Source organism: Monodon monoceros, unplaced genomic scaffold (assembly GCF_005190385.1).
Source record: "Monodon monoceros isolate NGI ecotype Baffin Bay Population unplaced genomic scaffold, NGI_Narwhal_1 Super_Scaffold_10, whole genome shotgun sequence".
NCBI classification, from domain to species: Eukaryota; Metazoa; Chordata; class Mammalia; order Artiodactyla; family Monodontidae; genus Monodon; species Monodon monoceros.
The window spans coordinates 11,815,644-11,887,732 of NW_021703766.1; the positions used below are offsets into that span (position 1 = coordinate 11,815,644).

Sequence of the window (72,089 nt, forward strand, 5' to 3'; positions counted from 1 at the left end):
TGCCCCTTCCCATGTAGCCTCAGGAATTAATATTTAACTCACTTCAACCATCATTTGTTGAACTCCAACTATGTGCCATGATGTGCTGGTTGGTACAATCACAATGAGAAACGAGACAACAGCTATAATATTAAGATTAATTTGATCAGGATAATTTAAAAATATTTTGTAAGACTACCTGCAATACAATATGCTAAGGGTGATAATAAGTGCTGGCACAAGAAGTGTAAGGTCAAATGAAATTTATTTCGACACAATGCCTGTTTGTCCAAGGAAACAGTATCTGTGTACTAAAACCATGCACTAAGAGAAGATAAAATTAGCTGCCTCTGAAAAGCTGACATTAAAACAGGACCGATGCTTTTGTGCTAAATAAAGACATCCATTTGTCCACTTTTCATACGTATGGTAAAATCACAATGGAATGTAAAGGGAAATAAAAGTTAATGATTTTGGAAGAAAGCTGTGTGATGCAAATGCTCCCTTGGGAATAAACAGATGAGGAGCAAGTTAGAGGGTTCTGTGAGATGATAGTCAGTTTCCAGTCCATTCTACAGAATCAATACAGTGTCTTGGACTTACAATAAGACTCACAAGTCATAGATTGACTTGGTCATGTATCAACTTCCACTCAGCACAGCTCTCAATGCCTCTCATCGACAAGCATTGCTGAGCAAATACCTGTGATCAGAATCTGCAACTGGAGTGTATTGCTGCCCACACTTAGACTGGCAGGGAAACGGAGCGGACAGCCAACAGCAAAAAAGTGTCATCACTTTCAGGAGACTACATGTCAATTCCAGAATTGATTTCCAAAGTCAAAACTGAAACTGCCATCAGAGGCTTCCTCTGAAATTCCATTTCATAGATGAGGTTTGTTTCAATGAAAATTAACATTCTGCACAAATCATAAAGGTCCAGAGAATCATGTTAATGTGCAACCTTCTTTTTGATGTGCCTTTCTCATGGGAAAACATGTGAAGAAATAGAATAAGAAACAAAGGGAACAATAAGCACTAGGAAATATCATTCACTCCTCCTGTATTGACTGAGCTAGGCACTCCTCCAGGTGAACAAAAATGGTCAAAAATCCCTGCCCTCCTAGAGCTTACATTCTACCAAGAGGAGACAGAAAATAAGCAAATAAGTGTGACATGTACAGTATGTAAGAAGGTGTGATATGCAATGGAGAATGAAAGCATAGAAGGCAAGGAGGTATTTGGGGGGAGTGGGGCTGCATCAGACAAGCTGATGTTGCAATCAGGTAGAAAAGTGTGCTTTATTAAAGCACAGTTTTCTGATGTCATCATTCCAGAAGCGCTTGCCATCCAGGCAAAGGGAAGACAAACAATTGGCACCCAATTCCTGTTTGTGTTTTGACCTCTTTGAGCTAGTAATCAAAAACTATACAAAGCAGGATGCTTGGGAGACATTCCCCAGGCCCCTGCCTCAATCTAGGAACTTATTTGATGAGCCAGAAAGATAAAACTCTGACTATTAGAATAGCTAACATTTACATAACTTTTTCTGTGATCATCAGGCACATTCTAATAGCTTACACATGTTGATTAATCTAATCCTCATGTCACATCAGTAATGTATGTCTATCATCCCATTTTTAAGATTAAAAGACCAAGACAGTGAGGTTCACGTTCTGGCTCCACAGACTGTGCTCTTAACTACCACTGTACAGCAGCATATGCCTGCATCTAATGCTCTAACTGATGTTTCCATTTGGACAGCAAACAGGCAACATGAAATTAATGTGCTCAAAATAAAACTCTGGATCCTTAATACATCTTCCCTCCCCTCCTTTTCCACCTCTGCACACCTGTTCCTTATCCAGGCTTCCAGAACTGTCTTTATAAATAGCACACCCTTCACACAGTTGCTCAGGCCCAACACATAAGCCTTATTTATGTTTCTCTCACACCCTTCATCTGATCTGTTTAAAAAGCCTGCAAAATATTTTTCAAAACCAGCGACCTCTAATCACTTCCAGGCCGCTGTCAGGTCTCACCTACAGGACCAGAACAGCCTTCTAGCTAGTCTCTCTGCCTCCCTCTTGCTGCCAAGAGTCAGTTCTCCCTCCCTGAAGTAACAGTGATTTTTGAAATGTAAATCAGACCATACCATGCCCTTGCTCAAGTAAGTCAGATGGCTTCTATATTAGTCAGGGTTCTCCAGAGAAACAGAACCAATAGGATGTATGTATGTATGCATGTGTGTGTGTGTGTGTGTGTGTGTGTGTGTGTGTATTTATATATATATGAAGAGAGAGAGATGAGAGAAAGATTTATTTTAAGGAATGGACTGATCAAGTTGTGGAAGGCGGCAAGTCCAGAACCTGCAGGGTAGGCTAGCAGGCTGGAATTGCCAGCAAGAACTGATGTTGTAGTCTTGAGTCTGAAGGCTGGAAGCTCAGGCAAATTTCTCTGTTTCAGTGTGGAGGAAGAATCCCTTCCTCTTCAGGTAATCTCCATCTTTTCTCTTAAAGCTTTCAACTGATTGGACAAGGCCCACCGGCATTATGGAGAACAATCTGTTTTACTCAAAGTCTACTGATTTAAGTGTTAATCCCATCTAAAAGATACCTTCACAGCAACATCTAGACTAGTGCTTGGCCAAACAATTCGGCACCACAGACTAGCAAAGTTCACACATAAAATTAACCATCACAGCTTCCCATTACATTCAGAAAAAAACCCATGGCCTACAGTTTTTTTCCTATCCTTACTCTCTCACCTTCTCCATTTTTTGGATCACCTGGCCTTCTTTCTATTCTGGGTACCTGACGTGCTCCTTCATATCTGCAAAAAAAATGCTTCATTTTGTTGTCACTGTTGTTCCTTGTACATGGAATGCTCTTTCCCTAGAACTCCAGGTGGCTCCCTCCTTCACTTAATTTAGGCCTCTGCCCCAACGTCACCTCCTCAGGGAGGCCTTTGCTGACCTGCTTATCTCAAACAGACCAGGGCTCCTCTCTCTATCTGCCTTCATAATACTTCTCAGTGCCTGGAAGCATATTATGTGCTTGTTTACTGTCTCCCTCTAACCTACCAGCGTGTTTTACTTAAACATTTAAAGTGCTCATTTTATTCATCATATGGTCAAATAGTTTCTGCCATATTGTAGGTGTTAAATGAATGAAGCCGAATGAATGATGAACATCATGAAAGTACATTTTTTTATCCTGTGGTAGAAAGGAACTGTGGAAATATCAAGAAACATTAATATCACTTTTTAAACATTTATAATGTAAATGAAACTATAAAAGATATTACTTTTTTGCTGTAATTTATACTCTATGCAACATTCTTTTTTTTGTTATAGTTGTTGTTTTTATCTAAGTAAGGTTCTTGCCAATTTTTTGTTAGTGATTTTTTTTTTTTGAATTTGAGGCCACAACACCCAATGTTCTTTTCCTCCTAGAACGTTATGCTTGGATCAACCCACCTAATCAAAACACCCTGTACTGAAAAATCACACTTTTAAAAATCATACAACACTAAGTTATACAGCAGCTCTCTAGAACTTATTCATCTTATATAAAACTCTAGAGTATATAGTTAACAATACAGTACTATGCACTTAAAAACTTGTCAACAGGGTAGATCTCACACAAAGTGTTCTTACCACAAAGAATAATAAAGCAAGGGAATACAAGAGTGCTTTTGGAACTAATAGATATGTTTATGGTGATGGTTATCACAGGTGTATGCATATGTCCAAACTCATCAAATGTATACATTTAAATTCACGCAACTCTTTGCATATTAAGTATATCTCCATAAAATTTTTTTAAAAATCAGTAAGCTCCATTCCTCCAGAGAATCTCGACCTCCATGCTGGCTGAATTGCAGCTCTGCCTGTGTACCACCCACCCCTTTCTTTGTCTGAGTATTGTGAATTGTTGTAGCCCATTATATATCTTAAAAACAGCATTCAAGCCAGGATTGGTATTTAGAAAGAAGGATGGGAAAATCAGTGGAGTCAATATTTAAAACTTATTTATATAGTGACTAATAGTTAATGTTTTCAAGGAAATTGCTATCATCTCATTATGTGAGTCATCCAAGAGGATTTTGAGTGTTCTTACTTCCTAGTCTGCAAATTAGATAACAAAGAAAAAGTTAGTGCTATCACTTTCTGTACTGAGTCAAAGAAATATCTTCAGAAATTCGGAGGGAAACATTTAAATTTACTGTTTGATTCCTCGTTGTTTGGCAGAGAAGGCCATTACTGGGAATTTTATAAGCCAGATGTCTTTTCCCTCACAATAAATAGAGATACAGAGATTTCAGTGTCTGTTTACGGTCACAAAGACGGTCCCTTTGTAGAGTCAAAATTCAAACTCAGGATGTTCTAACTCCAAGCCTGTGTTCTTCTCAGTGACTCAGCCACCCCGGGGACAGAAGCCCCACAACTCCAGGGACTCAATCCAAGTTCCACAGGTGGATGCTGAACACCTAGTCAGAATCTGCAACCTTTCACTCTCAAGAACATTTGCAGAAGGGTTTCTACCACCAGCTTATACTGCAAGAATCTCCAGCATCCCAGGGAGGCCCTTAGATTCTATGCCTGTAAGATGATGGAGGAGTAAGACAGGGAAGTCTTTGGGGAGCCCAGCAGTTTCCCATGTCCCTGCTACCAGGGCTGTGGCCACAGGACAGAGCCCTCTCCCCACAGGGCCTAAGGATTGGAGCCTCAGTGTGCACTTAGACAAACCACTTGTTGCTCAAGGAAGAGCTCTGATTTCCAGCATGTCACTCATCCAAAATCACTCAAACATTTTGTGAATATTATGCTTTCATGTTTCCTTCAGGAATAGAAAAAAATACGTATATAAATAAATGAAGTGGGCATTTAGTTTATAAAATAAACTACAGTTCCAGAAAGAATTCCACCAGCAATCATGTGAACCATGTGAATTTCAGGCACCAACCTCTCTGAGCCTTACTTTCCTTAGCTATAAAATGACAAGATTGGGATTCTATAAAATCCACACCAGCTCTAAGAGTCTGTGAGCTAAAATCAATTAAAGCCCTTTTGTTTTCCTCTCAAATTTCACTTCACCTTGTTCACTTCAATTGTTTCTCAGTTAAATACAATAATATTCTACTGAAAATAAGATCTTACCTGCCTTTAAAAAAAATGCATCTTGTCTTCCCATTTTGTGTCTCCTCTTTGTACATCCCAGCAGTTGCCATTCAAGTGTTGCTCTATTTTGTGCTGAGTTTTATTTCCTTCAGCTTTCCTCTTTCTTGGAACAGCAGGTGCCAGAATAACAAGGCAGTGTGAAATTTATGGAAACAATGTGTTTATACACTAGGCTACCTTGTCTAAAATGTAACACTCTTGGACTCTAAATCAGATGTCTTGCCATATGTTACAAGGTACAAAGAATACTGTACAGGCTAGTACCTACCATTTTTTGCACAAAGGTATGGGGTCCCAAAATTACTCTTGTGAAATACAAAAATTTCTATGAATCCTTCTGCTGTATCTTTATGGCAACCAAAACACTCAAACTGAGATTATTCCCTGTTTACATTACAGAGTATTTAATAAAGTCCCAAATAAAAACTGGTCACAGCAATAAGAATCCTTTAATTTAAGCATATTAAAACACTTGAATCATACTGTAATTTCTCATAGAGGTGGACTATAAATTTCAATTCTTTTTTGAACAAATAAGACATTTCAAGATTACCACATTTCCTTGAGAAATTTACTTTGTGATTGTTTCTGTGAGAGGCCTCTCTCAGATAAATTTGTTTTATTTTAATTAAAGTTGAACAGAAAATTTTTTCTTTTAAGCTGCATACCTGACCATATAGATATCTCCTGTTTGATTCTACTGAAAGATATGGTTTAATTTCTCCTGGATTTGAGATATTAGCCATTGTTTGCTACCCACCCACAATCAGTATTAGGAAAGCTGACAAGGTAATTGTATTTTCCTGTTTTCCTACATTTGACATTTCCACTTCTCTCTTCCTTGTGAAACCATTAAGTTTGTATGTTCCAGTGAAGGCATAATAGAAATAGTCACTCCCTTCAACCAATGCTCTTACAGTGTAGATGGATTTATTTTAAATCTAATTCCTGGACTTCCCTGGTGGCACTGTGGTTAAGAATCCGCCTGCCAATGCAGGGGACACGGGTTTGAGCCCTGGTCCAGGATGATTCCACATGCCATAGAGCAACTAAGCCCGTGTGCCACAACTACTGAGCCTGCGCTCTAGAGTCCACGAGCCACAACTACTAAGCCCGCATGCCACAACTACTGAAGCTCACGTGCCTAGAGCCCGTGCTCCGCAACAAGAGAAGCCACTGCAATGAGAAGCCCATGCACCACAACAAAGAGTAGCCCCTGTTCGTCGCAACTAGAGAAAGCTCGAACGCAACAACAAAGACCCAACATAGCCATAAATAAATAAATAAATAAATAATCTTTAGCAAATAAATAATTCTAATTCCTGCATCATGGGCTTCTTATCGGCAATGGTAACATAACAAATCAAGTTCTCTACAAGAACTTAGCCTTGGGTGCCACCCACAAAGCCTGCATAATGCATCAAAATCAGTACATTTACTATCAGGTATTTCACACTAGGCACCCTGGTGAACACCAGAGGTAGAGCTGGAAAAGACACATTTCTTGTCCTCCATGAGTTTGTTATAATTGTAGGACCCGAGGAAGCCGTCTCTATTCCAAAATATTCCTCCAAATGTCCTGACCATGGGTCTAAGATTCCCATGCTCCTCGTTCTTCTGGAGTGAGGCATGGAAAGCACTGTGGGGGACACCAGTACACAATCTCCTTAACACTTGATGTGACCCTTGTAGACTAGGGCCCAGGAGGATCAGCCTATGGACAATCTCAGTATTCTCTAACCCAGTTATCCCCAACTCTGCTGATGATTAGAACCACCAAAAAGATTTTTATTAACTCAGGAAGCTGGACATGGAGCCCAGGGATCTACATTTTTCAACCAGATCTGACTATAGCTCTTGCTGCTCTCTGGCTTTCCCTCCCCCGCTTCTCCTCCTCCTCCTCCTCCTCCTCCTCCTCCTTCTCTTCCTTCTTCGAATAAATAACAGAAAGAAAATATGAAAAAAGTAGTGTTCTCCTAAAATATCTTACAGGTGAAGATTCTGACTGTGATAGCCAGAACTGTCCTGCACTTATACAGTTTAACTAATTCATTCATACACATCTTAGTCAGTGGGAATATTCCGATTAAATGCGTAAAAGGCTCAAGAAAACCTGGTAATTTTATTTTATAGAGATGCTAAGCCTTGACTGTCTTCATGTGAATGCCTTATCACAAGCAGACACAGGGGATGTGGAGTGCTTAGGTAGTCCTACACACGGGTAACTTGAGATATTTGTAATACTCGTTACATTTACATTCTAACAAATAGTTATGGCCCTTTAAATATCTTCTCTGTTATTTCAGACACAATTCACTTACATATATGTGTGTGTGTGTGTGTGTGTGTGTGTGTGTGTGTGTGTGTGTATGCTTGTGTATTTCTGAGAGGTCTAAAGGGATTTCTCAAGGATTTTTTTTTAATTTCCATATAATTCTTTCAGCAACTGCTTGGTTTTTAATAACATTTCTTAAGCCACACTTTACAAAGGTTTATGACCTTTAACCCAGATTTTAAGGTTTTATGACTTGAATATATATTGAATGAAGGCATCTGGGATTTTGTTTTATTTGCTTTGTCTCTCCAGAAAGCAATATATGCAGGTAATTATTTTAGGAAACATTCTACTGTCATTTATTTTATTGCTTACTTATTTTGGCTTTGTCATATTGCTTCCATATCTTCAAGTCTAACTGCTAATTATCATTCCCTCAAATATCTTAGGATTAATTTAAAACAAAGTTGATACCTCATTCCCTTCCATTTCATGTACTTTCTTTTGCATAGCAAATATTTATTCCATTGATAAGTATTATACTCAATCTAAATCAAATTGCCATTACAAACTAGGTATACAAGTCTACTATCTTAAGATTACTCTGAATTATTTTTCTCTTTTATAAAAGAATGTTTTTCATCTCTCCAAAACCTGTCAAATCATATTGTCTTAAACACTTTGGAATTTTTTTTTTTGGTAGTCATTAACACTTTGCAGGAATCTTATCATGAAAAGAGGTCTCTCCTGATCTGGGAATAATCTTAATCAATTACTTTGATTAAAAGGTAATTTAATTAATTACTTTGATTAAAAGGTAATTAAATCAAATTATATTGCTTTTTGCCCTTCAATTTCTTTCAAATATTTTTTCTCATCCAATTACTAAAAGTAATGTAATGTAAGTGTAAGGAATTGTAAACTATTTTGTCCAATTATTTTGAGATCAATAACAATAGGCTAGACATAGCATCAGGTTCATATTCGTTTTTTTTAAGTGAAATGCTCTATTGAAGTATAACACATATAGAAATGTCAACAAATATAAAGTGTATTGGGACACTGATCAAAAAATATAAAACAAGATGGCTTCCCTGGTGGCGCAGTGGTTGAGAGTCCGCCTGCCGATGCAGGGGACGCAGGTTCGTGCCCCGGTCCGGAAAGATCCCACATGCTGCGGAGCGGCTGGGCCCATGAGCCATGGCCGCTGAGTCTGTGCGTCTGGAGCCTGTGCTCCACAACAGGAGAGGCCACAACAGTGAGAGGCCCGCGCACCGCAAAAAAAAAACACAAACAACTATATATATATAAATATATATATATATATATATATATATATATATATATATAAAACAAGAAAGGAAATACGAAATAAACAAAATGTGTACTGGTTGATGGATTTTCAATCTCAAATGTATTGTTCAGTACACTATCAGGTCCTCAACAAACACTGGCAACTCCCTGTCCTTTAGCCACACATTTTCTGTGAACTTTACATTAACCCAGTGAAGACATGCTTTCTACTTGGGAGAGCCATATGCAGAGACTGAAAACGTGAAAGAGTGTCTTCCTGAATTAGGCACTATGGTCATGTTGCCCAAGTGTGAAAATCACTTTTTTAAAAACCCTTTTGGGGACTTCCCTGGTGGTGCAGTGGTTAAAAATCTGCCTGCCAATGGAGGGATACGTGTTCGAGCCCTGATCCGGGAAGATCCCACATGCCGTGGAGCAACTAAGCCCATGCACCACAACTACTGGGCCTGCGCTCTAGAGCCCACAAGCCACAACTACTGAAGCCTGTGCACCTAGAGCCCGGGCTCCGCAACAAGAGAATCCCGAGCACCACAACAAAGAGCAGCCCCCACTCGCCGCAACTAGAGAAACACCAGCGCGCAGCAACGAAGACCCAATGCAGCCAAAAAATTAATTTATTTATTATTTTTAAAAATCCTTTTGTACAGCTCCTGGCTGTGAGAAGACAACAGCTATAAGAGCTGGAATTCGGGTCTTGAATCCTCTATAGGAGTCCCCCCTGAAATTCACTGAGTTTAGAAGAAATGGTATTGGAGTACCTACTGAAAGCCAGGTCCAGTGCTAGATACTGGGAATACATTTCCCTTGGGGCCTTTTAGAGTTAGAAGGAATCCAAACCACATGGGGGTAGGAGGGATACTCCACAGCAGTGTTCAAGTTATGCATGGAGCAGAGAAAAGGGCACTTATGCTTGACTGGAGAAGTCAGAAAGAATTGCTGAGGGAGGAAACTTGTAGGGGGCCTACAGCGTCATCCACCCCACCAGTGATAACTCCTGAAAGGCTTGCAGCCTCGCAAGCAAGGCCTACCTTGCTCACCAAACCACAATGGACCTCTAGATTAAAAAACCCAAATTCTTCCAATGGTAACTGAACACCCTAGTTAGCATTCAATGTGGTTCTAATGATCTTTCCTTCAAGCAACACTAGTTTTCATCTCTTCTACTTATTCTTTCTTCTATGTTGCCACCTAAAATACCTTCCTTTCCACTAGCCACTTACTCAAACCCTCTATTTTTTTTCACAGTCCGGCTCTAAACTTACTTCCTCCAACAAGCATCTGTCTACATACAAATACTTCCTTCCCTATGATTTTCACTGTCATAAATGTGTTCAGATGTTATCTTGAAAGTCTCTGTTGTCTAAGAGCACCTTATCTCTCTACAGGGATTAAATTTCAAAAGGCAATGAAAGTAGGGTTCTAGAAGACTGTTCAAAAAGCAGGAGGTTGTGAGAGCAGTACTTCCCCTCCCTTACCCTCAACTTTCCCTGGGTAGTGTAGCAGCTACTGGTTTCTTGTTTTAAGTGAAGATACATTCCCTCTATCCCCAGAATCTATGCTGGGGAGGAGCCCTCCAGCCTGAGGCTGTGAAGCATTTAATAAAAGAACATCAGGAAGTCAGTGGCTCCATTTAACAGCCCAGGTTCTCCAGATACAGGGAGGGTGGTCTCTGGGGGATTGTCCAGAGCTAAGTTGTATTAGTTTCCTAGGGCAGTAGCAACAAATTACTACAAACCTGGTAGCTTAACAGAAATATCTTCTCTCACAGTTCTACAGTCCAAAAGTCTGAAATCAAGGTGGACTCCCTCCACAGGCTCTAGGTTGATAATCCATTCCATGTCTCTCCTAGCTTCTGATGACTGCCAACAATGTTCTTCCACAGCTTGTGGCTGTATCACTCTAGTCCCTGTCTTCATGGTCACATTGCCTCCTCCCCTCCTCCCTGTTTCTCTGTCGAATCTCTCTCACAGGTGTTTCTCACAAGAAATTTATCACTGCATTTAGAGACCACTTGGATAATCCAGAATGACCTCTTCATCTCATGATCCTTAGCTTAATTACATCTGCAAAGTCTCTTTTTCCAAATAGGACCACATTCACAGTTTCTGGGAATTAGTTCTCGGACAGCTTTTTGCAGGCCACCATTTAACCCACTGAGAGTATCAGGATAACCTAATTATCTAGATGATTACCATGATAACCTAATGTTGTCACTAACAGCGGTGGTTTACAAAGCATGCTCATCATTTAGATGAAGTATAGCAAATCATTAAGTTACCCCCTGCTCCTGAGCTATTGAAATTGTTCAAGGAGAACTGCTAGGTGCTTTGAGGAAAAAAGATGAATTAAGTCTTCTTTCAAGGATATTATAATTCAGTAGGAAAAACAAACATGTACACAAGTGCAGGGAAGTTGAACGAAGGTGAAAATGCAATGCTTTGCAAAGAAGAGTAGGGGGAGAGTAAAGACCACTCGTTCCTTTTTCCTCTATTTCTTCCTCAACATTACTCCTTCTCACAAGCACTCAACACCTTATGTATATCACAAATGCCCCATTAGCTGATGTTTTGGTTCATTTCTTTCATGGACACCAAAGGCAAGTGGACACCTTTGCTAAATGTAATCTTATGGAGTTCTCATGAACCCAAAATCTGTCATATTTAAAATACAGATTACATTAAAAAAATACAGTAACTGCCCGATAAACTCGCAAATGAAAGCTATATATATGCTTTAGTATTGTTTCAAAGTTATTTTCTTTAATAACGTGAGAATCTACAGGCTATATACAGTTGATCCTTGAACAACACAGGGGTTAGGGGCACCGACCTACCATGAAGTCAATGCAAGGAGAATATCTATCCATTCTATACCTTGCCCCCGCCCCCGGCTCCCCATATACAGAGAGCACTTCCTAAGTGGAAAAATGAGCACTTCCTAAGTGGACATTAGCGAAATTCCAGGAATTCACCATGAAGTAGGGAGTCACCAAAAGTCTAAGTCAAGCAAAGGCTTATTAGCAGAGATGATGCCTAATTAAAGTGAAAAAGACAAACGAAATTGTGAGATATATATAAACCATTTCTATAAATTTCTTACAGCAATTTATCTAGACTCCCTGAGAATAAATATTTACATACTCTATGGTTGCTACGAAGTCTTTTCCTGAAGTTATTTTATCCTATCACCACTAAGAGGACGTGACGTGTTCCAGAGAAATAAACTGGAGAATCAGGCATAGTTCTTTTGTATCGGGCATCTAATGTAATGCTATCAGGAAAATCTAAGAAATATGAGGTTCTCTTGAAACATTAGAGACACAGAAGAAAAGATGCCTGTTTCTCTTCATTTCTGTGTTTAAACACAAACCAGTGGATGAAACTGTCCTCCTTAAAGTGATCAAAACACCAGCAGGATGGGACGCTGGCTTTTAAATCAAGATGCCAATATCTTGATACCAATGCCCCTATCTTGTACTACAGTCTTTTGGCCCACTTTTGGCTTCAGTTTCCTATTAAAAGAAATAACCGCAGTGGAACACAGAACGTTCAGGAAAATCTTACTAAGGAGATTCCAGTCCAAGACGGTGACCTACACACCAAACCTGCAGCTACACGTGGAACAATTTCCTCGTGAAAAAAGAAAAAACCTGAAAACTGGCTGAGCAGCGCCTACGCCGCAGGCAAAGGAGAAAAGGAGCAGGTAGTAGAGGCCAGACATGGATGGCCATAAGCACCGCCCCCGGGCGGCAACCCACAGTCACAGGAGGGAGCTCAAACCCTGAGCTTCTCCCTGAGGAGTGAAGGCTCTGAACCCCACATGGGACACCCCCAACCTTTAAGACCTGCACCTGAGACATGAGCCCCCAAAACATCTAGCCTTGAAAACCAGTCACTTCACGATACCTGCCCTACAGCCGTCCGAGAGACAGCTCTGGAAGGCCCGCGCTCAGACTCACCAGCCCTGGGTCCAGCGTGGAAGCCGCCTCCAGGGATGCCCCAACGGCTGGGGGACAGGCTCTGTTTGCTGGTCGTGAAGCATCGGCCTGAGGGGCAGGCCTCTGATTTAACACATTTGGGAGACTGCTGGTGTTCTCTGCGAAGGAGGCTGGCAGGCAGCATCTCTGTGCCCTCCTTCCAGGGCTAGGATCTCTCAGGAGGGAGTTTTCACACGTGTCAGGTACCCGGTTTTACATCAAGGGCCCCAGTTTTATGTCAGACGCCCGGTTTTACCTCTGGTGCCCCAGCATTATGTCAGGCGCCTGGGGAGTCTGGTGCCCAGGTTTACATCGGGTGCCCGGTTTGACTCAAGGTGCTGGGTTTTACATCTGGTCCCCCCGCTTTACAACTGTTGCCCCTGCTTCTCGTCAGGTGCCGTGGATTTACGTCAAGTGCCCCAGTTTTACGACTGGTGCCGGGTTTTATACCAGGCACCCGGTTTTACCTCAGATGCCAGCTTTACGTCAGGCACCGGGTTTACGTCAGGCGCCCGGTTTTACGTCAGGCGCAGAGCTTACGTCAGGCGTAGGGCTTATGAGAGGCGCCCGGTTTTATGTCAGGCTCCCAGTTTAACGTCGAGTGCCCGGGGTTTACATCAAGTGCCCCAGTTTTATGTCAGGTCCCAGGTTTACGTCAGGTACTCAGTAATACGTTAGGTGTCGTGGTTTTACATCAGTTTTACGTCAGACGCCCGGTTTTACGTCAGGCGCCGGCTTTACGCGAGGCACCGGGCTTACGTGACGCACCGGTTTTACGTCACGTGCCCCTGGGGTTTACAAGTGCCCCAGTTTTATGGTAGGTCACAGGTTTACAGAAGTAACACGTCAGGTGTCATGGTTTTACATCAGGTGCCTGGTTTTATGTCAGATGCCCCAGCTTTACATCTGATGCCCCGTTTGTTTGGGGTTTCTTTCTTTCTTTTTTTTTTTTTTTGAAGTAAAACTTTTATTATTTGCAGTTTACGAGAATATTTTAAAATAGTCAAAAGAATTTACATACAAACTAATAGAATTAGTAAATTATTTTAGCTAGGTAGGTCTCTGGATAGATGAAGAGACAAAAATTGTATTTTCATACACCAACACCAAAAAATTTGCAAGTGCAGTTTAAAATGAATTCCATTACAGAGCATGAAAAAATATTGGATATCTAAGGAAATAAGTAGATCCCCCTTATTTGTGGAGAATATGTTTTAAGACAGCAGTCCCCAGCCTTCTTGGCACCAGGGACTGGTTTTGTGGAAAACAATTTTTCCACAGATCCGGGGGGAGGATTCGTTCAGGCAGTAATGCCAGCAATGGGGAGCCATGGCGAGTGGCAGATGAAGCTTCACCCACTCACTCACCCGTTGCTCACCTCCTGCTGTGCGGCCCAGTTCGTAATAGGCTGTGGACCTGTATCACAGCCCGGGGGTTCGGGACCCCTGTTTTAAGACCTCCCCCCTCCAGTGGATGCCTGAAATCAAGGATAGTTCGAGACACTATGTATAAAGTTTTTCCTACACATATGTACCTCTGATAAAGTTTAACTTATAGTTACAGTAAGAGGTTAACAACAGTAACTAATAATAAAATACAACAGTTATAACAATATACCATAATAAAAGTTATATAAATGTGGTCTCTCTCTCTCTCTCTCTCTCTCTCTAAATATTTTGTTGTACAAATTTAATACCTTTTCTGTATTTTAACTAAGCACTTACACACTGTGGCTGTATCTTTTGCAGTTTGAGGTGTGACAGCAAAACTAGCACAAATTTCTTTTTCCTTCACAACTTCATAGACAGAACATTTGTTCTTACTAGATCTTAGCAACCTCAGCACTTAACTGATTTTTTCTTTTATTAAGTCAAGAGCTTTCACCTTTTCACTTAAAGGAAGAACTTTATGGCTTCTCTTTGGTATATCCGAATTGCCAGCATCTCTACTCGTGCGCTTTGGGGCCATTGATAAGTAAAATAAGGTTTTCCTGAACACAAGCACTGTGATGCTGTGGTAACCAAGCAGGATCTACGGGGCCTTCCTGGGAAAGACCCCTCCCCCCAAGTCCCCTGCTTTGGGTCCTCTGTGAAGTACCTAATAACAGTATCAGATGAACATTTCCTGAGTTGTTTTACAGATGCTAAAACCACCACCAAGTGGAAGAGGTTAACTACTTGATGACCATGATGAGCATGTAGCCCCCAGACCTACTGGAGCCTCGGGATTAACAACGTTAACCCCTGTGACATCACCTTCTTACCTCACCATCAACCTTTCAGAGAATTGTGCCCGAGCTGATCACATACCCTGAGTGTCCTCTCCTTCACCTTGCCTTTAAAAATGCGCCCCTGAAACTCATCAGGGAGTTCAGGTGTTTTCGAACATTAGCTGTCCTGGACTCCTTGTCTGGTTCTTTACAGTAAACAGGGCACTTTCCTTCACCATAACCCGGTATCAGTAGATTGGCTTTACTGTGCATGGGCTAGCGGACCCAAATGTGGTTCAGTAACACAGTAACAGTTGATTTGATAACCAAGAGGGCTACTAGGTAAATAACAGGTGGGACAGAGCAGGAGGGCATGAGATTTCATCATGCTACTCAGAAAGGCGTGCAATTTAAAATTTATGAATTATGTCTGAAATTTTTCATTTAATATTTTCAGACTCTGGATTGGTGCCCCAGTTTTACATCTGGTGCCCTGGGTTTTGTTTTGTTTTGTTTTTAAGATCTTTATTGGAGTATAACTGCTTCACAATACTGTGTTAGTTTCTGTTGCACAGCAAAGCGAATCAGCTGTATGTATACATATATCCCCATATGCCCTCCCTCTGGAGCCTCCCTCCCACCCGCCCCATCCCACCCCTCTAGGTCATCGCAAAGTGTGCCCTGATTTTTGAGGCTGCCTCCAGGGGACACCTCTACATCACCTGGCTCTGGTGGCCATGGGGCCTAGGCTTTCAGCCCCACAGCACTGTTTATATTTGCATATTTTAAAATCTTCTGCCTGAGGGTCTGGCTTCCAATCAGCCTGAATCTAGGTTCTGACTGAGATTCCCCTGCTTTGGAACACCGACTGGTCTTAGCACACCCTCATCTACTAAGAGCTATTAAAAATAAAATAGGCTGCTTGGACAATCACTGAGGTTTGAGAGACAACAAGAGTGAGGCAGGATTGAACGGTCAGGCTCATCTCCTGCAGGAGGCCACTGCTTTAAGTCTGGCTGCTTTATCTAATGCATAGAAACCAACAGAGAGTCAAGCAAAATGAAGAAACAAAAGAATATGTTCCAAACAAAAGAACAAGACAAAACCTCACAACCAAACCTTAATGAAAGAGAGATAAGTACATTATCTGATAAGGAAAATCTTCCTGAGCACTGGTCAGTGGGATGAAGAAATGGGGGTGGCCAACACAGGCAAGATGGAGAAACACACCAGGAAAAATAAATAAACAAGAAAAATATTAGATACTGAAAAGTACTATGAAGAGTACTACTTATAATAGCATAATAAAATAGTAGTATTAAAATAGAGCTGATATGCAAGGTTTCTAAACCTTGGAACTTGATACTTTGGACTGGATAACTCTCTGTTGGGGGGGTGGGTTTCTTGTGCATGGAGGAATGTTTTCCAGTGTCCCTGGCTTCTACCTATTAGATGCCAGTAATATGACCCCTTCAGTTGTGACTCAAGACATTGCCAAGTGTCCCAGAGGGAGAGAGAAATCGCCCCCAGTTGAGCACCACTGCAATGGAGCCACCAGATGATACCTTTCAGCTCCAAATGTTTATCCTCATAATGAAACCAGAATACTGTACATAATGAACCTGCCCCATCCTCTCTTTTCAACCAACCTTTGTAATGATAGATGCCATCCTCTTCTGTACCTAATTGTAAAGCTTGCAGAACTGTTTGCCTCAATAACATTCCAAACCTGTATTGTAGGAACTGAAAACACCATCAGACCCTGTAAAATAGATGACAAGGTGTCCTGCACTATTGACATAGTTAAGAACCTCCAAGAATAGCACTTCTAAGCTATTATCTGGAGACCAATAGGAATGTTGAAGAGTTTCTCCACATGAAAGCACTTATCTGCACAGTCATAAAAGATAACCCAGGGGCTTCCCTGGTGGCGCAGTGGTTAAGAGTCCGCCTGCCGATGCAGGGGACACGGGTTCATGCCCCGGTCTGGGAAGATCCCACATGCCGTGGAGTGGCTGGGCCCATGAGCCATGGCCGCTGAGCCTGCGCGTCCGGAGGCTGCGCTCCGCAACGGGAGAGGCCACAATAGTGAGAGGCCCACGTACCGCAAAAAAAAAAAAAAAAAAGATAACCCATTACCATGGAAGGAAATCAAAACTGCAATACATTTCAAAAGAGAAGAATGAAGAGGAGTAGGCATAAAGGACTAGTAGAAAATCTCAAGTGAGAACATGCTCAACACAGAAAGGGGAGGAGGGCTGTGGAGGCCATGAGTGCATTGTATAGGGAGTGACCTGGCACTGCTGGTGAACATGGAGACACTTAGAAAACAGATGCAAATACATCAAGAGGGTCTAGAGAGTACTGTTTAGAGAAGGCCTTCTCTCCGTCATCCAAATCATATTCAAATTAAGTTGAAACCATGACAAAGAAAACCTTTGTATTTGATTCTGGCCACTGAGAAATTCCATTTGGAAGCTGTTAAATAGCTCATGAAATTAAAACTCACACCTGAACTAAAAGTCTCCATCTTCCTTTGTTTGTGCTAAAATTTTAGGGCCTATCCCATAAAATATTTTTAGGACAGAAACTTCAAAAACTCTAGGAAACATGTTTAGTGAGCATAAGAAGAAATCATTGAGCTATAGATATTTATGGCAAGTAAAAATTGGTTTTCATTAGTTACCTTTTCTAAATAATACTCTTACAGATTAAACTCATTTTTAATAGAGAATTGACATGACTCTACTTATCTTACAAGTTTCTCTATTTTACTTCTCTATTATATTAATACAATTTAAAGAAATAAAACACAGGAATCTTGAATTTTTTTAAATTTTATTTAATTTTTGGCTCGTTGGGTCCTCATTGCGGCACGCAGGCTTTCTGGCTTTCTCTAGTTGTGACGAGCAGGGGCTACTCTTCCGGGGGCTACTCTCCATTGTGGTGCACGGGCTTCTCATTGCAGTGGCTTCTCTTGTTGTGGAGCACGGGCTCTAGGCACGCGGGCTGCAGTAGTTGTGGTGCACAGGCTTAGTTGCTCCACGGCATGTGGGATCTTCCTGGACCAGGGATCGAACCTGTGTCCCCTGCATTGGCAGGCAGATTCTTAACCACTGCACCACCAGGGAAGTCCCAGAAATCTTGAATTTAAAAAAATATATAATGTTAGACCAACTGCTTCCTCTGTTTTTCAGAAGAGCAGATTTTATCACAGATTTTATCACAGATTTCCCTTAAATAAGAAGTATGGGTTGGAAAGGGCACAGGAGTCAGATGCTTTAAAACACCTCTTCTACCATTCGCCAGCTACATGATTCTGTTAATTCATTTAATATTGCTGAGAACCAAGTTTCTCATATAGAGATTGGATATAACAATTATATACTATTCATGGGGTGGCTGTGAAAATAAAAAGAAACGGCATATGAGAAAAGGCTTTGCAAACCGTAAAGTTCTATCAAGTGCTGTTTTCTTATCATCTTATCATTGAATTAACATAAAATGTGGTTTACATAAAACATTCAAGCATGCAGATGACCAAGAGGTCCAGCTTGAAGAAACTTTAGTCAGGCTTCTTCCAGACTATAGACCCTGACCTCCCTTTCCTCAGAGGATTTTCTTTAGAAAACTTATAAATTCTTTCTTTGCCTATTTGATATGTAAATCCTTTTAAAAGCCTCTAACTCCTTGTACCTTCAAGGAATACCTTCCTCCAGGAGCTGGGAGCCATCACTTTGAAACAATAACATCAAGTCCCCCAATCTCCCAGTTTCTGTGGTAGGGTAGGAGCCCAACTTCCATGAGCACTTTGCTCCAAGTTGTAAAACTACCTTCTGTCATGAAGATAAGAGAAAGTTTACTTTTCCTTTGGGAAAGACCCATTAGCAAATACAGACAGCCTATGATCCCCCCATTCCCCAGCTATTCATAACTCACCCACCCTTTGTTTCAGCAGAGTTAAGTTCAGACTTTAGTTCTGGCCTTTCTCCTCTTTGCAACAGCCTTGAATAAAGTCTTCCTTGCCTGTTAAATTTTGTCCTGTACAATTCTGGTTTTGACACGTTTGCAAAAGAATGAAGATATATCCTAGGATTCATTTGCAGCAAAACTTAACAGACCCCAACTCCACTTATGACTCACCCAGGTTATAGCTCACATTAGTCTCTTATAGACTGAAACCTCCTGGAGGTGAGTGACTAACCAAGTAACTGACCACATCTAACAATGTCCTCTCTATATAACCATGTATTTATGTATGTGGATCAACATGTAGTTATTACTGTTTTCAGTATACATATCAGAGTTTAACTTCTCAGAAGCCAGAGCACTTGAAATACTTCCACAGGTGGTAGATCTGGTGATGCTGCAAAGCAGATTGCAAGAGAAACACATTTTTAAACCACTTTATTGAGGTATGATTGACATACAAAAAGCTGTACGTATTTAATGCACATGACTTGATGAGTTTGGAGATAAGTATACACCCATGAAACCATCACCACAATCTATGCCATAAACCTATCCATCACCTCCAAAAGTTTCCTCACACACTCCTTACTTATTTTTTGGGGGATAAGAACATTTAACATAAGATCTATCCTCTTCCCAAATTTTTAAGTATATAATACAGTGTTGTTAACTATAGGCACTATGTTATACAGTAGATATCTAGGACTTATTCATCTTGTATAACTGAAACTTTGTACCCTTTGACTAACCGCAGTCCCTAGCAACCACAGTTCCAACTCACTGCTTCTATGATTTACTTTCCTCTTGTAAGTGGTATCATGCAGTATTTCTCCTGCTGTCTGGCTTATTTCACTTAGCATAATGCCCTCCAGGTTCATCCAAATTGTCACAAATGGCAGGATCTCCTTCTTTTTTAAGCTTGAATAACATTTCATTTTATGTGTTTGCCATATTTTCTTTAGCCATACATCTTTTGATTGCATTTAGGTTGCTTCCATGTCTTGGCTATTGTGAATAATGCTACAATGAACGTAAGAGTGAAGATCTCTATTCGAAATACTGATTTAATTTCCTTTTAACATATACCCAGAGTGATATTGCTGGATCATAGGGTAGTTCTAATTTATTTTGAGATACTGCATACTGTTTTCCACAGTGGCTGCACCAACTTACATTCCCAGCAGTAGTGCACAAAGGTTCCCTCTTCTCATTCTCCCAACACGTATCTTTTGTTTTTTGGTTTCTTTGTTGTTTTTCTTTTTTTTAATATTTTTTTAATATTTCTTAAAATATTTATTTATTTACTTGGCAGCATCGGGTCTTAGTCGGGCACACGGGATTTTCATTGCCACGTGCAGGATCTTCCTTCTGGCATGTGGCATCTTTCGTTGCGGCATGCAGAATCTTTAGTTGCAGCATGTGGGATCTTTTTTAGTTGCGGCATGTGAACTCTTAGTTGTGACATGTGGGACCTAATTCCCTGACCAGGGATCGAACCCTGGGCCCCTGTGTTGGGAGCACAGTCTTAGCCACTAGACCACCAGGGAAGTCCCCTGTCTTTTTTTTTTTTTTTTTTTTTTTTTTTAGTTAAGAGATTTTATTCTAATAGCTTGTAATTACAGTGCTTGTTTGTCGAAATGAAAACTGAAAACAAGTATACAAAACACTTGATTACTAACTGTGCTTTGAAAGCAGTAAGAGGTTCCACAACACCAAATAAACCAGTTCTGAGGTTTTCCCCAAGATAAAGTTTAACAGCTCCAGCTTCTTCAGTGTTTATCAAAATACAAAAGATAAAAGTAGAGGTTATCATTTTTTGATGGCAAATCTGACCGTTGCAGGCTGAGGGAGTGAAAGCACATGTAGACAGGGGCTCCGAAGGGCTGGGGCTCAAGGATGACCATCCGTGCTCCTGCTGGTGAGACCCCAGAGAGCCCGGAGCAGGCAAGCAAGGGGACTGCAGGGCTCCCACTCAAACCAGAGCATTCCAACCTAAGTGCCCATGCTGACCCAAGAAAAGGCTGGGGTTCCTCCAAGGGGTCTGAGAGCGGCAGCTGCAGCCTCCAGCCCATCTCCTGGACGGCCATGTAAGCACAGATGCAAGCACAAACGCTATGGGGTGTGGGATGACCCAAGACAGAGCAAATCACATGGACCCTATCGTGACCATGCAGAATGGATCATAGCTGGTCCTGCCCCGTTTCATGTTCCCAATGGGAAACAGACCACTAGTGGACTGGACTCAGGCCATTACTGCAGAACCTACACTAGGCACATTTCTCCCTTCTGTGTGTTCAAGTGTTCTCCTTATCTTGTACTTGTAACTTTTTTTTTTTTTTTTGTGCTACGTGGGCCTCCCACTGCTGCAGCCTCTCCCGTTGCGAAGCACAGGTTCCGGACGCACAGGCCCAGCGGCCATGGCTCACGGGCCCAGCCGCTCCGCGGCATGTGGGATCCTCCCAGACCGGGGCACGAACCCGTGTCCCCTGCATTGGCAGGCGGACTCTCAACCACTGCACCACCAGGGAAGCCCTACTTGTAACTTTTTTTAAATGCACTGAATTTGGGTTAAAAACCAACCACCAAAATGGATCTCAACACAGATCTAAAGCCCAGAGGAGAAGCATCGGGCTTGTCTGACACAGCGACTCCTGGATGACCCGTGTGCCTAAAATCCCTTCTCAGTACTAAACAATGGGTTGGTTTTCTTTTTATAATAAAAAAAAAAAAGCTGAGTAATATTGCATAGGAGTACCAGAAACTGCCTCATTGGAAACAAAAGCTATTTACATTAAATAAAAACCCAGGTGCAGGCCGCGTCTGCACACTTACAGCGCGGTGAAGCACACTGTGACCGACCATGGAGACAGCTTCTGGCACTCACACCCCAGGGGCACGTTTGCCACATGAGAGTAAAGCGAGGGTAGAAGGAGGGAGTGAGAGGGGAGGAGAGAGGAGTACCGCCCACTTCTGGTTCTGGAGCTGATTGGACAGCCAGTCCAGTCCCTCATAGAGCCCGTCCCCGCTGGTGGCACAGGTGGCCTGAATGTACCAGTTCCTGTGGCACAGAGAGTGCAGACCCAGCTTGTCTGTGATCTCAGCTGCATTCATGGCATTGGGGAGCAAACTCTGAGCAGAACGGCATCCCTGAGCGCATCTTCTGCCAGCATCCTCATAAGCTCCTCTCGGGCCTCATTCACACGCTCTCTGTCCTTGCTGTCAACCATGAAGATGAGACCTTGTGTGTTCTGGAAGAAGTGGTGCCACAGAGGCCGGATCTTGTCCTGGCCGCCCATGTCCCACACAGTGAAGCTGATGTTCTTGTATTCCACAGTTTCCACGTTGAAGCCTAGAGTAGGAATGGTGGTCACGATTTCACCCAGCTTCAGTTTGTACAGGATAGTGGTCTTTCCCACAGCATCTAGGCCCACCATGAGAACGCACATTTCTTTTTTGCCAGAAAGGCCCTTGAAGAGGTTTGCAAAGATATGCCCCACGCTGTAGACCCATGGGAGCAACACGGGCCAGAGAAACCCTCGGCGGCCGGCTCAGCTGCTACCCCGACGCAGGCGCTGGTTTCGCTCCCACAAGATGGCGGCTCTGACGGCGCAACCCCCTGTTTTTTTTAAATTATAGCCATCCTGACAGGTGTGAGGTGATATCTCATTGTGGTTTTGATTTGCATTTCCCTGATTACTGGTGATGTTGAGCACCTTTTCATATACCATTTGGCTATTTGTATGTCTTCCTTCAAAACCGATGCATTTCAATGCAACTTTAGAAAATAACGATTTGAAGATGGATTATAGATGTGTAAATATACAAATCTCAAGCAATAGCAATATCAAACATTTGTCAATATTAAACATAATTTAAACCTAGCTAATTTAGCTCTAAAATGATGCAGAAGGAATAGATGTGGCACAGGTACAAGACAAATGAGAAGTCTCAGGAAAAAATAGAGAATATAAAGCTCCACTCTTAAAATCCTTCTATAGTTTCCAATTACTTAAAGCATAAAGTAAAACTTCATAATACATCAAAAACTTTGGCCAAATCTGGACCAAATCAAATTTCTCCCCTTTCTCTCTTTGCATGTGCTTCTCCATCCCTTATACTCAGTGTCTCCTTGTGAATGGAGAGGAACTTCCCCCTACATCTCAGAAGCTGAAACAGCCAAATCTATTACTACAATCACCTAAAACCTTTTTTTACCTGAGGGGGTTTGCAAATGGGTCACACAATCACTGTGTCACACCCAAATCCAAAAGCCCTATGAAATCTCCTCCCATCTCAATATGACTAGGACTCTACATTTTTCAAGGCAAGTTCATCTATTACCTTTACCATCACTAGCAGTGAGTTTATTATTATTAAGTCCACTTTATTTGTGAGAAATCTGATGTTGATAGAGTTTATTTCTTGCAGCTTTATGACGTATACAAAAACTTCACGTATTTAATATGTACAATTAGATGCTGAGAGAGTGTAAATTTCTTACTTGTTTTCAAGATAGGACTTAAGAAAGTCCTTCAGCCCATTTCTATGTGGGATAATCAGATCCCAGGAGTTATAAAAAGCAATCTCTAATTCCGTACGGCCTGCTGTATGTTCCCAGAAGGGTGCTAGGACTGAAATGCACCCAAAGTGATAAAAGATGGACATAACATCCCCAGGACAACCAACAGGGTTAACTTAAGTTTCTCCTGATTCCCCAGAGCAGCAGGCAAACACACAACACAGACTTAGAATGACAGGTGCTTCTCTGTATAGTCACAGGAACATAAAGGCCAGAGGGGCAGACTGGCCTTCTTCTCGGACCCAGGTTGAGCTTCCTGAAAAAGCCTGCCTGCCTATGGAGTGCCTCTCCACATACAGGCTGTGTCATTATTGTCTAAGGCTGTGGAAACTGCCCCTCCAAAGGGAAGAATACTCCTGAGTCTCCAACTTCGTATAGCCATCACCATGCTGTTAAATCCTTTATCCTTTACCTACTTTAAAGGGATTTGTGTCTTTTGCGTGTGTCTCTTGATATCTCACTGTCAATCACTTTCTCCCTTGTGAAAAACATGCAGAGAATCACAAAATAAATAAATAGACTTGGTAGTTCAGAAATTCCAATTACATGCCCAATACCCTTCTACTTTCTGCTTAATATGTAAAGGAATCCTGTAATACAAACCTTATAAATCACAGAACTGATCCCAAAGTCTAAAATCAAAAAATAATAAAGGCTTTACTAGTGGGAAGCAGCCACATAGTACAGGGAGATCAGCTCGGTGCTTTGTGTCCACCTAGAGGGGTGAGATAGGGAAGGTGGGAGGGACACACAAGAGGGAGGAGATATGCGGATATATGTTTATGTATAGCCAATTCACTTTCTTATACAGCAGAAACTAACACACCATTGTAAAGCAATTATACTCCAATAAAGATGTTAAAAAAAAAAACCCTATCAGTGAGTGTCAAGTGACAATTAAGCTGCATCTGGTGGCAGGCTTTATAGTGGCAAGTGAGTTGATGTACTTCAATAGTACAGCTGCATCTGGTGGCAGGCTTTAAGTCAGAATCCGACACTTATTTTAGTCCATGCGTAGCCCTCCCATTATTTTATTTACCACCTCCGTCCGCGCCTCTTTCCCACACTGCGCACTTGTCTCATTCAGTTTTGGTAAGCCCACAAGCTAACCCTAGCCAAAATGAGTAAAAAACAAATGTCTCCGGAGAGCTTCTTTGAAAAGGGGGAAAGACCCAATGATGAGACAGCAGAAGACTCTAAGACTGCATTTAAAAGAAATCTGCATTTACAAGAAAATACCAAAAGTCCTACTTAAATTCGTTGCAACAGGTGATTCACATTATCCAAGCCCACTTTGTATAATATGTGGCTATCGGCTATCCAACAAAGCCATGAAACCTTCAAAACTACTCACCTACCTCAGCTTTCAAAAGAGTTTGAGCATTACTTCCCAACCACAAAAGACCCCTGAACTGGGAAGGAATGGATCCGTGACCCATTTGTGAATAAGCCAGGTGAATCGATTTTGTCTGTGCTAGAAGAGGATCAACTGCTTGAGATCCCAAATGACGGTGGCCTTAAAAGTCTGTTTGAGACAACTTCAAATCTCCATACGTTCTGGATTAAAGTCCAGGCAGAATATCCTGAGATTGCCACAAAAGCACTGAAAAGCCTGCTTCCATTTCCAACGCCCTATCCTTGTGAAGCAGGGTTTTCTGCAGTGACAGCGACCAAAACGAGATCACGGAGTAGACTGGACATAAGCAACACACGTCAGGTATCACTGTCTCCCATCGCCCCCAGATGGGACCACCTAGTAGCAGGAAAACAAGTTCAGGGCTCCCACTGATTCTGCATTATGGTGAATTGTATAATTATTTCATTATATATTACAATGTAATAATAATAGAAATAAAGTGCACAATAAATGTAAAAAAAAGAAAAGAAAAAAAGCTTTAAAGTTGTTGACGGAGCTCTGTTTCTGATTAGGATGTAGAACAGTGCAAAAGACCATCATCTCCATGGTAACAACAAGAAAAACAAAATTACTTTTCTATAAAGCTATCAAAGAGCCGTGACAAAAAAGCAAAGAAGCCTTAATGAACTATGATACAGAGAGAGACAAGCAAAGAGCCGCAGATGCTTCCACACTTAGCAGCAAATTCCAATCTGACTTTGCAAATTCCAAGCAAACTTGCCAGAGATGGAAGGGAGAGGGATTAGGAGAAACCAGCAGGTTTTAACAGTGAGGACAGGCAAAAGACAGAATCTATGATAGCTCAAATACAAAAAGAACTGTTCAGGCCAACACAGCTCCAATCTCCCACGCGCTAGGAATTTTTCTGAGAAAGTAGCAGAAATAATTATGAGGACAGGGCTAGCTAAAAGACAGAAAATTTTTTGGCCATTTCATGGTGCTCAGATCCCAGGACCCTGTAAAACTTGAATCCGTAAGTAAATCATAAGCAACTAAGCTAAAAATCAAACGCTTTCAAGTTCAAACTTGGGAAAATCAAAAGGATTAATTTGTCCCTTAGTTGTAGCAACAGTAGTAAAGAACATCGGGGGTTTCCCTATCTTGGCTATTGTAAATAATGCTGTGATTAACATAGGAGTGCACGTATCTTATCAAATAGGAGTTTTCATATTCTTTGGATAAATATTCAGAAGTACAATAGCTGGACCAATGATACTTCTATCCTTAATTTTTTGAGGACTCTCCATACTGTTTTCCATAGTGGCTACACCAATTTACGTTACCACCAACAGTGTAGGAGGGTTTCCTTTTTTCCACATCCTCTCCAACACTTGTCATTTCTTTCCTTTTTGATGATAGCCATTCTAAGGGGTGTGAGGTGATATCTCATTGTGGTTTTGATTTGCATTTCCTTTATAATTAGTGATGTTGAACATCTTTTCATGTGCCTGTTGGCCATCTGCACGTTTTCTTTGAAAAAGTGTTTGTTCAGCTCCTCTGCCCATTTTTTAATTGGATTGTTTGGTTTTTTGTCATCGTATTGTATGAGTTCTTTACATATTTTGGAATACTAACCCCTTATCTGAGATATGATTTGCAAATATACTCTCCCATTCAGTAGGTTGTCTTTTCACCTTGTCAATGGTTTCCTTTGCTGTGCAGAAGCTTTTTCGTTTGATTAGGTCTCACTTGTTTATTTTTTATTTTGTTTCCCTTGACTGAGGAGACATGCAAAAAACATATTGCTAAGACCCATGTCAAAGAGCGTACTGCCTATGTTTTCTTCTAGGAGCTTTATGGTAAGCATACAACCTAAGTGTCTATCAATGAATGAATGGATAAAGAAGATGTGATACATATATATACAATGGAATACTCCTCAGCCACAAAAAAAAATTAAAAAAGATGAGATTTTGCCATTTGTGACAACATGGCTGGACCTTAAAGGTATTATGTTAAGTGAAATAAGTCAGATGGAGAAAGACAAATATAATATGATTTCACTCATATGTGGGCTATAAAAAAATTAAAGTTTTTGATTAATTTTTATTGGAGTATAGTTGATTTACAATGTTGTGTTAGTTTCTGCTGTACAGCAAAGTGAATCAGTTATACATACACATATATCCACTCTTTTTTAGATTCTTTTCCCATATAGGTCATTACAGAGTACTGAGTAGAGTTCCCTGTGCTATACAGTAGGTCCTTATTAGTTATCTATTTTATATATAGTAGTGTGTATGTCAATCCCAATTCCCAATTTATCCCTCCCCCCCTTTCCCCCTTGGTAACCATAAGTTTGTTTTCTCCATCTGTGACTCTATTTCTGTTTTGTAAATAAGTTCATTTGTACTGTTTTTTTAGATTCCACATATAAGTAATATCATATGATATTTGTCTTTCTCTGTCTCACTTACTTCACTCAGTATGACAATCTCTAGGTCCATCCATGTCGCTGCAAAAAGAAATAAATGAACAAACCAAACCAACAAACCAAAAAATAACAACCACATAGAGTTGTGGTTACCAGAGGGGAAGGGTGGGGTGGGTGAAATGGGTGAAGGGAATCAACTGCATGTTGATGGATGGATTTTTGGTAGTGAGCACACTATAGTGTACACAAAAGTACTGGAGTCAGACAAGTACAACAGTCAGACAAGAAAAAGAAATAAAAGGTATTTAAATTGGAAGGGGGGACTTCCCTGGTGGTCCAGTGGATGGGACACCATGCTCCCAGTCCAGGGGGCCCAGGTTCGATCCCTGGTCAGGGAGCTGGATCCCACATGCATGCCGCAAGTAGGAAATCCACATGTCACAACTGAGAAGTCCACGTGTCACAACTAAACATCCCGCATGCCACAACTAAGAAGTCCACATGCTGCCACGAAGATTCTGCGTGCTGCAACAGAGACCTGGTGCAGCCAATAAATAAATAAATAAATTGGAAGGGAAGAGGTAAAATTGTCATTATATGCAGATGACATGATACTATATATAGAAAACCCCAGACTCCACACAAAAACTACTAGAACTGATAAATGAATTCAGCAAGGTAGCAGGATACAAGATTAACATTCAGAAATCAGTTGCATTTCTTTACACTAACAATGAAATATAAGAAAGGGAATGTAAAGAAAATACCTTTTAAAATCACATCCCCCAAAATAAAATACTTAGGAATAAACCTGACCAAGGAGGTGAAAGACTTATTTGCTGAGAACTATAAAACATTAATAAAGGAAAATGAAGATGACTCAAAGAAATGGAAAGATATCCCATGCTCTTGGATTTGAAGAATCAATATTGTTAAAATGGCCACACTACCGAAAGCAATCTACAGATTTAATGTAATCCCTATCAAATTACCCATGACATTTTTCACAGAACTAGAACAAATAATCTTAAAATTTATATGGAACCATAAAAGACCCAGAATTGCCAAAGCAATCCTGAGGAAAAAAGAACAAAGCAGGAGGCATAACTCTCCCAGGCTTCAGATAATACTACAAAGCTACAGTAATCAAAACAGCATGGTATTGGCACAAAAGCAGACATATGGATCAATGGAACTGAATAGAGAGCCCAGAAATAAACCCACACACCTACGGTCAATTAATCTTCAACAAAGGAGGCAAGAATATACAATGGGAAAAAGTCTCTTCAGCAAGTAGTGTCAGGAAAGTTGGACAGCCTCATGTAAACCAATGAAGTTAGAACACACCATCTCACCATACACAAAAATAAATTCAAAATGGCTTAAAGACTTAAACATAAGACCTGACACCATAAAGCTCCTAGAAGAAAACATAGGCAAAACATTCTCTGACATAAATCATACCAATTGTTTCTTAGGTCAGTCTCCCAAGGCAATAGAAATAAAAACAAAAATAAACAAATGGGACCTAACCAAACTTACAAGCTTTCACCCAGCAAAGGAAACCATAAACAAAACGAAAAGACAACCAACTGAAGGGGAGAAAATATTTGCAAATGATGCAACCGAAAAGGGCTTAATTTCCAAAATATACAAACAGCTCATACAACTCAGCAACAACAAAGCAAACAACCCAATCAAAAAATGGGCAGAAGACCTAAATAGATATTTCTCCAAAGAAGAAATACAAATGGCCAATAGGCACATGAAAATATGCTCAACATTATTAAAGAAATGCAAATCAAAACTACAATGAGGTACCACCTCATACCAGTCAGAATAGCCATCATTAAAAACTCTACAAATAACAAATGCTGCAGAGGATGTGGAGAAAAGGGAACCATCCTACACTGTTGGTGGGAATGTAAGTTGGTGCAGCCACTATGAAAAACAGTATGAAGATTCCTCAGAAAACTAAAAATAGAATTACCATACGATCCAGCAATTCCATTCCTGGGCATATATCCAGAGAAAACTCTAATTCAAAAAGATACATGCACTCCTATGTTCATAGCAGCACTATTCACAATAGCTAAGACATGGAAACAACCTAAATGTCCATCAACAGATGAATGGATAAAGAAGATGTGGTACATATTTACAATGCAATACTACTCAGCCATAAAAAAGAATGAAATAATGCCTTTTGCAGCAACATTGATACAACTAGAGATTATCATAGTAAGTGAAGTAAGTCAGAAGGAGAAAGACATATGATATCACTTATATGTGGAATCTAAAATATGACACAAATGAACCTATCGATGAAACAGAAACAGATTCACGGACATAGGGAACAGACTTGTGGTTGCCAAGGGGGAAGGGGTTGGAGGAAGGATGGAGTGGGAGGTTAACAACAAGGTCCTACTGTATAGCACAGAGAGCTGTATTCAATATCTTATGATAAACCATAATGGAAAAGAATATTAAAAAAAGAATATATATATATGTATAACTGAATCACTTTGCTGTACAGCAGAAATTAACACTATATTGTAAATCAACTATATTTCAATAAAAAAATTAAATTAAAAATTTGGGGTGGTGAGCACACTATAGTGTATACAGAAGTAGAAATATAATGTTGTACATGTGAAACATAATGTTATAATATATACAATTTTATACATATAAATTTATATAATGTTACTACAATAAAATTTTAATTAAAATTAATTAATTAATAATAAATAAAGTTGGTGGTTGAGCTGAAGGACAAAGTGAGATCTCCTAAATTATAATTGAATCAGCTATAAACTAAGACTAACTGCAATTGTAATCCAGCTCTGACCCAGACTGAAGTAAGTGGAATCTAAAAGAATAGACCTGGGGGCTTTCCTGGTGGCGCAGTGGTTGAGAGTCCGCCTGCCGATGCAGGGGACATGGGTTTGTGCCCTGGTCCAGGAAGATCCCACATGGCGCGGAGCGGCTGGGCCCGTGAGCCATGGCCGCTGAGCCTGCGCGTCCGGAGCCTGTGCTCTGCAACGGGAGAGGCCACAACAGTGAGAGGCCCGCGTACAGCAAAAAAAAAAAAAAGAACAGACCTGGTATTGGCTGCCTGGTTGAAGGAAGTTCTTGCACTCTCTGAGAATAGAGAAAATAAGTAAAATCATCATATTTCACTTATGACTGTTCTTTAATGACTGGTATACAATAAATTTTATAAGACGTGTAAAGAAGCAGGTGAATTGACCCATAATCAAGAGAAGGAAATTCAATAAAGAAAGACTTACTGGGACTTCCCTGGTGGCACAGTGGTTAAGACTCCGCACTCCCAATGCAGGGGACCCAGGTTCAATCCCTGGTCAGGGAACTAGATACCACATGCATGCCACAACTAAGAGTTCATATGCCACAACTAAGGAGCCCACATGCCACAACTAAGGAGCCCACCTGCCGCAACTAAAACCTGGCATGACAAAATAAAAATAAATAATTTTTTTAAAGACTTACTAATGACTCTGAAATCTACAGACAAAGACTTTAAAACAAGTGTTACAAATATGTTAAATAATTGAAAGAAAAAGATAAATCGAATGAGTTTAGAGATAGTGGATTTTATGAGGGATCTGTAAACTTAAAATAAATAAAATTCAAATTATTGAGCTAAAAAAAAAATTGTTTTAATAACTGAATACCGCTGGAGGCTGCAGTCCCTCTCTGCCTGGGCCTCTCCACACTGCTGCATGTGCTTTTGCACAGTATGGTCATCGTATTCCAAGAGTAAGTGCCCCAAGAAACAGGCAGTAGAAGCTTCCAGTTTCTATTGTCAACAAGCACAGAACCCAGATTCAAGGATGGAGACACAGACCTCAGTTCTCAGTGGGAGGAATGTCACAGAATTTGGGGGCCATTATTGAACCCACCACAACAAGAGAATGGATAAACAAACCATGGTCTATTGATGTGAAGTATTTCTACTCAGCAATTAAAAAAGGATGGACTATTAATTCACACAACATGGATGTATTTCAAAAACATTATGTTTAGTGAAAGAATCCAGACTCATAAGGAATAAATACCAAATCATTCCATTTACATAAAGTTCAAAAACAATCAAAACTAACTTACAATGAGAGATATCAGAAGAGTACTTGCCTCTTGGGGAGCAATGGACTGAAACAGGGTACTCAGAAGCTTTGAAGGTGATGAAATATTCTATATCTTTATTCCCACATTGGCTTCATAGGTTTATAGGGGTGTCAAAGCTCACTGAACTGTACACTTAAGACCTTTGCATTTTACTGTATATAAATTAGACTGAAATAGAGCTGTTCAAAACACAAATAAAAAATTATTGAATGGACATATATACACTACCAAATGTAAAATAGATAGCTAGTGGGAAGCAGCCTCATAGTACAGGGAGATCAGCTCGGTGCTTTGTTACCACCTAGAGGGGTGGGATAGGGAGGGTGGGAGGGAGGGAGATGCAAGAGGGAAGAGATATGGGAACATATGTATATGTATAACTGATTCACTTTGTTATAAAGCAGAAACTAACACACCATTGTAAAGCAATTATACTCCAATAATGATGTTTAAAAAAAAAAAAGAAATTTTCATGGCAAAAAAACACAATTATTGAAACACAAGCACTTATGTGGTTCTGGATTGGATAGTGATTTGTACAAACCAGCTATAAAAAATATAACTGGAACACTTGGAAATAGTTTATCATGTTTCAGATATTAGGTGAGATAAAATTTACTCATCTGTAGAGACCAAGATAGTTAACTGAAAAAAGCATATCATAAAACAATGTGTACAGTATGATCACTATGGTTAAAAATACTACAGAGGTTTATTAGGGAAGTGAAAATGCTCTCTATCATACTGTCATGGTGGATACGTCATTATACAGTTGTCTAAACACATAGAATGTACAACACCCATAACGAACTTTAATGTAAACTATGGACTTTGGTTGATAATGATGTGTCAATATAGGTTCATCAGTTGTAACATATGTACACACTCTGGTGGGGGATCTTGATAGTGAGGTAGGCTATGCCTGTGTTGGGAGAGGGGGTGTATGGGAAGTCTCTATATCTTAATTTTCTGTGACCCTAAAACTGCTCAAAAATGTCTTAAAAATATAGATAGACACATAATATTACTCCCATATAGTCTTAGGGAAAATGTAGGTGGAGTGTTACTAGAGTGTTACTGTGGTAATCTCTGTGCCGTGGGAATGTATGTTTTTATTTTATATTTTTGTTTGCATGGCATTTCTTATAGAAGTACTGCTTCTATAATAATAAAGGTTTACATAATAAACTTGCATTTTGTTTGTGAAAACAGTGTTGAAAATTCTTTTCTAAAACTCTGTTCCCAAAATACGCCATTTTTACCTAGTATAATTTCAATTAGACTATAGTATGTGCAGTATTTAGTACAAGATTGAGTAAAGCATAACAGGTAACCTTTATGAAACCCTTAATATATGCCAATCACCGTGTTTTGCTCTTGCATTTAAACCTTGCAACAGCTGTGTGAGAAAGGTGCTATTACTTTTCCCATTTGCAAATGAGGAGCCTGAGGCCCAACACAGTCACCAAACTAAGAGAAGTCAGAGTCCCCCCTTGTCATCATCACTCCTATGCAATCAGTCACAGTGTCCATGCTACATGTGCATAATCTCCTTCATTCTCAAAGCACTATTTTGAGATTGCAATGGCTCATCTGGTGAAACCAAGGATCCTAAGAAGTGGAATAACTTGCCCGAGGTCACAAGCCAGCCACTGGCATAGCCAGTGATATGAAAGCAGGTGTGTCTGCTATTGACCAGCAACTGCTACACTGAATCCCTGGCTTTATCAGCAGGACACAGTGTTTTCATGTGAAGCCCTAGCAGAGACTATAACGCCATGCTTCCACTGCACAACTCGTAAAATGCCCAGAGAAGAGAAGAGATTTTTTTTTTTTTTTTTTTTTTTTGCGGTACGCGGGCCGCTCACTGTTGTGGCCTCTTCCGTTGTGGAGCACAGGCCCCGGACGCGCAGGCTCAGCGGCCATGGCTCACGGGCCTAGCCGCTCCGCGGCATGTGGGATCTTCCCAGGCCGGGGCACGAACCCATGTCCCCTGCATCGGCAGGCGGACTCTAAACCACTGCGCCACCAGAGAAGCCCAGAAAAGAGATATTTATAAATGGTTGTTGGAAGCAAATGCGTCCATCCATTTCTTTATAATCTAGAGCTAAAGCCCGATCATCAGAACATTGCATGTTCAGAACATATTATCCTGGCCTGCTGCAAAATTGCTTTCCCTGATTTCAACGTTCTGTCCTCAGCACCTACTGAGGGATGAGTCAAGAAAACATTCCACAAATCCCACAAACGTGTTTGCGACAAAGAAGTCATAAGTGAATATTTTTACCTTGTCTCTCTTACTCTCCTGTTGATAAGGCGAAGCTCCCAATGAGAACTATCCTTTAAAATTAGGTACTGGGTGAAACTTTACATTCCTTGAGAATTTTCCTTAGCATTTATTTTATTGTTTTATTTTAAAAACACTCAAATAGTGCTTACCTTGTGCCAGCCACTGTTCTAAGTGCTTTACTAACACTGGCACGTTTGATTTAATCCTCATAACATGCCTATATAACCAAGTTACTTCTATCGTTCTTATTAAGCTTATGAAGAAACGGAGGCACAGGGTGATTACTTAATTTGCCTAAGGTCATACGGTTAAAAAGCATTTTTTTTCCTTACTTACAATTTGAAAACAAATGTGTTTTCTTTCTCACTGGGCTTGCTAAGAGGTTTGGAAGAGAATTTTTAACCGAACCCTAGAATTTTTGGAGGATTCTTTACCTGTAAACATGCATTTTGTTTTCCTTTGAAGTTCTAATACTGCATTGTATGTTGCATTTTCTTTGTTCCTGGATGGATAGATACAGGAATAAAAATAAGAATGGAGCCAAAGACTGAGATCTAGATAAAACTACAATTATGTGTGCAATTCCTATATGCTAAGACAAGTACTTTGTAACATTAAGTCAAGGGGAAAGAATCATTTCTGTATTTGGTTAAAGGTTTAATATAAGTTCAAGTTAAATTCTGAAAGAAAGATATAAAGGTAATTCAAATAAGAGACTAAATATGTTTAGGCAAAAGGGAGGAGAATGGTAATTTTTAATATAATTTTTAACAAATAATGGTAATTTTTTAATGCACAAATTCAATGAGTTCAGAAGAAAAGGTAAAAGTATATACAGGAGTCTGTCATACTGCCCAGAGCTTATCGTTTTTTAAAGCAATTTTTCTTGTACAAGGTCCAGAAAAGCAATAAATTTAACAAGGCACAGGAAAGCAATCAGGAGCCCAGGTATAAAGACCACATACTAGAACACAGTGACACTATGAAATACCTGTTCTTGTCTTTTGTTGCAAATAAGATCCTTCAGCAACAACAGATTTTCATTTGTAATCATTCACAGCCAATTCCAATCTAGTGCAGATGTGAGTTTAGCTCTGCAGCTGAACCAAAGCTCCTTCACATGGGGAAGTATTTTTCAATTTTTTTTCTATGATATTCCTTTGCGAGAAAAGGGATGAGAAGAACTGTTCCCGTGGGCAGTGGAAGGCATCTGTGAAAAGAAACACCCATTTATTTGGATGCTATTTCTTTATCAAGTTACTTATTCACTGATCATCCCCTCTAGGAAACGTGCTAAAGATATTGCCAATATTATTACATCAGCATAGGAGTTGAGAAACCAGGTGAACATTTCTCTGACCAAAAGTATTACATTTTCCAGGCAACAATCTCACCTGTGTATGGGAAGTGGTGAGAGTCTGCTTCCAGGGATACCTGTGTGTTTTAGCCTCCTCAGGCTGCATTAACAAATACCACAGGCTTGGTGGCTTCAACAAAGCAGTTTTTCTCACAATTCTGGAGGCTAGAAGTCTGAGATCAAGGTGTCAGCAGGGTTGATTTCTTCTGAGGCCCCTCTCCTTGGCTTGTAGATGGCCACCTTCTCCCTGTGTCCTCACATGGTCTTCCCTCTATATGTGCCTGTGTCCTAATTTCTGCTTCTTATATTGGGTTAGGACCCACCCTAATGACCTCATTTTAACTTAATTGCCTCTTTTAAAACCCCATCTCCAAATACAGTCACATTCTTAGGTACGGTTAAGACTTAAACATGTGAATTTTAGGAGATCTAATTCAGCTCATAAGACAATGTGGACACGCATGCTTCCCCATCTCTCTACCATGTTTTAAACAGACTAGGTATTTTGCGGCCGAGACATCAATCACAGCAGCCTCATTTCTCAGAAGCCACATGAGTAACTTAAAAAGCTGATGATTTTCTGCCAAAAGCCAGAAGACTTAAGATTTTGACTATAAAATAAAGAGCTCAGTTTTTTAAACTCATATGTGACATAAATATGAATTGAGAAAATATCCCAAATTAGAAAATCAGAATAATAGTAATAAAAGTGACATTTTAATTTCTGAGGCCCCGGCGAGGCATTAAGAGAGCACTCAAAGGAGAACAGACCAGGAGTTGAGAGGTGAAAAAAGGGAGGGACTACTCCTTCAGAAAACTTAAATTGTGCTCTCTCTCTGTTTTAACACAAAACTTCCCATTACAACACCCTCGTCAAATCAAATCAAATCAAATCAAAATAAAATTGAAAAGGGAAGATTACACCTGAATAAATGCAGCCTTCCTAAAAGCCAAAGAAGATGCTGGCGATGGTGTCGATGTTGTCTATAAATAAAACAAAAGGACCGTGAGCCACAACTACTGAAGCCCGCGTGCCTAGAGCCTGTGCTCTACTACAAGAGAAGCCACCACAACGAGAAGCCCGCGCACCGCAACGAAGAGTAGGCCCCGCTCACCGCAACTAGAGAAAGCCCATGCACAGCAACAAAGACCCAACACAGCCAAAAATAAATTAATTTTAAAAAAATTTTTTTAATTAAAAATTTAAAAAAAGAGGCTCACCAGCCTCCCTATCGTCACTGCGTACTCTGAATATTCCAGGTCTCCTCACTGTTTGCACAGTTTGAGCCAAAACACCTCAGCCTCCTGAAAGATGAGCCATTATTGCATTTCACCAAAGCCAGATCTTTCTAAGGATATCCATAGCATGTTGGAGCTGAAGAGGATATTATACTCATCAAATCCAGTATCCTCCAGGTGGCCCATATGATGCTAACAGCTCTCTCAGAAGAGGCTTTGTAGTCAAAAAGTTTGCAGAATGCAAACTTATATTGTCTGTGGTTTGTTGTTCTTTTGACCCCACATGCTTCTCAGAGCTTCGTGGTTGCTAAAATGTATACTTTTATAAATTTATAATATTAATAGAATATATATTTAATATAATATATAATAAATATTATATATAGACTTTAATATTATAATATTAAATTTTATATGCATCATATAACATATGTAATATCTAATGTTATGATATATTACATATATTAGGTATTATATATATAAACTTTAATATTATAGTTTGAATACCCCATGGAGTATTCAGTTTTTTTAACAATTTTCCTGACCCCAGAAGCACTGTTACAAAGACAGTTCTTAGAGCACTTCGTGAAATGCAGATGTAGTCCAATTGCCTCGTTTAACAGATTGAGAAACAGAGACACAAGATTGATGCTACTTTCCCAGGGGCAGTTCCAAGATCAGGACACAAATATCCTAATTCTCAGTGCCCTTTCTTCTATGCCATTGAACTTCTTCCTAATGAATACTGATCTCTGGACTTGGTCAGAAGGCCTGTGCAGATATCCATTCAGGAAATCTGAATCTTCAGGTTGGAATGTAACATCTGACATAAATGATGTATTTAATCCTCATAAAATATATACCAAATACTATGTAAAATTTTGGATTTTAGGGGGCTTCCCTGGTGGCGCAGTGGTTGAGAGTCCACCTGCCGATGCAGGGGACACGGGTTCATGCCCTGGTCTGGGAAGATCCCACATGCCGCGGAGCTGGCCGCTGAGCCTGCGCGCCCGGAGCCTGTGCTCCGCAACGGGAGAGGCCACAACAGTGAGAGGCCCGTGTACCACAAAAAAAAAAAAAAAAAAAAAAATTTTGGATTTGGCCTATAATTGGGGTATTCAAATAAAGAAAAGAAGTCTGTCTTATCATGCAACTCTATTTGGTCACTTGTTAGCTATAGATTGGTCCAGACCACACAGAAGGAATGTGGCAGTGTATGAGCAACAGTCTAGAGTAAATTTTTGATTTGTTCATTTGGAAAAAAAAAAGAGAAAAGAAGTCTTATAAATTGAACATGTTTAAATTCTCACATTGACAAAATTCTTCCACAAATTAAAAGAGTCTGGTTAGTACAGATTATCATGAAGAGTAGCTCACAAAAGTGTGAGCAAGGACATGGACAAAGAAAATCTATAGAAAACACCAAATTCTCAGCCAGAATATCTGTCTCCTTGTTTTCTGACTACTTATGAAAAACACAATTTCAACTTTATTTTTTTCTTGCCCTAAGAATAGGATTACCAGCTAAATACAGGATGCCCCATTAAGTCTGAATCTTAGATAAGCAACAAATAGATTTTTAATATAAGTAGCTCTCAAACATTGCATAAGATATACTTACACTGTATTTTTATTTTCTAAATCTGGCAATTTTGCCTATGAAGGATACTCACACTTATTAAAAAGGCCTTCAGTAAAGCAACAGATTAAAATGTCAATAGAACGTAAAAGTTGACAGTAAGGAAAAGCCAGAAAGGCTGATTATCATTCAATAACTGAAGTTCGATTCTGAGATTTAAACTCAAGTATCAAAGATGAGAGATTAAGGGATACATTTATGCATTAAATTACATTTCCTACATTCCTGATTTGAGCCTCAGTGAAAACTACAAAAAGTCAACCTGTGTTTTATTTATTTTTTTAAATGTAATATAATTTACTTCAAAATGTTTTTTTAATAGATCTTTATTGGAGTATGATTGCTTCACAATGCTGTGTTAGTTTCTGTTGTACAACAAAGTGAATCAGTCATATGCATACATATATCCCTATATGCCCTCCCTTGTGAGCCTCCCTCCCACACTCCCTATCCCACCCCTCTAGGTCATCGCAAAGCATGGAGCTGATCTCCCTGTGCTACGCGGCTGCTTCCCACTAGCTATCTATTTTACATTTGGCAGTGTATATATGTCGATGCTACTCTCACTTCACCCCAGCTTCCCCTTCCCCCTCCTCCATGTCCTCAAGTCCACTCTCTATGTCTATGTCTTTATTCCTGCCCTGCCACTAGGTTCATCAGTACCATTTTTTAAGATTCCATATATATGTGTTAGCATACAGTATTTGTTTTCCTCTTTCTGACTTACTTCACTCTGTATGACAGACTCTAGGTCCATCCACCTCACCACAAATAACCCAATCTCGTTCCTTTTTATGGCTGAGTAATATTCCATTGTATATATGTGCCACATCTTCTCTATCTATTCATCTGTGGATGCACATTTAGGTTGCTTCCATGTCCTGGCTACTGTAAATAGTGCTGCAGTGAACATTGTGGTACATGTCTCTTCTTTTTTTTTTTGATTTTTTTTTGAACTTTTGAATTTTATTTTATTTTTTTATACAGCAGGTTCTTACTAGTCATCCATTTTATACACAGCAGTGTATACATGTCGATCCCAATCACCCAATTCATCACATCACCACTCCCACCCCCTGCTTCTTTCCCCCCTTGGTGTCCACAGATTTGTTCTCTAAATCTGTGTCTCAATTTCTGCCCTGCAAACCAGTTCATCTGTACCATTTTTCTAGGTTCCACATATATGCATTAATATACGATATTTGTTTTTCTCTTTCTGACCTCACTCTGTGTGACAGTTTCTAGATCCATCCACGTCTCAACAAATGACCCAGTTTCGTTCCTTTTTATGGCTGAGTAATGTTCCATTGTATATATGTACCACATCTTCTTTATCCATTCGTCTGTCGATGGGCATTTAGGTTGCTTCCATGTCCTGGCTATTGTAAATAGTGCTGCAATGAACAATGGGGTGCATGTGTCTTTTTGAATTATGGTTTTCTCTGGGTATATGTCCAGTAGTGGGATTGATGGATCATACAGTAATTCTATTTTTAGTCGTTTAAGGAACCTCCATAGTGGTTGTATCAATTTACATTCCCACCAACAGTGCAGGAGGGTTCCTTTTTCACCACACCCTTTCCAGCATTTATTCTTTCTAGATTTTTTGATAATGGCCATTCTGAACAGCGTGAGGTGGTAACCTCATTGTAGTTTTGATTTGCATTTCTCTAGTAATTAGTGGTGTTGAACATCTTTTTTTTTTTTTGCGGTACGCCGGCCTCTCACTGTTGTGGCCTCTCCCGTTGCGGAGCACAGGCTCCGGACGCGCAGGCTCAGCGGCCATGGCTCACGGGCCCAGCCGCTCCGCAGCATGTGGGATCTTCCCGGACCGGGGCACGAACCCGTGTCCCCTGCATCGGCAGGCGGACTCAACCACTGCGCCACCAGGGAAGCCCTGTGTTGAACATCTTTTCATGTGTCTCTTGGCCATCTGTATCTCTTCTTTAGTGAAATGTCTATTTAGGTCTTCTGCCCTTTTTTTTTTTTTTTTTTTTTTTTTTTGCTATATGCAGGCCTCTCACTGTTGTGGCCTCTCCCGTTGCGGACCACAGGCTCCGGACACGCAGGCTCAGCGGCCATGGCTCACGGGCCTAGCCGCTCTGCAGCATGTGGGATCTTCCCGGACCGGGGCACGAATCCGTGTTCCCTGCATTGGCAGGCAGACTCTCAACCACTGCGCCACCAGGGAAGCCCCTCTGCCCATTTTTTAATTGAATTGTTTGTTTTTTTGATATTGAGCTCTATGAGCTCTTTGTATATTTTGGAGATTAACCCTTTGTCCATTGTTTCATTTACAAATATTTTCTCCCATTCTGAGGGTTGTCTTTTCATCGTGTTTATGATTTTCTTTGCTGTGCAAAAGCTTTTGTTTCATTAGGTCCCATTTATTTATTTTTGTTTTTATTTTCATTACTCTAGGAGGTGGGTCAAAAAGGATCTTGCTGTGGTTTATGTCAAAGAGTGTTTTTCCTATGTTTTCCACTAAGAGTTTGTTTTTTGTTTATTTTTTTAAGTATTTCTTTTTTTAAAAATTTTATTTTTGACTGCGCTGGGTCTTCATTGTTGCGCATGGGCTTTTCTCTCGTTGCGGTGAGGAGGGGCTACTCTTCGTTGTGGTGCGTGGGCTTCTCATTGCGGTGGCTTCTCTTGTTGCAGAGCACGGGCTCTTGGCACATGGGCTTCAGTAGTTGTGGCATGTGGGCTCAGTGGTTGTGGCTCGTGGGCTCTAGAGCACAGGCTCAGTAGTTGTGGCACATGGGCCTAGTTGCTCCGCGGCATGTGGGATCTTCCCAGACCAGGGCTTGAACCCGTGTCCCCTGCATTGGCAGGTGGATTCTTAACCACTGCGCCACCAGGGAAGCCCCCTCTGAGAGTTTTATAGTGTCTGGTCTTACATTTAGGTCTTTACTCCATTTGGAGTTTATTTTTGTGTATGGTGTTAGGAAGTGTTCTAATGTCATTCTTTTACATGTAGCTGTCCAGTTTTCCCAACACCATTTATTGAAGAGACTATCCTTCCTCCATTGAGTATTCTTGGCTCCCTTGTCAATTATGAATTAACTGTGTACATGTGGGTTTATTTCTGAGTTGTCGATTCTGTTCCATTAGTGTATACCTGAGGCACAGGCAGGCATCACTCCTGCTGGATTCTGTAACAAATGGTGCTGGTGGCAGGACCACGGCCAAAACGATATATAATATCCACAAGGGAAGGAGCTGTTTCTGGGTCTAGCTGGGACCACAGTTGGCAATTCAGCAGCCAGGGCATGGATCTGCCTTCTCAAAAGAGCCCTCACTGGTCTTGGGCTCCAATAGGATTTAACAATCTCATACCTGGATCCCAAATCTCCCACTAAGGCACTTCTGTCCAAGATGGCTGCCAAATTATTATTGCTGAGTAGGGATACAAAGAGGGAACTCCGATTCTGCCATCTTGCTGACATCATTCCCTGTGAAAATATTATTTGTTAAAATTTGATTTCACCTTTTAGAATCAGTTTGTATGTGTGTGTGCCTTTCTGCCTGATTTAACATCTAACCAGATTTTACCCAAAGAAATTCCTCCAGGGCAGGTTTATAAGAGATTCTAATCAAGATTAAAATAAGCATTCTTCACTATGAATAACACGTTTCTTAACTTTTCTAAGACTTCTAAAACAACTAAAACTTGTATATACCAGAAAACAGAAACCTCTGCAGACTAGCATCATCTAAAGCAAATCTTTAAAGATGAGGGTAGGGCAGCAAAGGGGTAATGAACCATGCAGAGCTTGCTTTGAGAGGCACCCAGTTTGAAAAGAGCATTGTCAAGCTGACAGAAGCATTTGTCTCAGTAAATATTCTTCTTCATTCCTAAAGCATTCAACCATGAGAAGGTGAGCACAGACAGCAGTCTACAAGTCTCTAATGAATACTTGTAACACACAAGCTGAAAAATTCTTGATCTGTCTGCCCTTTGTGAAAAATAGCAAGAACTGGAGTTGGGGGTTAAAAATGAGGGAGGCTTTCACTTCCCATGGTAGGCCAGCCTGTGGCAAAATGAACCTCTCACCAAGAAAATCTTTAAAAGATTAATAAAATACAGAAAACTTCAGGTTGAAGATATCAGAGAGCTACCAAGGCAGCCAGGACTCAAGGAACACATTACTGGAGAGAAATGAAGCCCAGAGAAGTGAACTTAACATTCTGGGCCCCTTTTCCTTCAGGCATTTGATAATTCATGTGATACACAGGTCAGAAGGATTTTTTTAATCCAAAATAAGGAGGACATATACCCCCAATTTATGCAATGAGGCCAACCTAACTTTCATATTAAAATCTGGAAAGGACATTGCAAGAAAAGTGAATTACAGACTAATAACCGTCATGAGCATAGTTGCAAAATTGATTTCCATATAAGCCATCGATATATTAAAAAGGTAATAAATACATCATAATCCATTGAATTGGATCCAGAAATGCATCACAATCCATGAATGCAACGTTGTTCCCACAGTTGAAAGAAAGAAAGAAAGAGAGAGAGAAAGAGAGAGGGAGAGAAAGAGACAGGGAGGGAGGGAGGAAGGGTGGAAGGAAAGAAGGAAGGAAGGGAGAGGGAGAGGAAGAAATGGAGGGTGGGAGGGAGGGAGGAAAGAGAAAGGAAGGAAGAAAGAAACAAAGAAGAAAAGGAGGGAGGGAGGGAGAAAGAAAAGCCAAACAATTCACCACGCTGGAAGAAGAAAAGAAAAAAAAAAAAGGTCTTCTCAATAGATGCCAGAAAAAGCACTTGAAAAAATTCATTACAGAAACTTAGCAAACTAGAAATAAAAGAATCTAACATTAGTCTGATATTGAGCCTCATCTACAAAATACCTACAGCAAACATCACACTTAATGGGAAAATATTGAAACCTCACCTCCTAAGATCAGGAACATGACAAAACACCCTCTATCACCTCTTCTCTTCCACATTGTAATAGTTTAGGTCCTTGGCTACGCATGTGGGTAAGTAAAAGAACTACCAAAGCAAAAAGAATGGAAAAGTAAATATCCCTGTAATTGGTCACAGACCACACAGTTGTTCATCTGGCATATTCAAAAACATTCCACAGAAAAACTATTAAAATGAATAAGTGAAGCTAGCGAAATTGCTCATTAAAGTCAGAATGAAAAAGTTTCATTATTATCTACCGGGAAGAGGTAGAAAATGAGTTTTTTAAGTGATAGTTATAAAAGCATAAAGAATACTTAAGGATTACCCTAACAGAATACATACAATACTTCTTCACAGAAAACTAAAGACATTATTGAGAGAAAATATAAAAGAGCTAAACAAACAGGACAAATGTCTATGAATTTTAAGACATTATAGAGATAATAATTCCTTCTAAACTGATATATTCATTCAATACAATCCAAAGGAAAATCCCAGCTGTATTTTTATATTGTGGAAATTGAAAAGTTGATATTAAAATATGTATGTGAATTAAAAGTCCACAGATACCTAAGACAATTTTGAAAACAAAGTTGAAGGGTTCACATTACTAGTTATTAAGACTCATTATAAAACTATATTAATTATGACAAGGTGGCATGGCACAAAGATGGAAAAATATTCCAGTTAAACAGAATAGAGGGCTTCCCTGGTGGCACAGTAGTTAAGAATCTGCGTGGCAATGCAGGGGACACGGGTTCAAGTGCTGGTCCGGGAAGACCCCACATGCAGCGGAGCAATTAAGCCCGGCACCACAACTACTGAGCCTGCACTCTAGAGCCTGTGAGCCACAACTACTGAGCCCACGTGCCACAACTACTGAAGCCTGGGCACCTAGAGCCCGTGCTCCACAATGAGAAGCCACCGCAATGAGAAGCCCGCGCACCGCAACAAAGAGTAGCCCCCGCTTGTCGCAACTAGAGAAAGCCCGCACGCAGCCAAAAATTAATTAATTAATTATTTAAATGCAATGGCAAGTCACCAGAGGCTCTTAGTGGAAAATGCTATGAACAAATTTATATTATAAATTTATAATTTACAACAAGAGTGACAACTGTGTGGAGCAGGGAGGAGGCAGTAACCCGAAGTTGTTGGTGTCTCCAATCAAGATGATAGCTGTGGAGCTAGAATAAAATGGGATGTTGTCAAACTGGTGTGGTGCCATGGATGCCAGAAGGAGAGATTGCTTTAAGTGAGGAAATTGCTTTAAGTGGCAGGTGTTCCCTGAAGATGGAGGGAGGTGTAGACTAAAGAAGTATCATTGCATTTAATGGCATGGAAGTCCCCGCTAACAGCAGAGAAGGAGAAACTTTGAGGCGACTCACAGAAGACATGGTCTCAGGAAACCAACCTGACAATACCTGGGAAATCAATACTGTAGATAACTTGGCTTTGAGAAGAGATGGTGAGGGTTTTTAAATCAAAGGTATATTGATCTCACATGGAGATTGGGGGAAATGGCTGACATATCAAACCCTGTTCCCTTCTCATGCCATCTTACAAACAACCCTCAGTCCAATTCCACTCTTATTCTCAACAAAGTGACCTTGAGAAATAGGAAGTAGATTAACCTTCCCTAGGCAACTCATTCTACTGTTTAACCCTAGCTTTCCACGCTAATGCCCTTAAATCCTAGGTAAATCCTCCAGACGGGCAGGCTATTTTGGGACCATAATCTCTTCTCACCACAGGATCAAACTAACTACCTCTTCAAATACAACCAGGTTTTGTTTTGCCTTTTTAGTACGCTGAATGTAAAAGTTGACATCAGAGTCTGAAAGGGTAATTGTACGTGATTATATTTCTTTATCACTAATTTTAAAAGCCTACATAAACCATAATTTGCTGTGTCTTTGCAGATGTTATCTTGTATGGCTTGTAATCCATTAATTGCTATGTTGCTCAAATGTTCTTGTGAATTTTCTGGGTCTGCCTACTTACCTCATTTGAAAGTTACTCTCAGGTACACTTTTTTATAACCTTCAGTCATCTTCTTGAGTTTTGATGTTATTAAATAATAGTTTTTCAGAAAATGAAAGAAGAAAATCAATAAGCAATGGTAGAGGTGCTCTGACATCACTGATCACTATACTTTCCTATTTTACTTTCCTTGCCCATATTTTATGCTGTATTTGTTACTTCCCAATTGTGCCATGTTAGGAAGCTGAACATAAATTAATTTGCTTCCCAGTTAGAAGGCTTAATCATTGGAAGACATTTTCAATACTTACAATACCTAAATTGTTTTAATTAAATGAGAATAACATGCATGTCCTTTTTCTATCTTCTTCATTCCTGTGTCTGGCACATATTAGGTACTTAATGAATATGTGCTGTGTGAGTAAATGAGTGAATGAAAGCATTTCACAGACTCTTGGCAGAATGTGCAATGGTCTAAACATGCTGCTATTAAAGGGGAAAGGAAATTACTATGTGCATTTAGAGGTGTGGGATTCGTTTAAATCAGTGCTCTCCTAGAGAAACTTCTAAGATGAAGAAAATGTTCCACATGGTGTTGTTCAATTTGGTGTCTGTCAGCCACATTCAGCTACTGAGCACTTGAGATGTGACTAGTACACCTGAGGAACTGAACTCTTAATCTGATTTAATTTTCACTAATTTAAATTAAATAGCCACATGCAGCTACCGTAGTGGACAGCGCAGCTTTAAATGAATCATACATGCCCAGTCCTGTCCTTTTGAAAACTAGAGGCATTTTCCTGATAGGCCCATACAATGTTAGAAAAGGCCCATACAATGTTAGAAACAAACTAATTCAAACGCCAGTGTGAGGTGTTTATACCAGTTTGAAACATTGGCATCAAAGACTAAGGCAGGGATGTAGTGGAGCTGGCTGGAGAAGTACAGCCGTTGACGGCATCTGCCCCCAGCACACACACACTCCTCCACCTCAGTCATCTGTACCTCTCCCTCAGGATTTACCACGTTCACAAGATATGGTTTCTGCAAGCCCTGGGGCTGAGTCTCATTGAACTCAGTATATCCATTTCCCAGTGTGCCTGGCACAGAATAGCCACTGAAGTGAATGCATATACAGAAAGGCATATATGTTGATTTTTTCACTTAGGTACAAGTAGGTCTATGTAGCACAAAGCCATATATTACACATACATAGACATAACCATGATTAGGGTTACCACATATCCCAGTTTAACCTGCGCAACGCTAAAACTTACTATCCCAATGTCCCCGTTTGGGTTCTCATCCTCTTAGATTCTCAAAAGTGCCACTGTTTGAACTCTATCAAATCTCTACTCTTTATCAACTCTCCAGAGCTGTATTTATGTGGATTGCTACATTTTGGAATAACCAATTTATTATTGTTATTATTATTATTAATAAATTCTCCTTCTTGGTCTGATCATTGTAAATGTACATTAGAGGTATTTCTTGATTAACTACAGTATGTTCTTTTTTTTTTTTACATCTTTATTGGGGTATAATTGCTCTACAATGGTGTGTTAGTTTCTGCTTTATAACAAAGTGAATCAGTTATACATATACATAGGTTCCCATATCTCTTCCCTCTTAGTATGTTCTTATTAAGTAAAAGAAAATAATATTGAAATAGAGCCACTTGGTTTCCATAAAAATTAAAGACTTAAGTCATAATTAAAAGGGAATTATGTACAAAATTAAGACTGAACGGTGAAATTAAACCCCTGCTGCCACCCCACGTGTTGCAAAGAACACCAGAACGAGTTGAGAAACCACTTCAAAACCAGGAACAGTGTGCTTACACTTCAGGACACCCATAAATCTGCCCATGCCAAAGTTACCTGGCAGATCAGACCAGAATTAGAATTCCTGTGTTGAACATTATTCAAGCTAATTTGAAATGTAATTGCATAATCACATCAATATAGTCAAAGAAATGTGGCTCTTACTGAAAAGGTATAATCATTTTCTAATTACCAATTAAGAACTCTCCACAGTTTATTAGAATTGGAGAATTACAGTATGTGAATTAACCCAATTGCCCTCTGGAAGTCCTCAGGTGACAGAAATATAAATAATTCACTGTGAAACTCTGGCTGTAATTGGTATCCTGAAACCAAAATTCATGCCCCCATGCTTTTTACCTTCTCATCTTCAATACCAGTTTATTTAATCCAAGTTCCAAGGGAGAATAATATTGATCCCAGTGGCTCTGAACAGTTTGTTTGTTGTAACTGCCAGTGAAGGATCAACTTTTGTAAATACCAGTTATTCAAAAATGGTCCATTTGCACAATGAAATTTAAAGTACAGCTAAGAGGGACTTCCCTGGTGGCCCAGCAGTTAAGACTCTGTGCTTCCACTTCAGGGGACACGGGTTCAATTCCTGGTCGGGGAACTAAGATCCCGCATACCACGCAGTGCAGCCAAAAGCTAAAAAAAAAAAAATATATATATATATATTTATATATATAAAGTACAGCTAAGAGTTCCTGAGTAACCGGTTAAAATAGTTGCCTAGATGTCTATAATGCATGGCCACTGGATGAGCAGTCAAAACACCTGCATTCTAGCCCAGCTCTCATTCTTATTACTGAGCCTCCCTCTTAAACTGTCTGAACCTCAGATTCCTCCTGTACGGAAGCAGCATAATTACCCCAGAACTACATATCAGACAAGGTTAGAAGGGCTCAAACAAAAGAAATAAAGTATGTGGAAGTTCTCTATAAAATTAGTCTCACTATGCACATGCAATCAAATATTTTAAGGTATGCTTTAAGTAGAATTATAATGATAGAAGTCCTTTCTCTAGGAATCAAAATGCTCAATGAAACTAATAAATATCACTTGCTAGCCTGAAGGGTCTCTGTTTCCTCAGCCCTGGAAAGCTCTGTGAGAGACCCATCTCTGCCTTCAGAGTTTCCGGTCCAGCCCTCTACCTCCCACCTCTACTAGTTTCAAAATCTGCCCCCAAAAATCTTACTGGAAAGACCAATTTTCTGTTTTCTCCCACATGGATCTTTATTCCCTACGTACCTCAAGGCTGCAGGATGTTTCATTCTACCTCTCAAAACATTTTGACCAAGACCCCTAGCTGCCATTATATACAAGGATCAGTGCAAATTTTCCATGGAAAAAATGCCTGACACTGTTATTGTTATATCAGCCCTGCATGACCAGGAAAATCTTTGTTGTTTATTCTCTCCCCCAAGATAGGATTTCTGTCTGTGTAAGCTCCCAGTTCACACCCAGAATCAGGAAATGCCCCTCCCCCAAATTAAAAAAAAAAAAAAAAAGCTGGAGATCACTACCTCACCTCTGATACTTTTTCTCCTCCATGGAATTTTGGTTCATCTAATCCCTGTGCCTCCACAGCTCTCTGATATTTTCAAAAAAATTTTTTTATTTTATTAGGCATTTCTTTTTGCAATGGACACACTTGCCCGCTGTGTCTATTACATCATTCCTGGGAGTAGAAGTCATAACAACATCTTTTTAATTCTGAACTAATATATTTTGTACATATCCTTTAAGTAAGTTTTAAAATTAAACCTTGAGGTCCAATTTTCTAATGAATGGTATATTTAACCTTGAATCCTAATTGATGTTTTTTTTTCAGAAAATGTTATCATTTGAGCAGATTCTCTAGCACAGGTACAAGGAAACTGACACTAGAAGTGTTTGGCTTTGTTCTTACACCTCGCAGAATGGCCACTCATGGGATCACCTACAAGCTTCTTTTTGACCTTGCCTTAGAAAAGATATTAATCATAGGATTATCTTAAGATTATATGATACCTTTTCCATAGAAGTGAAAATAAAATTGAACATATTGCTTATGCATTATTAAGTATTGTGTGGTATAACACTCCATGCATCTAATAAAGATATATATACACAAAGGTAAAGTAAATTGCCCAAGAGTACAGAATTACCTGGTGGAAAAGTTTCAAAATAAATTAACCTGAATTTCAAGGATTGTCCTTCTTAGAGAACTGACTCCTACCTATATTTGATACAATAAAAAAATTAATAATTCCCTCAAAAAAAATTAATAATTCAATCCTTCTAGTGTGAATAAGTAGTGGCTTTTGGTCAGTTCTGTCAAATTATTAATTTTGAAACTGCAAGTATGGTTTGCTGAACCAAGATGGCTAAGTAGAAGGAAGTGCCTTCACTCCCTCTTGTGAGAACACCAGAATCACAGCTAGCTACTGAACAATCATCGACAGGAAGACACTGGAACTCACGAAATAAGATACCCCACATCCAAAGACAAAGGAGAAGCCACAATGAAATGGTGGCAGGGGCACAATCACAGTAAAATCAAATCCCATAACTGCTGGATGGGTGACTCACAGACTGGAGAACACTTATGCCACAGAAGTCCACCCACCGGAGTGAAGGTTCTGAGCCCCACGTCAGGCTTCCCAACCTGGGGGTTCAGCAATGGGAGGAGGAATTCCTAGAGAATCAGACTTTGAAGGCTAGTGGGATTTGATGGCAGGACTTTGACAGGACTGGGGGAACCAGAGACTCCATTCTTGGAGGGCACACACAAAGTAGTGTGCACATAAGGACCCAGGGGAAGGAGCAGTGAACCCAGGGGAGACTGAACCAGACCTACCTGCTAGTGTTGGCAGGTCTCCTGCGGAGGCGGGGGTGGCTCTGGCTCACCGTGGGGACGAGGACACTGGCAGCAGAAGTTCTGGAAAATACCCCTTGGAGTGAGCCTTCCCAGAGTCTGCCATTAGCCCCACCAAAGAGCCCAGGTAGGCTTCAGTGTTGGGTTGCCTCAGGCCAAACAACCAACTGGGAGGGAACCCAGCCCCACCCATCAGCAGTCAAGCGGATTAAAGTTTTACTGAGCTCTGCCCACCAGAGCAACACCCAGCTCTACCCACCACCAGTCCCTCCCATCAGGAAACTTGCACAAGCCTCCTAGATAGCCTCATCCACCAGACGGCAGACAGCAGAAGCAAGAAGAACTACAATCCTGCAGCCTGTGGAACAAAAACCACATTCACAGAAAGACAGACAAGATGAAAAGGCAGAGGGCTATGTACCAGATGAAGGAACAAGATAAAACGCCAGAAAAACAACTAAATGAAGTGGAGATAGGCAACCTTCCAGAAAAAGAATTCAGAATAATGATAGTGAAGATGATCCAGGACCTCGAAAAAAGAATGGAGGCAAAGATCGAGAAGATGCAGGAAATGTTTAACAAACACCTAGAAGAATTAAAGAACAAACAAACAGAGATGAACAGTACAATAACTGAAATAAAAACTACACTAGAAGAAATCAATAGCAGAATAACTGAGGCAGAAGAACGGATAAGTGACCTGGAAGATAGAATGGTGGAATTCACTGCTACAGAACAGAATAAAGAAAAAAGAATGAAAAGAAATGAAGACAGCCTAAGAGACCTCTGGGACAACATTAAACGCAACAACATTCGCATTACAGCGGTCCCAGAAGGAGAAGAGAGAGAGAAAGGACCTGAGAAAATATATGAAGAGATTATAGTCAAAAACTTCCCTAACACGGAAAAGGAAATAGCCACCCAAGTCCAGGAAGCGCAGCGAGTTCCATACAGGATAAACCCAAGGAGAAGCATGCCCAGACACATAGTAATCAAATTGGCAAAAATTACAGACAAAGAAAAATTATTGAAAGCAGCAAGGGAAAAATGACAATTAACATACAAGGGAACTCCCATAAGGTTAACAGCTGATTTCTCAGGAGAAACTTTACAAGCCAGAAGGGAGTGGCATGATATACTTAAACTGATGAAAGGGAAGAACCTACAACCAAGATTACTCTACCCAGCAAGGATCTCATTCACATTCGACAGGGAAATCAAAAGCTTTAGAGACAAGCAAAAGCGAAGAGAATTCAGCACCACCAAACCAGCTCTACAACAAATGCTAAAGGAACTTCTCTAAGTGCGAAACACAAGAGAAGAAAAGGAACTACAAAAACAAACCCAAAACAATTAAGAAAATGGTCATAGGAACATACATATCAATAATTACCTTAAACGTGAATGGATTAAATGCTCCAACCAAAAAACAGACACTGGCTGAATGGATACAGACACAAGACCCATATATATGCTGTCTACAAGAGACCCACTTCAGACCTAGGGACACATACAGACTGAAAGTGAGGGGATGGAAAAAGATATTCCATGCAAATGGAAATCAAAAGAAAGCTGGAGTAGCAATACTCATATCAGATAAAATAGACTTTAAAATAAAGAATGTTACACGAGACAAGGAAGGACACTACATAATGATCAAGGGATCAATCCAAGAAGAAGATATAACAATTATAAATATATATGCACCCAACATAGGAGCACCTCAATACATAAGGCAACTGCTAACAGCTGTAAAAGAGGAAATTGACAGTAACACAATAATAGTGGGGGACTTTAACACCTCACTTACACCAATGGACAGATCATCCAAAATGAAAATAGATAAGAAAACAGAAGCTTTAAATGACACAACAGACCAGATAGATTTAATTAATATTTATAGGACATTCCACCCATAAACAGCAGATTACACTTCCTTCTCAAGTGTGCATGGAACTTTCTCCAGGATAGATCACACCTTGGGTCATAAATCAAGCCTCAGTAAATTTAAGAAAATTGAAACCATATCAAGCAACTTTTCTGACCACAACACTATGAGATTAGAAATGAATTATAGGGGAAAAAACGTAAAAAACACAAACACATGGAGGCTAAACACTACGTTACTAAATAACCAAGAGTTCACTGAAGAAATCAAAGAGGAAATCAGGAAATACCTAGAGACAAATGACAATGAAAACACGACAATCCAAAACCTATGGGATGCAGCAAAAGCAGTTCTAAGAGGGAAGTTTATAGCTATATAAGCCTACCTCAAAAAACAAGAAAAATCTCAAATAAATAATCTAACCTTACACCTACAGGAACTAGAGAAAGAAGAACAAACAAAACCCAAAGTTAGCAGAAGGAAAGAAATCATAAAGATCAGAGCAGAAATAAATGACATAGAAACAAAGAAAACAATAGCAAAGATCAATAAAACTAAAAGCTGGTTCTTTGAGAATATAAACAAAATTGATAAACCATTAGCCAAGGCTCATCAAGAAAAAGAGGGAGAGGACTCAAATTGATAAAATTAGAAATGAAAAAGGAGAAGTTACAACAGACACCACAGAAATACAAAGCATCCTAAGAGACTACCACAAGCAACTCTATGCTAATAAAATGGACAACCTGGAGGAAATGGATAACTTCTTAGAAAGATATAACCTTCCAAGACTGAACAAGGAAGAAACAGAAAATATGAACAGACCAATCACAAATCATGAAATTGAAACTGTGATTAAAAATCTTCCAACAAACAGAAGTCCAGGACCAGATGGCTTCACAGGCAACTTCTATCAAACATTTAGAGAAGAGCTAACACCCATCCTTCTCAAACTCTTCCAAAAAATTGCAGAGGAAGGAACACTCCCAAACTCATTCTATGAGGCCACCATCACCCTGATACCAAAACCAGACAAAGATACTACAAAAAAAGAAAATTACAGACCAATATCACTGATGAATATAGATGCAAGAATCCTCAACAAAATACTAGCAAACAGAATCCAACAACACTTTAAAAGGATCATACACCATGATCAAGTGGGATTTATCCCAGGGATGCAAGGATTCTTCAGTATACACAAATCAATCAATGTGATACACCATATTAACAAACTGAAGAAGAAAAACCACATGATCATCTCAATAGATGTAGAAAAAGCTTTTGACAAAATTCAACACCTATTTATGATAAAAACTCTCCAGAAAGTGGGCATAGAGGGAACCTACCTCAACATAATAAGGCCATATACAACAAACCCACAGCAAACATCATTCTCAATGGTGAAAAACTGAAAGCATTTCCTCTAAGATCAGGAACAAGACAAAGATGTCCACTCTTACCACTATTATTCAACATAGTTTTGGAAGTCCTAGCCTTGGCAATCAGAGAAGAAAAAGAAATAAAAGGAATACAAATTGGAAAAGAAGACGTAAAACTGTCACTGTATGCAGATGACATGATACTATACATAAAGAATCCTAAAGATGCCACCAGAAAACTACTAGAGCTAATCAATGAATTAGGTAAAGTTGCAGGACACAAAACTATTGCACAGAAATCTCTTGCATTCCTATACACTAATGATGAAATACCTGAAAGAGAAATTAAGGAAACACTCCCATTTACCATTGCAACAAAAAGAATAAAATACCTAGGGATAAACCTACCTAGGGAGACAAAAGACCTGTATGCAGAAAACTATAAGACACTGATGAAAGAAATTAAAGATGATACCAACAGATGGAGAGATATACCATGTTCTTGGATTAGAAAAATAAATATTGTGAAAATGACTATACTACCCAAAGCAATCTACAGATTCAATGCAATCCCTATCAAATTACCAATGGCATTTTTTACGAACTAGAGCAAAAAATCTTAAAATTTGTATGGAGACACAAAAGACCCCGAATAGCCAAGGAGTCTTGAGGGAAAAAAACGGAGCTGGAGGAATCAGACTCCCTGACTTCAGACTATACTACAAAGCTACAGTAATCAAGACAATATGGTACTGGCACCAAAACAGAAACACAGATCAATGGAACAAGATAGAAAGCCCAGAGATAAACCCACGCATCTATGGTCAACTAATCTATGACAAAAGAGGGAAAGATATACAATGGAGAAAAGACAGTCTCTTCAATAAGTGCTGCTGGGAAAACTGGACAGCTACATGTAAAAGAATGAAATTAGAACACTCCTTAACACCATACACAAAAATAAACTCAAAATGGATTAGAGACCTAAATGTAAGACCGGACATTGTAAAACTCCTAGAGGAAAACATAGGAAGAACACTCTCTGACATAAATCACAGCAAGATCGTTTTTGATCCACCTCCTAGAGTAATGGAAATAAAAACAAAAATAAACAGATGGAACCTAATGAAACTTAAAAGCTTTTGCACAGCAAAGGAAACCATAAACAAGACGAAAAGACAGCCCTCAGAATGGGAGAAAATATTCGCAAGTGAATCAACGGACAAAGGATTAATCTCCTAAATATATAAACGGCTCATGCAGCTCAATATTAAAAAAAACAAACAACCCAATCCAAAAATGGGCAGAAGACCTAAATAGACATTTCTCCAAAGAAGACATACAGATGGCCAAGAAGCACATGAAAAACTGCTCAACATCACTAATTATTAGAGAAATGCAAATCAAAACTACAATGAGGTTACCACCTCACGCCAGTCAGAATGGCCATTATCAAAAAATCTAGAAAGAATAAGTGCTGGAAAGGGTGTGGTGAAAAAGGAACCCTCTTGCACTGTTGGTGGGAATGTAAATTGATACAAGCACTACGGAGAACAGTATGGAGGTTCATTAAAAAACTAAAATTAGAATTACCATATGGTCCAGCAATCCCACTACTGGGCATATACCCAGAGAAAACCATAATTCAAAAAGATGCATGCACCCCAATGTTCATTGCAGCACTATTTACAATAGCCAGGACATGGAATCAACCTAAATGCCCACCGGCAGACGAATGGATTAAGAAGATGTGGTACATATATACGATGGAATATTATTCAGCCATAAAAAGGAACGAAATTGGGTCATTTGTAGAGACATGGATGGATCTAGAGCCTGTCATACAGAGTGAAGTAAGTCAGAAAGAGAAAAACAAATATCGTATATTAACGCATATATGTGGAACCTAGAAAAATGGTACAGATGAACCGGTTTGCAGGGTAGAAATTGAGACACAGATATAGAGAACAAATGTATGGACACCAAGGGGGGAAAGCTGCGGGGGTGTGGGGGTGGTGGTGTGGTGAATTGGGCGGTTGGGATTGACATGTATACACTGATGTGTATAAGACTGATGAATAATAAGAACCTGCTGTAAAAAAAAAAGATAACATTCTTTTCTCCCAGTTTAAAAAAAAAAAAAAATATATATATATAAACAGTCTGGAAAAGGCAAAAAACAAAAAATCTGCGAGTATGATCAGCAAAAGAGAAAGGTAAGAAAGACCAGTTGTTGCTTGAACTTAGTAGGAAGTCAGATGAGTAAAATCCTGAAACCACAAGAACACTCACTATCCAAGGTGCTAAAGCATTTCCCACCAATTGAGAATAATGGAAAATTTACCAATTCATAAAGAGTTACTTGTACAAAGAATCCCTCCTCTTTAATGTTGGGAGTATATTTGAAGTGTCCACAGATGAATCCATGTGCGATGCCCCATGGGCAGGGACACAAAAGGAACCTCAAGAAGCTACAGACGTGCAGGGAACCAAGGGCACCACTTAGCCTCAAATACAGCTATTTATTTAATGAGACAAAATAAATACCAGATCATGATAAAAAAAGATAATGCTCTTCACTTTGTATTATCTAGGAAATTGCTTGGGGAAATAGCACAAAAGAAAGCCAGATAACACAGTTTTTAATTCCAGCTTTGTCAATGTTACCAATCTGAAACAACTTGTGAACTCTGTACCACTACACGTAAATAACATGTAAATATAGGAGAAATCCATTATTTTAATAGAATTGAGAACCAGTCCAAAACCAAGTCACTTTCATTTGTGTTGATTTTTCCTCCTCTGTACTACAAATGTATTGGGTTGGCCCAAAAGTTCGTTCGGGTTTTTCCGTAAGACACAGAAAAATCTGAATGAGCTTTTGGGCCAACCCAATACAAGTAGGAATAAAATCAAAGGGAATACAGAGATTTTTAAAGGGGTTGGTCGCTCCGGCCAGTTCCTCTTTTCCTGGCAAAGAGAGTTCCCTTGACTGACACCTGGATTTAAACATTTCACTAACGGCAAAATAACTTGTTTGCAGGTAATGCTAGATCAACTATGTATAAATACATACATTGAGAGGGACATGGCTGCTTTATGGTATCAAATGTAACTAAAGTTCTTATAGAAACCATAGTTAGTCTTTGTTGGAATAACAAAAGGACAGCAGGACATTAAGAAGATAAGAGAGGTGAGGTAGTTGGCAGCTAAAAATAGATGCTGTTTCGTTTCAAAAAAGCAAAACAAAGGTAAGAATGGAGAAAGACACTGCAGCAGTAACAGCCTAGGGGTTCGGGTGAGGGGCCGACAGTAGTTTTACTTTTAGGTTCTGCTAACAACTGGCATGAATTACCTTGGAGTAGAGTTCAAGCCATAATAACCTAGCACATTTTCCCTCTAAGAGGATTATTGAAGTTTTACTGAAAACCTTACCTGTTCATAGCATGCTGGCTATTCTGTCTTTAGAGTCTCAGACCCAAAAATGAGGCAAAAAAAAATTTTTTTTTCAAGAAAATCACTTTGATATTAGGCAGGAAGATAAAAAGTCAATTCATATGGCTTTACACTCGTTTGTGATTCTCAAAATAAAGTGAAAACAGTTGATTTCTGAGGCAGACATTCTCTGATACCTTATTCTCCAAGCCTTAGAAATTAGAACCAGCTGTCTGGGTTTGGTTTGGGAGCTTGTTTGTGTAACTTCTTGGTGGAAGAACTTAATTTCTGAAGCTCATCTTTCCAACACAGTTTTTGCTGCCTACAGGGCTTGTGAAGGTGCCAGGCTGAGCCGTGACATGGAGGCCAGTCGCTCTGGAGCGTCCCAAACTTGCAGTGGGAGTTTGTGTGAATGAAAAATAAATGCTTGCTCTTTTAGGCCATTGGAATTGGATTGCTTAGCTTTTCATCTGGTTCTTCAGGGGTCACCGCTAAAATCCTTAAAATCTAAATCTTAGTAGAGCCTTGGTTTAGAGAATAAGCAGTAAGGAAAATTATATTACAAACTGGAAAGATGGCAAGCCATATTATGAAATAGCAAATTATTTGGTAAACAATCATGTCTCACAATTTTTGAGACAATTCATGTACCTCATCATATTGTAGCCCTACAGAAAGTAATTGGAAAACAGAATGTTAAAAGCATGAGTTGTTTATTATTGGATGCATTTCACAAAGTGCTTTAAGAGATTAAATGCTCAGAAAAGAATTTACATTTGTAAGAAGGAAAAACAGGGAATAGAGAGAGTCCAAAAGTTCTAGGATTTGCAAAGTCAGAAGAGGCAACAGCCCCTCATACCCAGCTGTGTTTTAAACGCATCTGTATGCTATGATCAGAATAGATACTAGGTGGCTGGTAAGCGAGGAAGGAGGGAGAAAAATCAGGAGCCAGTGGGAGTAATTCTGGAAACAGATGAGGGTACTCACACTGAGGTGTTAATGGAAGAGGTACTGAGAAGGGGTCAGATTCTTGATGTAGTTGGAAAAATAGAGCTAATTGGGTTGCTAATGGATTGCATGTGTGCTGTGAGGGAGAGGAGACAAGCAGGGCAGCAAGGTTTACAGCACTGAAACTGGAAGGATGGGATTTCCATATGCTAAAATGAGAAGCCTGTTGAAAGAGCAGGTTTGGGGGACTAGGTATTTGTTTGTTTGTTTGTTTGTTTGTGGAGGATGGATTCAGTTTCTGACCGAAAGGTTAAGATGTCTATTTGCCATCCAAGTAGAAACGTCAAGAAGACCTAGAATTTGGGGCAGAAGTTGGGAATTGTCAGTTTACGTGTGGTGTTGGAAAGCCTTGAGGTCTCCAAGGAGTGAGTGTACACACGGATGTGGAAGATGCCCATGGACAAGGTACGGTGGCCCTACACTGTTAGCAGAGAAGATATCAGAGACTGAGTTCAGGTTCCTCACAACTAGATGATATCCCGAGGCAAGTGAGCTTGCCCAAGATCGCACAATGTCTGTGGGCTAAAGCACAGAGACTGCCTTTGAAGCCATAACTCCAGGGCTTTTTTACTTCATTCAAAGCACTACATAGACACACACACACACACACACACACACACACGTGCATACATATACACACATGTGTGTACACACATATATGTATATGCATATATTCATGTGTGTGTGCACACGTGTATGTGTGTGTATCTCACTGGTTTCTAAATACCTTAAGAACCAACTTGCCCTGAGTGACCCTGCAACAACAGGCTGCAGACTCTCAGGTCCTTGATTTCTTTATAAACTCAACATAGAGGCTAGAATCAATAATACCTAAAAATACCGAATTTTCCTTCCAGGAGTAAAGAATAAGATATCTATTTTATATTCCAGCACTGGCTTCAGAGTTCAATACAAGGATAGGATTTGCACCCTTAGCAAATAACACTCTTTGGATCACCATAAACATGTCACGAAGCCTGATTTGGCTCAGCAAATCAGCTACTAATGACCCTGCTTTTCCTGCAGTGTTTTTTCCTGATACCAGGAAAAGTATTCTTCCTAACGTTTCAAGATTCCCCACACTCATGTTTTAAGATGTTTTTGCAAATTGTCCTGTACTAGTTTTAAGATTAGATTTCCATTTCAGTACTCATGTTGCAGTTTAATGAAAACTAAATCCTCTTACAAATCATGTGTCAACAGTCCAAATACCACCATGGCTGCACGTAACCAACCCAGAAAGATAAGTAAAGTATATGCTCCTACAACTTAGTCAAACCGCTAACAGCATCTCGTAGATGATACGCTCTGATAGATAGGTACTTAACGTTACTTGGAAGATCTCAATCTTAAATCTTATCTTTTTGCTAACAGACTCCCTCACAATAAAATTGGAAACAATTCAGAACTAAAGGAGACATTTTAGTCACTCCTTCTCTTGCTGTTCATAAGAGATGTGTTTTTCTGTGTGCCAGTTCAGTATATGTTTGGCTTAATGTACCTGGATATCAGTAAATCCAAACACAAGTGTATTTTTCATTAGCCAGGACGCTACCTGGAGATGCCCAGGCTTCATTTACAGTTATCCACCCAAGCAGACCAAGGCAGAGTCCATCCAGCTATGCTGGCTGTCCTGTATTTAAATCCCCCTTTATACACTGTTTGCCATGAACACTGCTGTGCTGGAATCAGTGGCCTAGAAATGCACATCCATTACAAGCAAGCTGAAATAAGCAAACCTCACTTGTACCCTGTATAGTAGTTGGTGGTGGTATGTGCCCAATGTACTCATGTCCTAAGAAGAAAATGGGATGTGAACATCCATTTATCTCAATTCCAGGCTCCATTAAGGTAATTATAAATCAGTTCCCCTGGTGTGAATGGAATACACGATGCTCAAAATGATGCTCATTTTGGGGAGACATTATATTCATTTATAACCACCCCATCCACATAAAGAAAACATCCTTCCTCTCATTAGTCTGAGAAAAAAAGCTGTCAAACTCTCCCTCAGTTGAACTAGTGGAAACATTTTACTCGAATACACTGTCTTGGTGTTTCCACCTTTAAAGCTTAAATATTTTCCTGCTATGTGCATTCATGCACTGCTGGCATCCACATCCTTGTGTATCTCTTTGTCATATCGGGGTCATGGCCGCTAACCTTTTAAACAATCTACAGAGATGCAGCAAGTTTGGAGAAACAAACTGATACAGCAGGTAAACAGGAACTGAGAAGTTCATTTTCTGTGAGCTAGTGAAATCCATGTAATGCTTCATTTCCCTTTTACTATTCTCAATCATGTATTTTACATCTCAAACACAAACTGGTTTGCTGCATTTCTCTGGTAGCTGGAAAGAAGTTAATATACAAATTACTCCATTATTTCACTGCCTTCGCCTCTGTCTCTAGTGATTGATCCCAGGAGATTCAATTCTGGGAATGTTACTAGACGTGGTCCTAAGAGGAACAATCACCCACGGTCTCACTTTGTGTGTTTGCCTTTTTTCATTTTATAGACAAGCTAATCCACAAAGAAAAACTCCTTCAGAAATGAGTGAGCTTTTTCCATGGACCCAGTAGTGTCCTGCAGCATTTTAAAGACATTAAACCCTTGGCTTCTTTTTATTATGATTTAATTTTATACATATGGAATTAGTACCTCCAATTAATTCTAGTGTCTTAAAGATATTTGGTCATTTTGTTCCCATAATGTCTTCTTCAGTGCAGGGCGTTGAGTAGGGGTTACATAAATATTGAAAGAATGAAGGAATGAGAGAGCAAATGAGTGAACAAATTGTGTCTTTGTTGACTTCTGGGATGTTCTATTGCTCGTTTTCTTCAGGGAATACTCTGCTTTATTCACCGGTTTTGTATGTGTGTGTGTCTGTCTGTGTGACTGTGTGCATGCACACACACATATATATGTAAATTATTTCACGTTTTTACCTCCTGCTGTAGTCTGTTTCTAATCTGCAAGACTCCGTGCATCTTCTCTTGAGTGGCAGCTTGCCAGAGTCCTCACCCTCAGCCCCGGTTCCAACCAGCCCCTTCTAGAGTCACTACTCATCTTCTGCACAGGTTCCAAAAGCAGAGGAAGCCAAGTCCTGGATAACTGGAGATTCAAGTACAGTATGACATGAGCTCTTAGATAAGGAGAATGAAAGCACTAGAAAGAGCAAAAGATGGCTATAAAAATAGTTTCTATACGACTTTTATTAGTATAGCAGTCATCACTATACTAATACTTTTCCACTGTATAGCCTTTTTATCTCCAAATTATTTTTGTAGACCATCCATTAATTAACACTCACAGTGTTTTGAGTCATAACACTTGATTAATTTTGTGCTACCTTGAAAATTGTCATATAAACTAAATACTGGAGTTTCACCAGCCATATTTCTGAAGCAATTTGAGCCAAGTCTCAAGTTCTCACTTCCAGAATTTTATCGCTATTAATAGAAGACATGCATCACAAGAGTGGAGTCGGGAGAGAAGACACACTTCCATTCTGCATGTGTCAAAACCGGATTCAGAGTCGTTTAAAGCAATGAAAAAGGACAAAATGCTCAGGTGTGAAAATTTAAAACATTTTTATCCTCAAACAAATATGAAAGGCTCTTTTCCTTAAAATGTAAGGAAAGGAATATAAATTTTTAATCTTATTGTTCAGATAACTATTCCATAATAACAATTATACATTAACTTCCAAATGTCTTGCCCGCCCCCTACCATGTAATAACCACATTTAATTAAAGTTGTTATTTATTTTTAAATACATTTTTTAAGAAATAGAAACATGAACCCAACAAATAAATAGCCAAATTTGGATGATTCGAATGTGTTTGGGATGTTGACAATCTATTTACATTTTAATAAGATATTTCCTCAGTGCAGGTATTAGATAAATCTCCACAGAGATGGGGCTAGGACACAGAATTAAGAAGAAAGACGTGCCCTTGACAATTTGGAGAAAAGGAAAGATAAGCAGAATGGTGTTTAATAGAAACAGATGTGGATGTAATCTCTTTAGGAAGAAAAAAAGCTGCACAAATATAACATAAGAGATGGGGAAATGGCTTTAGACACAAAGAATGGAAAAACCTGGGGAGTTCTGAGAAACGCAAGCTCAGAATGACTTCATGACTCAGACTCCCTTCCAATTCACAGCCCAACAACGGGTGTGATATGCGGATAACTTAAAGAAAGACATGGTGTTAAGCGCAAGATGTTATTTATAAGAAAGATTAACACGAGTTTCTGAAGTGGCAATGGAGGGCTGAAAAAAGGATGATTAATCAGCCTAAAATGTATACATCATATATATAGTCACAGATATATATGCTGGTTGGCACTTCTCTAATCTATGACCAGTGACAATCGTTTTCTATTCCAGCAAGAAGGATTTGAGTCAACCTTAAGGAAAACCTATTGACTAAAGGTAGAGCATTAAAATATGTTAATGGGGGCTTCCCTGGTGGCCCAGTGGTTATGCAGGGCACATGGATTCAATCCCTGGTCCGGGAAGATCCCACATGCCACAGAGCAACTAAGCCTGTGCACCACAACTACTGAAGCCTGTGCACCTAGAGCCCGTGCTCCACAACAAGAGAAGCCACTGCAAGGAGAAGCCTGCGCACCACAACGAAGAGTAGCCCCCGCTCGCCACAACTAGAGAAAGCCTGCGCACAGCAATGAAGACCCAATGCAGCCAAAAATAAATAAATAAATGTATAAAATATGTTAATGGGAGTCAAGAATTCTATTAACTCCTTTTTCTTTTAAAAACGACCACCTGTACTTGTGCAATGCTTTGCATAGCTTGCAGGAGTATAAAATAGGTTTAGACTTACAATCCCACCATCAGCTGATAAACGGTTAACAGTTAAGTGATAAGGAGAATTTTGTGGCAAGTTGGGTAGGAGAAAATGTCTCCCGGTACACACTGAGTCAGAACAGCACTCCCTCACTCTTCAAAGATATTCTCTCTACCTCTGAGAAAATATTTCCATTCCTTGTGTTTTATGTTGTCCTCAGTTTTAAGGAATTGAGACTCTGTGACTCCTCCACCTTGCTCCTTAAAGAAAATGAAATGAAAAGAGATGCTGTCACGGAAAACCTTTACTGGGGAGGACTCAGAGACACAGGTACCCAAATCTGCCTTCCTAAAAACAAAAAATAAAAAGTAGCAATTCTGACTCCTCTAAACCTTGATCCTTCACCCCTACATCTCAGGCTGGAACTTGGACAGAACTCTAAACACACCTCTCAAAGCCACACCACATCATTGATAGTTATTACAAAATACTGTGAACAGTATTACAGTGAATCAACTAATCTAAGGCTGTGATTGCTTTAAACAGTTCTCCATAAATGTTAAGTAAAATTTCTCCACCGATAAATTTGTTGTGCATAGTTGTGGCTATAACGTGATACAAAAAAGCAGCATCCTTCAGCTAGTACAGTCACAGGGAGAGTAGCAAAGCAGCACAATGTAGGATACATTCTCCATCTGAATCCACCAGTAAGCTATGCTTTCTGCCTCTTAATGCAAGAAAAGAGTCTTTAGAAGAGAAAGACAGAAGCAGGGCCAAGCCAAACTGAAATGTTTCCTGAGCTAACAAGTAAAGGATCAGCATTTTGTGATGCATATTATAGATCAGCAAAGACATTAGTATAAACAAATTTTTTTTAAATATTTATTTATTTGGCTGCGCCGGGTCTTAGTTGTGGCACGCGGGATCTTTGCTGAGGCATTTGGGATCTTTAGTTGCAGCATTGGAACTCTTAGTTGTGGCTTGCATGTGGGGTCTAGTTCCCTGAGCAGGGATTGAACCCGGGCCCCCTGCATTGGGAGCGCAGAGTCTTAACCACTGGACCACCAGGGAGTCCCGACAAATTTTTTTAATCATTCATCAAGTTAACTTTAAGTATAAGTAGATTCAGAATAAATTCTCTACACACGATAATTATTACTATGATTAGTATTGTAAGAAGGTTCACAAACTCTAAAGAAATTATTTCAACATCATCATAAAATCTTCCTTTAAAAACTTCATCCGTGCTTTTTAAAATAGACAGTGGATGTTATCTATGATAAAGTGAGATACGGGTACCCAGGGTGGACCAAACTAGGCAAAGAGCACCTTTTCTAGAAGCTGTATTAACAGCGGTTCTCTCTCTCATATAATTTTTCTTCTTAAATATTCTGAGTTGTTTTGAGCAGGTCTTCATATTTCCATGGCAGTTTACTTAATTAATGGCATTGTATATCTGCTGTGCCTAGCACTTCCTACCTACGCCTAAGCTAGGTAGGAAAAGCAAAGGGCATTTCAGAGTCTACCCACAAGAGCCTAGATGGAGACACCTCAAACACACACAAACACACACCAGTGGTGTGCATGTATGTAATAATCCAAGTGTAAGGACACTACTTATGCCTTGGGGGATAGAAGTAGGAATGGGAAGCGTTCCTTGGGTAAGGCACATTGTAAAACAAAAGGCAGGAGGTGGGGCGAGAGGAAACAGAGAGATCAAAGGAGACTTCTGTGACCCCTGTGACCGGAAACAGGAGCCGCCGCACTGGGGGAAGAGGTAACAAGGTTGGTTTTGGACATCATTAGTTAGTTGCTGGACAAGGAGCTACCACCCAGGGGCCTTGTGCTGCCGTTCTCTGATCAACTGTAAGCTCTGAGCTGGGAGCTGAGAGGCGCCTGCAAACAGAGGAGGAGTGCTTGAACCCATGAGTGTGTCAGCCCAGTGGGTTTGTTATGTCACAAAACGAGACATCACGGCATCATTGCTACCACATAAAGAGATTTTCCTTCGTGTTTACACAGTAGGGAAATGTAAAAATTTAACGCTTGACTGCATATGTGCAACACCATGCACCTTGGATTAGCCTATTCAAGAAACTATAATTTCCAGTTGCAGCTCTTTTCCACTCCTTCCTCTCTGTTTGCAATAATAATCTCATTCTGAAGCTCACCCCCAGAACAAGAGCTGTGCCCAGCAGACTCGCCTGATTCATATTCTCCACGTAGCTTGTGGGAAAGTGTCTGGAATGATTGAAGCTTATTAAATACCTGTTGTGGTCTTTAGAAATCACCAGGAAAATATCACATCTAGAACTACCACCAAATATTTCAATTTAGTATTTATAAATACAGACTTCTTATCAAAATGGATTTTCTCTTCCTAGAGAGATAGTTAAGCCAGGATTCCTAATTCATATTCATCTTTCCTCGAAAATTAGTTGCTCTTAGGGCTTCCCTGGTGGCACAGTAGTTAAGAATCCGCCTGCCACCGCAGGGGACACGGGTTTGGGCCCCGATCTGGGAAGATCCCACATGCCACCGAGCAACTAAGCCCATGCGCCACAACTACTGAGCCAGCACTCTAGAGCCCGGGAGCCACAACTACTGAGCCCACATGCTGCAGCCACTGAAACCCACGCACCTAGAGCCCGTGCTCCTTAACAAGAGAAGCCACCACAATAAGAAGCCTGCGCACTGCAACAAAGTGTAGCCCCGGCTCGCCGCAACTAGAGAAAGCTCGCGCGCAGCAACGAAGACCCAGCACAGCCAAAAATAAATAAAAATAAAATAAATGAATTTATATAAAAAAAGATTAGTTGCCCTTAATAAGCGGTGCTGATCAAGAGGGAAAGGACCTTGTATGTGGGCTAGCTCCTTCCTGCCCTTGCCACCTCTTGCCCAGGTCAGTGGAGAGCTGAGTGAGTGCCATGTTGCTAGGCAACTCTGAAAAGATTTATGAATCTTGTTAATTAATTAAAGAGCTCTGAAGGGCTCTTGGACAACATGGACGTATCCTGTCCAGCCAGGACAGGGGAAATACTCACAAACAACAGCAAGACACAGTGTGAAAACCAATCACAGAAGGAGCTTGGTGGACACAGTTTACACAAGGAAGATTTCCTGCCATTTTTGACAACATGGATGGAATGTGAGGGCATTATGCGTAAGTCAGACAGAAAAAGATAAACACTGTATGATATCACTTAGATGTGGAATTTTAAAAAGCCGACCTTGTTAAAAACAGAGAGTAAGATGGTGGTTTCCAGCAGCTGGGTTGTGGGGGTTAGGGGGTGGGGGGACTGGGGAGATGTTGTTTGAGGGTACAAACTTGCAACTAGTAGATGAATAAATCCTGGAGATTTAATGCACAGAATAGAGTCAACTATACTGTATCATAAACTTCATAGTTTCTGAGAGACTAGATTTCAATTGTTCTCACCACAAAAAGAAATGGTAATTATGTGATGTGATAGGGATGTTAGCTAATGTTGTGGTAGTGATCACATTTCTATACATAAATGTATCAAATCAACATGTGGTACTCAAACTTACACAATGTTATATGTCAAGTATATCTCAATTTTAAATTTTTTAAATAAAAAATTAAAAGAGATATTGAACCAAAGGAGTAAGAAAAAGTCAAAGCACACATAGATACCGCATACCACATACCCTGTAGAGAGAGCATAGTAGCAACTGAATTCTCCTGAAAATGTCTCATCTGGGGGGGAGTAAAAACTCAGATATCCCATTTATTTCTGAAACTTTCCAAGCTTTGTCATTTTTCAGCAAATACTTTGAGTAGATGAGTAGACTGAACTGGCAGAAGGAGTGTCCTGTAGGTAGGCTCTCTCTCCAGTCACTTTTCACTCTCCTCATGCTGTCTGAATTCAGTGAGTGCATGCTTACTCTTTTTGTTGTTGTTTCATTTTCGTGGGTACCTATTTTGTGCTTTACTCAATTAGAGTAAATGTATATTACAATACTTCACTGATAAAAGTAGAATCAGTTGTTTTAGTTTCCGCTTCTGTCACTGTTAGTGAGGAATCACCATCATTTTGTGCATCAATTTCACTCATTTTTTTGACATCTTTGTGTGGATACAGTTCTCCGTCTGCTATTGTTTCTATTATACTTGAAGAACTTCCTTTAATATTCCTTGTAGTACAGGTCTGCTGGTGACAAATTCTATACATATTTGTCTTTAAAAAGGATTTTGCCTTCATTTTTTACTTTTGGCCAACTTAACATTCTAAGTTAACAATTCCATTGTCCTTTGACTTATATAGTTATTGAGTAGACATCTGAAATTATTCTTATCTTCTCTGCCCAATATGTGATGTATCTTTTATTTCTGATTGCTTTTAAGACATTTTTTTAAGCACTGGTTTCCAGAAATTTTATTATGATGTGGCTCCATTTGTTTTCTTTTTCTGTATTTACCTAGCTTGGCTGGGTTCATTGAAAGCTTTTAGATCTGTGGGTTTATAGAGTTCATTAATTTTGGAAATTTTTCTGTCATTGTTTGTTTAGAAATTTTTCTGATTCCATATTTTCCACAACAGCAATTAAATGTAATTTAGAATATTTGATACTGTCCCACAAATCACTAAGACCAATCACTGTTCTTTTCTTATGTGTTTACTTTTCTCTGTGCTTCATTTTATACAATTTCTTTTTGTACATCTTCAGGTTCACTGATCTTTCCCTTTTCAATGGCTGCTCTTGGTTCCATCCAGTAAAATTTTCATTTTGTATACTGTCTTTTTATGTTCATCAGTTCATGGTTTATTTTTATATCTTCCATTCCTTTCCTAATTATGTCTAAAGGGAAGATTTTAAACATAATGATTTAAAATAACTGTTATAGGGCTTCCCTGGTGGCGCAGTGGTTGAGAATCTGCCTGCCAATGCAGGGGACACGGGTTCGAGCCCTGGTCTGGGAAAATCCCACATGCCACGGAGCAACTAGACCCGTGAGCCACAACTACTGAGCCTGCGCGTCTGGAGCCTGTGTTCCGCAACAAGAGAGGCCGCGACAGTGAGAGGCCCGCGCACCGTGATGAAGAGTGGCCCCCGTTTGCTGCAACTAGAGAAAGCCCTCGCACAGAAACGAAGACTCAACACACTCAAAAATAATAAATAAATAAATAAATAAAATAACTGTTTTAAAGCCCTTGAGCTAATTTCATCACCTTTGCTATTTCTAAGTACATATCTATTGCCTGATTTTCTCTTAGTTAACCATAATGTTTTATATATAATGTATATATACACATATACGTGTATGTATATATGTTTATATACACACCTATATAAAATATATATAACTGTACATTTTATTATGGATAATATGATTATATATTGATTTTAATAGGTATACATTTCTTTGCATGTTTCATAATTTTTTATTAGATTTTAAGTGATATGTTGTTGAGTGTCAGACTGAGTGTTGAAATTTGGGCAAGCAGTTGAGTAACTTTCAGATCAGTTTATTTTTAAGCTTTATTAGGGCTGAATTAGCCTTTATTCTAGGACTAAGTTAGCCTCACTATTAAGGCCTAACCTTTCAGCCATCTCTATTGAATAATCACCCAAGTTTCAAAGAGATTACTCTGGCTGGATGGAACTTGTCTCCCAGCACTGCGTGAGTTCTAAAGTTGTTGTTCTTTGTGTTGCCTCATGGAGTTTCATCCTGCATATACATATTCATCCTACATAGTACTCAGAAACAGATTCAAGAGGACTCCTCTTCTGATTTCTGGAACCATTTTCTATAGGATTCCCTCTTCTCTAGTACTCTGCCCTGCAAATTCCACCCACTTCATTCTCCCAAAACTCTAATCTCTCATGTCTTCTCAACTCAGTGAGAATGCTGAATTCTGCCTGGGTTAGCCTTTCCTATGCCATGGTCCACTAAGGATTTCCAGGTGATTGTAGCCAGAACAACTGTAGTGTTCACATCATTTATTTTCCATTTCCCTGGATCACAGTCCTTCACTGCCTATTGCCCAATTTATGAAAACTGTTATTTCATACATTTTTCCAGTTTTTAACTTCTTTACAGCAAGAGGACAAATCTAGTACTGCTTACTTCAACATGACAAGAAGTGGAAAATCTACAATTTTAATGGGTAAGGTATTCAGAACAACCTGAATGGGTATTTCTGACACAGGGTCCCTCATAAGGTTGCAGATGACTTGTTGGCCAGGACTACAATAATATGAAGGCTTAAATGGGGCTGGAGAACCAATTCCAAGGTGACTCGCTAACATGGATGGCAAGTGCTACTGGTTGTTTGCAGGAAGTCTAGTACCTCACCTCCTGTACTCTGCTTGAGTGTCCTCCTGGTACAGCAGCTGGCTTCTCTCAGGGCAAGTGATCCTAGAACAACCTATGCTTTCTATGGCCACCAAAACACATAAAGCACAGGGATAAAGCACCTTTGATTCTTAGGAAATGACCAACCATTGACATTCTCTTTATTTTTTTATAAATGTATTTATTTATTTTTGGTTGCATTGGGTCTTCATTGCTGTGCGCAGGCTTTCTCTAGTTGCAGCAGGCAGGGCTACTCTTAGTTGCAGTGTGCGGGCTTCTCACTGTGGTGGCTTCTCTTGTGGAGCACGGGCTCTAGGCATGCAGGCTTCAGTAGTTGTGGCACACAGGCTCTATAGTCATGGCTCGTGGGCTCTAGAGCGCAGGCTCAGTAGTTGTGGCGCATGGGCTTAGCTGCTCCGCGGCATGTGGGATCTTCCTGGACCAGGGCTCGAACCCGTGTCTCCTGCGTTGGCAGGCGGATTCTTAACCACTGCACCACCAGGGAAGTCCCTGACATTCTCTTTAAATCAAACCACTCTGGATTGCATTCAGCACACAGAAGAACCATAGCTCTCAAATTCTTCAAAGAATTACTTATGAAAAAACTAACCAAAGTTCAACTTGGTTAAAGTGAGTGCAACCCGCAAGGAAGCTGAGCAGCCACTCGACAGTCACTGTCCTCCCTTCCTTTCACAAGAAGGTCGTCCTGTTATTTCAGAGATTCTAGAGTAGAATGCCCCCCAAAAGCCCCAAGAGGGCATGAGGGAATTTTGTGTGACACACAAGGTGAGGATCCCCCACATAACTAGAGCCCTGACAAAACATTCCGTTGGCACATCTCAGTGTACTGGGCCACCCTCGCTGCTTATTTCTACAAGGCTAAAGCCAGCAACCTCTTTCTGAGCGTTCTGCCGGTCCATGCCACCACCTCAAAAAATATAATAAGAAAAGAAAAGAAAGCCCTTTCTAGTGAGAGGTATGCCAAGGACTAAGGAAAAGATGATCAAGCAGTTGCTGCTTCACTATAAAGGGTCAATTCAATGATGGGCAAGGCTGCTTTTCCTTCTAACTGGAGGCAACTTGCAAGTCACATTTTTAAATGTATGCTTTTCCTTAGACTTTATGTATTCATTCCAGAAAATCCACTTTTCTTCCAAGCGCATAAGACTCATAGCTCTTAGCAATAAATTTAGCATTTAACATGCAGAAGGCTAAGCCGGGAAGTCAACAGAGGGGAGAGATTCCAACTGAACTCTTCTGGCTCACACAAAAGTGAAAGCATTTTTATATATATTCATATTCGTATCATACATATAATTTCCATTTAGCTTTTCTAGATAAGAATTAAAGGAATAAACAGGTACAAAGTCTAGCAGTCAGTTCACAAGCATTTACTGCTACCTGCTCTGTACCATTCACTGTGCTAGAGACAGATGTTGAGGGGCTTGCCTTGAACCATAGACTGGGCAACGTACAGACAACTAACACACTTTCAACTATCCAGTATATATAAATTCGGTATATATAAATTCCAACCCCTACGTGATAGACCTTCTGTCGGACTCTGAGGGTTCAAAGAACGACAAGAGAAAGATTCTGACATTAACATGGTCCAAAAAGAATAAGCCAGAATTGGAAAGGGGACATTGGGCGAGACATTGATACCATTTCTATGATTGTCCAAAATTTTAAATTAATTAATTAATTTAAAATAAAAATAAAATGTTTGTATAGCATGTTTCTTGGTTGATGGTCTGAGATTTGATAATCATGAAATACCATACAGATTCTATGCTAAGATGTTTTAAAAAGAAAAAAGAATGTCATCATTTCTCAGCCTTATTTGTACTCTCATTAATGCACTCTGGCATTTTATAATGGCAATTTGTAAATAATCTTCTAAACATCTAATGATCCAACCTTCTTTTAGTGTCTTAATTTTCACCGTCCATAGCTGTGTTCTCTAATATGGCAGCCATATGTGGCTATTTAAATTCAAATTTATATTAATTAAAAGTGAAAAATAAAATTCACTTCTTCAGTCATACTATTCTCATTTTAAGTATTCAGTGGCCACTGTATTATAGAATATTTCCATCATTGTAGAAAGATCTCCTGGACAGAACTAGTTTATTGATTTCTAACATAAGAAAATAGTCTTCCAACTCAAATCATATTGTTTGCCAAGCAAGTTTCCTTTTTTTTGGCGGTACGCGGGCCTCTCACTGCTGTGGCCTCTCCCGTTGCAGAGCACAGGCTCCGGACGCGCAGGCTCAGCGGCCATGGCTCACAGGCCTAGCCACTCCGCGGCATGTGGGATCTTCCCGGACCAGTGCACGAACTCGTGTCCCCTGCATTGGCAGGCGGACTCTCAACCACTGCGCCACCAGGAAAGCCCTATTTGTTTATTTTTTATTAGTTAAGTTAACTTTTTTCACTCCAGTGGATGACCTCAATGCTATTCATCTTATTATTATTAAAATAGTAATTGATTAATAAATGTTTCCTATGCTAAGTCTATTCTCTACCCAATGTCATCGCCATTTGAAGACATCATATTAAAAGTAACAATTTTGTATAAAAAATAAATAAAATTCAAAAATTCAAAAAAAAAAAAAAAAGGGCTTGCTTTTTTGTCCACCTGTTCTCCACTCAGCCAAATCTCTTGAAAGAGTCTTATCTCCATGTCCTCTTTTGTCCCCATTCCCCATTCATTATTCAACCAACAATTAGGTTTTCAGCACAACACTGAAAAATAATAATAAAAATTTTTTTAATAAATAAAAGTAACAATTTTATGTCCATTAACAGATGAATGGATAAAGAAGATGTGATATATAAAGAGATACACACACACACACACACACACACACACACACAATGGAATACTACTCAGCCGTAAAAAAGAATAACATTTTGCCATTTGCAGCAACATGGATGGACTTGGAGGGCATTACGCTAAGTGAAATAAGTCAGACAGAGAAAGACAAATACTGTATGGTATCACATATGTGGAATCTAAAAAATACAACAAACTAGTGAATATAACAAAAAAGAAGAAGACTCTCAGAGATACAGAGAACAAACTAGTGGTTACCAGTGGGGAGAGGGAAGTGGGGAGGCACAATACAGGGGTAAGGGATTAAGAGGTACAAGCTATTAGGTATAAAATAAGCTACAGGGATATATTGTACAAAACAGGGAATATAGCAAATATTTTATAATAACTATAAATGGAGTATAACCTTTAAAAATTGTGAATCGCTCTATTGTACACCTGTAACATAATATTATACATCAACTATATTTCAATTTTTTTTAAGTAACACTTCTAAACTTTTAACATCAAATTTGAAAATACCATTAAAAATTAAACATCAAGGACTTCCCTGGTGATGCAGTGGTTAAGAATCTGCCTGCCAAATAGAGACACAGATGTAGAGAACAAACGTATGGACACCAAGGGGGGAAAGTGGGGGGTGGGGGGTGAGATGAATTGGGAGATTGGGATTGACATATATACACTAATTTGTATAAAATAGATAACCAATAAGGACCTGCTGTATAAAGTAAATTAAATTAAATTTTAAAAAAAAAGGAATCCACTTGCCAGTGCAGGGGACACGGGTTTGAGCCCTGGTCCAGGAAGATCCCACGTGCCGCAAAGCAACTAAGCCCATGCACCACAACTACTGAGCCAGCACT

General features: G+C 39.8%; 1 long non-coding RNA gene and 1 pseudogene across 1 annotated transcript; both read right to left on the bottom strand.

Annotated features, from left to right (window-relative positions):
• Nucleotides 1–21,786: 21,786 nt before the first annotated feature.
• LOC114885434 lies at nucleotides 21,787–32,684 on the bottom strand (annotated as a pseudogene).
• A 1,400-nt stretch (nucleotides 32,685–34,084) lies between these two features.
• LOC114886880 lies at nucleotides 34,085–41,404 on the bottom strand. Its single transcript, XR_003791443.1, has 3 exons — nucleotides 41,290–41,404; nucleotides 34,710–34,928; nucleotides 34,085–34,220 (listed from the first exon to the last, which is right to left on the bottom strand). It is a non-coding gene; the product is annotated as an uncharacterized LOC114886880 (long non-coding RNA).
• Between the last annotated feature and the right edge of the window lie 30,685 nt (nucleotides 41,405–72,089).